We start from the raw sequence: 72,089 nt of genomic DNA, 5'->3' as shown, positions 1-72,089 counted from the left end.
CAGCCAAACTAGATGCCATATGTGGGTGTCTAAGTCCCATCAGGGACCACTCACAGTCTCTAACGGACACCCACAGTCCACTCCATGTTCTCCAATGATCCATGGCTGATATCGCTGGTGTCCTGACTCTGAAACAAGAACAACTATCTTGTCAGAGTGGCTCCAGCGATGTCACCCGGGAGTTGGGACACATGCAGAGGATCATGGAGAGAATGCAGGCAGAATGAGCGGCTGCCATGGCTGCACACCAGCGAGAGGTCCTACTATACCGAGAAGATCTGAGATGAATGATTGGCTCACCACACACATACAAGGCTTTCATAAATGTGGTTGCTGTGGGGTGTTTAGGTGGGCTGCGCAACATATGAAGACTTTTTTAGGACCGAATGGGAAGGAATACACTATTAGACATAATATCAACTGTTCTACACGTGTTGTCATATACATAATCACCTGCACCTGTAAAAAACAATATGTAGGTAGCACAATCAGAATGCTGAAAGAAGGCATTAGTGAACATGCAAGAGCATTAAAACAGAATGACAGCAGATACCCCCTGGCGGTCCACGCCAATAGCTGTGCTACTCAGGGCCAGTATAAACAATTTACGTTTTTTGGTATAGAGCATACCCTGCCACACCCTAGGGGTGGAGATAGAGAACTGGCGCTACGACATTCTGAAGCAACTTGGATTATGCGCTTGGATGCGGTGGAGCGAGGTCTTAATACAGACCATGAGCTTCAATTCTTGCTAGGCAACTAACATGCCTAGGGTCAGTGCTCTTTACCCTTTATGGGGTTGATGTCTGGATGACTTTAAATATTCCTTCCCTCTGAAATATAGCTTTCACCATCGTACAGGGATTACATGTCTTATGGAATGTTGTACTGTACTGTATTTCATGTACCATGAATATAAACATCATTCACTTTTAATTGACGCAAGACTTCTCCAAATAACTGTAATTTTCTGATGTAGTGAATTTTAACTATAATTTCACTTGTGAGAGATCTTACTCTATCCTGCGTAATATGTTCCTAATATATGCAAAAAATGTTTTGTTTCTTTGTAAAAAACGGTTTGGAGTCCTAACCATATTTTTAGGTTACGCTCATGATAGTAATGAGCCTTGACGGGCTTTCTCTGTCTGATCACTACATGTCGGTTTGCCGCGGAATACTGGTGTTTCTATTCCGATCCCAAGCTTCTTGCTGTTTTCTATTGATCTATTTTCCTTTTTCCTCTTTGCTCATCCTTTTTATGCCTTGGAGGGCATTTTCTCTTCCCCGATGGTTGATACCACCGGGTTCTCAATCCGATCATGCACTGTGGGTAACGCCCCTGGTTTGGAGTTTGTACTTAATAGTTTTATATTACTAATTTTGGCTCTTACTCATGAGCTGTTGTACGTTTTTTCTATTACATCTCACCCTTTAATTGTGCTGATCGGTTGGTACCAGCGGGCTTTCAACCCGATCCTGGATTAAGGGTACACCAATTGTCAGGGGATGTTTGCACATATAAATTTGGATTTATGGACTTATGGCTCTTACTCAGGAGCAGTTTTACCTTGTATTATAATGTACCCTATACCATTAAGTCCATTTTTATTCTCGTGATAGATTGTAATTTTAGAGTTGGAGCAACAGTACTCGTATCTGACTCTATCGTTTTGGTTCTACTCAGTTACCCTAGTTATTATAGATATGGAGGTATTTCTTCTATTAATTCCGGGATTTGTTAGCATTTCTGCGCTCTGCGGTCTAGTTGTCCGCTTTTGACTGACGTTATAACGTCAGTTTTTGTCACTTCGGGTTCACTTACGAATTTGAATCCCACTTACTTTGTGCGTACTCGTCTTGAAGGTAAGAATGGCCTTACATTGGTTTTACTCGTCATCATCAGGGATAGGGACGTGGCACTCGTTTTAATAATTGTTAATTTGGGTTCTTCTTGGTTACGCCTTACCGAGGCGGGGATCGGGAGAGTGTGAGATTTATGCTACTTTTTTACCGACGCCATTGAATAGGTTTATCCTACTTCTGGGGCTCATATTAGAGGTCTTTTGATTAACGTGGTGCATAACATTTACATAGCTTATTCTTATCATGACTTCGGAGTTTATCAACTATGTCCACATTAGCAGGACTTATATACTTTTTGTTTCTGTTAGATCCTTAAGAACCTTGGAACTTTAGACCCGTTTTTGCTGTTCTATATTTCAAACGTGAGGTCGGGCACCATGGAGCTTCTCTCGCAGTGCTGACGTCGTCTTGTCACTTTTCTCGTAGGTCCTTACTCTGAAGGGGTACTCCCCAGTTTTCACACTCATCAAGTGTCCATCACTCACTTTTTCCCGCGCAGCCGGGACGGAATTATAACCGGCGGAGAGGTGAGCTGGTCACTTTCATATGACTAATAACTTTTACCCTGACACGTGTAGATGCCAATTGTGTGACTAATCTAGCTCACTATTTTGCTTATTATTGTAGATCTTTTACTTTTTTCCTGTTCGCCTATTAGGTAAGATTGTTTGGTTCCGTTTTGTTCACCCCAAAGGCACGATCGGATTGAAGTTCACTTCACCCTTTTTCTACTGACTGTTCTGTTCTTTCCCTCTTTCTCCTACCTTTTTTACGTTCTGCGGAGGTGATCCTATTGGATCCTTACCACAAGTAGTCTATGTGTCCTTGTTCTTATTAGTTAGATGTTTACTGGGTCCGACATTTTCTTCAACCAATATGCTTTGAATACTGTTAGCCTTAAACGTACTAAGGTCCGTTATGACCTTACCTCCACTATTAGATTGATTTATCCATTCTTGATGTATAATTTACACTGTGCAAGCCTGTATAGGATCTTCGCTGTATTGCCTTTGATTATGGGTCTTTTCTGCACTATTCTGTCATGCACCTATTATATGGTATCACATGTTAGGTTCTACTATCCTTTACAGGTACCGTCTCTTTCTTTGGATCCTTTTAACAGATTTTCCATTTCATGGGTGTTTTATCTATATACTCACAGTCGCGGTGTCTGGTGTTCCTTACGTTGTAAACAACCATTGTATGTTGAGATTACACCCATATCTACATTGTACCCTTATATGTTTTTGTAGCCCTGAAGAAGTCGTGGGTTCATACCCGGACGAAACACATGTTGGCTGGGCAACGGAACCATATTAAACCAAGAAATATTCACCTTATCGGACTTATTAAGTGTTTCTTGTACTTGTGCTCTCTCCACTACTATATGTACTTACATAATTGACTTGCTGACGTGTGCAAAGGGATCTTATGTTCAACTGCTTTTGACCTTGGTCTACTTGAGGGGTTTAGGGTTTGTTTCCCCTCGCCCTTTTTGCACCGTTATATTTTCACTTTTAGACTAAAACGTACACACCAGTGGGTGCCACTGCATACCGGAAACCTGAAACCCTTCGCAAGTATTTCACCAGCGAGAGGTAGCTGGGTTCCTCAATGCCCTGAAGACCCTCCTCATGGCATTGCTGCCACAAGGTCTGGCGCGGTTGAATGTTGCTGCTACCACTCCATCCACTTCTCCGAACCCTGAAGTGTCAGCTCCACACAGTGCAGCAGACATTCCACCTCCAGCCCCTAAGGTGTCACTGCCACACATTGCTGGGGACAGAACACCACCACCCACATGTGAGGTACATGAAACAGCAGAGGACGAAGATGCGGATGAATCTGCCTTGGTGGTAAGAAGGAAGCGGTAGCATTGATCTCCGCCATATGGCTAGTTCCTGCTTGGTTCTTCCCTCTGCATCATCACCTTCCACTGTCCCCCGATACACTCTGCGACACTCACCTTGGACCTCAACATGGACTGCCATATTCTGTTTCGTTACCAATGACACAGCAATCAGACTGCGTACTGGACTCTTCCTCTTCCGATGAACTTGTCATTCCCTAAAGGACTCTGGCTGGCCCTCCACGTGCCAACAATGTAAAGTGGGGTTTGCATGGCCCCGTACTGCTCCAGCTACAACACTCCACTGAATGTGCATTAAAAATTCATTTTCACACAGATACGTCATGTCTATGATCATTCAAGTGTGGATGGATGTAGGGTCAGTGAGTCCCCCTTACGTCCATGTTGCTCAGGTTGTGGGACTTGGGTCACAGGGTGCGACATTGCAGATTGCGGACCGGGTGGTGCGGACACTTACAACAGAGACACACGCATTAGTTACTTCCTTGTCCAGGCCAGGACGGAACCATACCCAGTGCCCCGGGGTTATTGTTCACACCCCTACACACCCCTACGGTGGACTGGCATATGCCAAGCCAGCCCACTCCACTCACGCTCACAGGGGGGGGGGACAACACTACATGTCCCAGGTCTTCCCTGTAGTGATCTGCTGATCACCGGTCTAGTTGTCAGCATGCCACAGCCACTCCCTCACGGCTGGTTCATACCCACGCCACACCCATCCAGCACACGCTTCACAGGACATGTGACCCTGCCATTAAAAAGGGCCGGGCGCACGCGCTGGACGATATTTCCACTCTCTATCTGGGTGTATACCCGTGGTTAGTATCAATGCATGAGGGCCTAGGGCACTACCACATCACATTCCCCACTGCCGGAGGTGACATTATGGCGTCGGCTCCACGGGACTCAATCATAAAGGGCCCATGACTTGTGTTGCACAGACTTCGTGACACAGAATACACTGCGATCGGCACGGGCCTACCGCCACGGGACGGTGACTTTCGGTGCACTGAGGCAGGGGCACCTTAAGTGCTGAGCGGGTGTGTAGCCTGCGATGATGCGCCGTCCTGGCGGTCCGGACTGGTAAGGATTTGTGTGTGCCTTGCTGAACCGCAGTGTAGGCTTGATCCAGCCGGCTGCGCGTGCCGACCGCCACGTGGCGTGGCCTTGCAGTTCACAGAGTTAGTGGCACCTTTAGGGCTGTGCCGCTGTGCAGCCTGCAATGATGCTGTGTGCACTGATATGTTCTCTGCCATTGCGAAATCAAGACCCAGAATCACATGTGTGACCTTGTGGCCCGCGGTGCGGGCTGCATGATGTGGAGGCTGCCAAGGTTTTGGGCCCCGGGCTTGGAGCTTTCAACGGCATGCCGTGGGCCCTCTTGGAAACACACTGGTGGCAAAAGATGAGCAGTGAGGCCTGGGTGTGCAGGGGCAGGCAATCACCGCTGGGCGGCGGGAGGGGCTGGGGTGCAGCAGCCTGTGTGCGCAGGGGCGGGCATGCGATGATGGCATGTGCAATTATGTGAACTCTGCCATTCATAAATCTGGACTCTGTTTCAGGTAAGGGACCTGGTGAACTGCAGTGTATACCAGCGTGTGGTTGGAGACACACCGGTGGCAGCAGGTGAGCAGTGAGGCCTGGGTCCGCAGTGTCAGCACTCTCTCTCCTTCGCCCTCTCTTCCTTTCACTCACTCACTCACTCACTCACTCACTCACTCACTCACTCACTCACTCACTCACTCACTCACTCTCTCTCTCTCTCCCTTTCTTTCTCTTTCTTTCTCTTTCTTTCTCTCTCTCTCTCTTTCTCTCTCTCTCTCCTTCTCCCTCTCTTCCTTTCACTCACTCTCTCTCTCCCTTTCTTTCTTTCTCTCTTTCTTTCTTTCTTTCTTTCTTTCTTTCTTTCTTTCTTTCTTTCTTTCTTTTTTTCTTTCTTTCTTTCTCTCTCTCTCTCTCTTTCTCTCTCTCTCTGTCCTTTGATGGGCGTATGACACAACTTCTTATCTTGGATTTTGTCTTGCCGGCTATGACTTACAGATTGTCCAGAGAAGACACGCCATGACTCTTCCAAATATTTGTTTTGTGTTTAATTTGAATAAAATGATTTGTTTGGAAATTAAAAGTTGAATGAATGGTTCTCATTTTTCTGAGCACACAGGAATGTTGATTTTTGTCATTGTGCGACATCATGCGAATTGTTTTGTTATGATTCCGTAAGGTTGATGTGAAATATCTTTGTCCAGGGGGGTGGGTGGGGGGGTGCCCAGGGTAGGGCCCTGGGGGAGGGGGGTTCTGTGGGTGGTGGCGGTAGGTGTTGTGGCCCTCTTGGGTGTCCGAGCTGCATGATCAGTAGCTCCATGGCATCTGTTGTTAAGGTGTGGCTCTGGCCTGGGCTCCCTTTCATGGTGCCGGTTGTGTGTCCGACTTTACACCAGGTCAGAGGAGGTGTAAAATCCCTGCTGCTAATGCACCTTATCGCCTGTTTTGGGATCTTATCGCCAATCTTGCTGGCCGTTGAGAATGTTGAGAAGTGGTGTTGTCGCTGCTTTTTGCACGGGAACGCCTACTCTGCATCTCATTAGTGTTAGTTGCCGGTGTCATCTGTGGCGATGTTTTTTGCAGCTGCTATCGCATTAAACTGGTGATGTGGGCTGTTAGCACCAGCTTGTGAATAGAGCGCTGAATTTATCGCCACTTTGGCAGCGATAAAGTGACACTTACTCGGCGGCGATAAGTCCTTGAGAATATGTCCCTTTATTTAATCTGATGTGTAATACACTAGTGCCTGACTACATTTGCCAAGTACTGAGGTAATCGTAAAATCCCATTTGCTTTTATAGTTACTGATGCTGTACTGCATCAGTATCATGCAAATACGACTACAAGCCCTTAGAATGAGGAATCATCAGTCAGAAAAATCAGGTATGGTTCTCCCACATAAGAAAAAACTGGGTGTGGGAAAACGTATGCTCTCTGAATAAGGCGGAGTGAATTTCCATGCATTCGTTCTGATTTCCCTGAATCAGACCTAGAAAGGAATCCTAAACAGAAATTTGACAAAGCCAAGAAGCCTCACTTCAGTGTGCTACCTCTTGCAAAAACAGACATGCAAAAATACTTTAAGGTGCCTTAGCACATTAAAGCACACCTAGTCTTGAATCACATAATGTAATACCAGTCCAACTTGACAGGTACACTGCAGTTCAATACGTTAAACCAGAGTGCTTGCAATCATTGCACTGTTTACAGAATAAACTATACCATTTATTGATAACCACAAAACTGTTTCAAGGTATGTTTAAGCATGAGATGATTTTAGGTCTCACAAAACCTGTTTTGTAACAGTTAAGGAATCATTTTGGTTTACACAGAGAGCACTGCACTTGCCTTTCTACCCTTTATTCACAATATCATTGTCTGATCCTCATTCAGAGTGCCATGAGGGGAGCGGAAGCTATTGGGCTCAACCATGGGAGGTTGAGGATTTTTACTCCCGATGTCCTGGAGCTCAACCTACTATGGATCCTGAGCAACTAGGCTAATTACCCCTTCAGCACTTGACTCTCAGTGGTACCGGCGAGTCGAACAGTCCAAGACTTCTCGAGGGGAGGCAGACACAGGGGGGGGGAATAAAGGTTCAACAACTCAAAATATGTTCAATAGCAGTAATAAATGATTGTCCAGCCTAATACTTGCTTTTATGAAAAAGGAGTATTATATATCAACACAAGGAGAATACAATATTTACAAACAATATACACAGTCCTCTAAGGTCAGGGCTCTAGTGTTTTAATAGGTGGGTTGTGAGTCTCACTCCCCTCTTGCTAGCAGTAGTGGTTATTCCCCTTTCACTATAGATGAATTCAGGTTAAGCCCCACTAGTATTCCAAGTTTCAGAGGCCCCACTCTGTCTCCAATTAAAGTCAAAAGTGTTACAGCACAGATGATCTATATGGTAGGCAACATCCCCTCGGGTCCTTATGGCTTGGTATTCAGTTACATGCTCCAGCATGACCTGCACAACAGGCGTCTCTGAACGCGCCCCCTTATGGGCACAGAAGCTACAACAGCTGTCTCTGGTGAGTACCGCACATGATGCGCTGCATTGGCAGCGGTCTGGTGTTCTCAAGTTCTTCACATAAGGCCCCACTGACACAGCGGCTGGGGTGTCTCAATGATCCTGCCATGGTACCAAGATTCCTGAGATTCTCTCCACAGGCGAAGAGTGTAGGTTAGATGCTCCTGGTGCGGATCCATAGTCAGGTCTTGAGCCCCTCAGGTTACTGTGGTTGCATTTTTCTCTCAATGGTAGTCTCGATGGTAGTCTCGACTAGACCACGCTCCTTGCCTTTTTCCTGGTGGCACCACCTATCATACAGGGTCAATGCCCCCACTCTGCACATGGGCTACAGCCCACCTGGCATATGGGTCTGCTGACTTCACTTCGCACGTGGCCTATGGCCCGATCTGCAGAGAAGCAATCTTCACGGTGCCCCCCTGAGATACGGATTAAGTCCTCACTCCACATATGGACTCCAATCCAATCGTCATGGTAGAAATCTTCACAGTAGCCCCACCTGGAATATGGGTTGCCAACTTCGCTCGGAACATAGGCTACGGCCTGATTGGCATGGCAGTAATCTTCACGCAGCCCTACCTGGCATACAGGGTATATGCCTTCAATCTGCAAACAGGCTATGACCCGATTGTTGCAGAAGCCGTTTCCTCACATCTCTGTTCAGAGGTCCAATCATCAGGATCTCCCCCCGGGCCTCACTTCCTCCAGTTCTCACCTCATCTTCACTGAGAACACTGGTCTTGGCACGCAGACAGGCACTGGAGCTCCAGGCTTCAGGGACAGGTGGTCTTAGATTACCTGGGTGATGTCTCCTCAATCAGCTAAGACACTGGAAGGCCTTAGCCTCCAGTCCTGGTCACAGGCAGAAGTCTTGCACAGCTGCCCCTCTTTGCACAGCCCACCTAGCTGCTTGCCAATTTTGAGTGCCTTTAGCTCCTCTTCTTATAGTCCATTTCCAGACTCACACAGGGATATTTATCGGGATTTGGCACAGGGCAGCACAGCAAATCACCCTGCTGCACTGCCCTGCATCAAAGTGCAAGGGCAGGAATATGTTATGTTATGTTATGTTATTTATATTTTTATAGCGCACAGCTGCCCCAGCAAAGGGGCGTCCTGGCGCTGTGACAGATGCTACAACATAACACACAATAAAAGAAAAGGAAATTAACCAGACACAGGAAACAGTAAAGTTTTAATCGCCTGCCTGAAGGCGAGCAGGTCTTCAAGAGCTCGGATGTGTACCGGGAGCGAGTTCCACAAACCTGCCGCGAGCACCCTAAAGGAGCGGCCACCCATTCTACTCAATTTAAAGCGCGGACAGACCGCCAGGTGAAGCCTCTCCGAACTCAAGGATCTCAAAGGAACATAGGGCGTGAGTAGGTTAGCAAGTGCCGGGGGCGAAGAAGATTTCAAAATTTTAAAGGTCAGGCATAGCGCTTTGAACTGAATTCGCTGTCTGACCGGGAGCCAATGTAAGGCCGCGATGGTACCAGACACTGAGCAATGTCTAGGGAGGCCCACAATGGCCCGAGCCGCGGCATTTTGCACCCTTTGGAGCCTAAAGGCCTCCTCTTGATTCACCCCTAACAGCAGTGAACTGCCGTAGTCCAGCCGAGATAGTATAGAGGCCTGGACCACAAGCTGTCTGGTGGGGGGATCAAAATACTTTAAGACCGGCCTTATTCCCCGCAGAATGCCATAGCACGTGGCAGCCACCTTCTTAGTGTGGTCCTTGAAGGTGAGCGCAGAGTCCAACCAGATGCCTAAATTTCTCACTCCAGAAGCTGGAATGGGAGTGACCCCCAACTCTGATGGCCACCACTGGTTACCCCATAGCTCAGCATGCTTCCCTAATACCAACACCTCTGTTTTGGTGGCATTTAACTGAAGGCAGTTGGTGCGAAGCCAGCTTGCTACTGCCAACAAACCGGCTCGAAATTTGGGGGCCTCCACCTCAGGGTGCTCCACTAAGTGTCACCGCTAGCTGTGTGTCGTCCGCATATGAGGCCATCGTAAGACCCCACTGTTTAACGACACCAGCCAACGGTTTCACATAGAGGTTGAACATAGTAGGGCTCAACGAGGATCCCTGTGGTACCCCCAGCTCCAGGGGATAAGTGGCAGATTGGCCAGGTGGTATGGCCACTTTAAAAGAACGATCTGATAGAAAAGACCGAAACCACTGGAGAGCGAGATCAGTCACTCCCGCCTCCTGTAAGCGTTGGATCAGTATATGGTGGGACACAGTATCGAAGGCAGCGCTTAGATCTAATAGTAAAAGCGCTGCAGTGCGACCTGAATCCAGAACCTGGCGTAGATGTTCCGTGATGTAAAGTAATGCCGTCTCGGTACTGTGTCCCGACCGGAAGCCGTTCTGACTGGAATCCAATATCTGGTTGCGAGCCAGATGCTCAGACAGAACAGAGTTGACATGGGCTTCTGTTACTTTGGCAATCCAAGGCAGCAGGGATATGGGTCGATAATTCTCTGGCAGCCGGGGGTCAGAGTTGGCTTTTTTTAGTATAGGAGTAACCACTGCCTGTTTCCAAGCCGTGGGTACCATTCCGCTGGACAATGACATATTGATAAGATTCAATATGGGGTCACGGCAGAGTGGGGAAAGTGTGTTAATTAAGGCTGGCTTTAACGGGTCCGAGGGAGAACCTGACTTGACCCTGAGGCTAAGCCTATCAAAGGTCTCAGTAGTCAGTTCAGGTAGCATTGCAAGAGTCTCATATCCCAACGTATCGGGGACAGTAACCTCTCGGTTCTGGTGGAGTGTGTCAAAGCTTTGGTAGATTGTTTCCACTTTCTCCACAAAAAAGGAGGCCAGCTTATCACAGTGGGAATCTGTGCAAATCACCTCTGAGGTGGATCTGTTTTTCATAAGATCCTTCAGTATCTTAAAAATCAGTTTTGAAGGGTTAGGGCTGGTGGCAAATTCTTGAGCGTAAAATGCGGCTCGTGTTCTGCAAATAGCTCTATGATAGAGCTTCAGCTCAGTAAAATACCGAGTTTTCAGAGCAGGGCTGTAGGATCTTCTCCATTCCCTCTCTGTTTTTCGGCAGGCTTTTTTTAGTTCTGCGAGTGAGTCATTATACCAAGGACTAGGTGTTTTTGTCCGGCCTTTCGACCACCGTAAAGGTATGAGAGAGTCCAAGGCATCGGTGATCCAGGCGCAGAACTGTTGGTAACCTTGTTCCACATTAAAAAAGATGCTCAGAGGTTTCTGTTCCAGTATGCTATAAAACTCCTCAAGCCTAAGCTTATGCCAAGGCCTTTTTAAAATAGGTCTGTAAACAGCTTTAAAAGGCTTATCGTGAACCGGACAAAAGGCTTCTATAAGCAGATGATCAGTCCACCCCATCAGCTTCGGATCTGACAACCTTACCCCCTCAAGTGTGGAAAAAAAGGGGTCCAAAATATGGCCCCCTGCGTGGGTTGGAAGGGTGACGAGCTGAGTGAGTTGAAGAGCTTCAAGGTTCGCCAGCAGAGTGCTCACCGTAGTGGATGACCCATTATCAAAATGGATGTTAAGGTCCCCCACGATGTTGAAATTGGCACAATCAAGTGCTATAGGACCGATCATATCGGCCAGTGCGGACCTGAAGACAGAATCATTGCCCGGAGGACGATAAATAAGCATACCACTGAAAGTGAATTGGTGGGAAAAAGCAACTTTAAAAATAGCACTTTCACATGCAGGTAGCCCCGACGGTTTCCAATCAGCTGGAAAACAGGATTTGACTGCCATGGCAATACCACCTCCTCTTGTGGTTCTATTGGAAGTGAAGACGGTATAGTTCTGAGGGAATGCAAGATTCAATATGGCAGAATCCGAATCCTGCAGCCAGGTTTCTGTCATTAGAAAGACATCGGGGTCCTCTTTCTCTAGCAGATCATAAATGGACAGGTGATGTTTTACCAGCGACCTAATGTTTAAGCACCAAATACGAAGATCTCGAGATGCAACACACGGTCGCGTGACAGGAATAGCATCTTCCAGGGAACGGATTTTAGTAGGGCTCTTAAGAGACCAGCCTTTGCAGGCACAGCTATAAGGGCCGACTAGAGGGTCCACAGGCTTGCAGGCACTTCCTCTGGACAATCGCCTTATGGACAGCAGCTCGGACCGTGTGTAAAACACCATACCTACCGGAATCGGCGATACAACACCACGACGAGAAACCGAGCCTGCCCAGCCTTGCGCTGCCTCGACACGGACGAGCGCAGACGGGCAGGACTCTGGCACGACTCCGGCTAAGCGACGGCGTCCACACCTGCGCGTCCCGCTGCGCGGGAGAGGGGAGCTGTAAGTAGGCTCACCAATCCCAGCGCGAGCGCGAGGACGCTCCAAGATGGCGCCCAAAGTTGCAATTACAGCCCTACCCAAAATGGCACCCACACTGTATCTATGGCAAATGGTGCATTCCTGTCCTTCCCCCTGCGGTGGCACAGATTCTGCAGCCTAGCACCAACACAGGCACCCCTGCACCATGGTGCAAAGGTGCTTGCATTGCATGCAGGATTGTTTTTGTGCAGGAAGGGGCAACTTCCTGCACAAAAACAATCCTGGGAGGCTTTTTCCTCTTTCTATGTGTGCTGCAGAATGCAGTACACAGAGAAAGTAGAAACAACAAGCAGAAATAAAGTTATTTCTCCTTGTTTTGCCTCCGCTGGGGAGACGCAAGGTTTTGACGCATACCCACGTTTACATGGTCTTGTAAATCTGGGGATGCGTCAAAATACATGGGTGTTGTGTGGAAACACCCAAAACAACACTCCATGGAAAGCCTCCCTAGCTCAGAATAAGGTAACACAGCGATTTGTGCTGCACTGCCTTACTCCATATCTCTGAAGCCATTCAAATCCAATAAAAGTGGCTTTGCGTGGCCTCATAAATATAATTTGGTGGTTTGTGCCACCATTGAATCGCAAAAAGTGATGTAGCGGTGGTGCAAGGGGCTCTTAAATATACCCCCAAGTGTAATTTAGGATCTGAATCTTTGAAGTTTTTGTTGTGGTCCTGCTACCTTTCGTAGTGCCCTCTCCTCGGCCCTGCCCTTCCTCCAGAAAGCAGTCTGTCAGAGCAGTAGCATCCTCACATCTGAGAGCCCCACAACACGGGCCATGGAAGTGACTAAAGGTTTACCCATGGATGCAGCCATACTGATATGTGTATCAAAAAGTTACCCAGGGCCTCAGCTCTACTCTTTATGATTCTCTTATCAGCTAGGTCTCCTCCCTGAGATGTGCCCAGGCCCCTTTCCAGAGACCACTCTCTGAATCAAAGCACAGCCTTTGAATAATATTGAAAATCTTGTCTCTCTCTTCCTCCAGTGTGTCCCACCCACCTCACAAGAATGCAGCAATCCACAAATCAGTTTAGGGGGATTCCTCTACCCTCTCATGCTCCTCCAGTCAGCCATGGGTCTCCCAAAATGGAACTCAGAATCGTCCATGTATTGTACAATTCAAAGGCACACTTACACCTAGCACTTGACTATAACGCACATGCACTGCACAGCCCTACATTTTCTCTTTATTGTACTGTTCACAAGCAGACATACACCCAGCACATTCATATAGCACACATGCACTGCACAGCCCTGCATACTAACTTGATGTAGGTCAAGGGTGAGTTAAGCACACAGCTGCAGAACTTCACATGAGTGAGCCTGTAGGACTCACTCCAGTGACACAGGTAAAAAGGCCTGTTCACTTCCATTGATCACTACAAGGTATGCTGCTACCACCTCTTGAGCTACTTAACTCCTGGCAAAGGCAGTAACCTTTCACAACTATGAGGGTAGTGCTTTGGGTGCCCATTCGAGTCCAAAAAAGACATGAGACAGGCCTAGGTCATGGTGCACATGCATGATCCATGTTCACACTTGACAGCAAAAATCAGCACCAGGGATCCAAACATCAATGCAGTTGAAGGCACTCAGGACAGAGATACACATCCATCACCATGCGATGGACTTTTCCATCCCAACAGTCATCAAGATGGATGAAACTTATTTTCTGACTCATGCAAACCTTACATTACCTACAGTACAACATGTCATTACTAGATGGCTCATTTATGTCTGACATAAGTGCTTGAATTTTTTTTCAGAAAGATGCACCACAATCCATTTCTAGATATCCTTGAAAAGTCGGTTACAAATGTTCATTATGGAAAGCCTTATGGGCTTATGCTTCCATTTTATATCGAAAGGTTTCAAGAACTAGATTCAGCAAATCTCTCTATTGTTTCCTTTATCATTACCAATCAAAACTAAGGTGTCTATTAGGATGGCGGGTGGACTTCAGTCCGCCCGCCACCCTCGCGATGCTGGGACTGGCTGCCAGTGGTGCGGCAGCGGTGGCATCCTGCATATATTGTATTGTGGCGGGCAGTGCTGTAAGCAGCACCCGCCACAATGCCATATATGCATGTTGTGGATTGGCATGCACAACGTGACTGGCGATCCGCACGCCATCCTAATAGACCCCTTACTGTTTGTAGTTGAATGAGACCTAGGTGTGATTACATACTGTCCACAATGGACCAGGGGGGTAGATAGTCCAAGTAGTTCTCCTTGTCATAGATTTTATCTTCAAACTTAGAGCCTGATTTTTCAAGACTTTGCATGAAGCAAAGTAGAGCTCTTTGCTCTACTTTTTGCTACTTTGTTTCAAGAGGGCGCTCAATTGGTGGTACACCATAGGCATTCGTTTGCAACCACTTATTGATTTTGAAACAACTTTGTTTCTACTAAGGCAGACTTAACTTGTAAGAAAATTAAATTTTTCTCAAAACCATTCAAACTTTGCAGTTGTGCTCTAATGTACAGCACACAAGCAAAATGTGAAAAGTTTTAAACTATGTCTAGTCATAATATTTTATAAGAGAAGGGTATCCTTGCAGTACAAAACCTATGCTAGACATCAGAAACACATTCTTGTGATATTGTGCAAGGGTGTGTGCATGGTGCAAGGCAGCCTAAAGGGTGCCAGTGCTGGGGGAGAGAGCAACAGCACCATATCTTAGTAGAGATGGGGCTCTCCTGCTTTCTCCCTTTCATGCAACTCAGTGCAGCAACTTTGGTTGCTGCGCTGCATTCACATTAAATCTAAGTAAACATGGCCTGTAGTCTATGAAATGGAAGTAAAATCATTCCAGCAGGGCAAGGAGCAAGGTAGATACATAGTCATCAAGATACAGCTGAAGCTGTTCGTTTAGCTGCCGAAAGGTCCAAACAGTACAAACCTTGATTTTGTAGCTGTTGAGATTGGTACCCTGGTCAGCTATACCTGCTGCATTGCCCCAGTCCAAAATGTAGCCTTCCGACATAGTCACTTTTTGGAACTTGAGATACTTTAGCGGGGCCAGGCTGGAAGCTGTGGCAGAGTTAGGCTGAAATAGGCCATATACATTTTCTGAATATTTTCCCAGAACTTGAACTGGTTTTCCATGTGGCAAAGACCTCTAAGTGTTGGGTGTATAATTCTTGGGACAGTCACTACACTATGTTCTATTCCTGTAGAGGTGGCATAAATGACCCTATCCAAACTTTTTCCAGGTGCTGCAAAAAGTTCTCCTGGTTAATCCTGCAGCCCCTAACTTCTCCGTGAAGGATTCTAGGCACCAGGTCTCTCTCCTGCAAGGTCTGCTATAGGGTCCGGTGTTTTGTGGTCTGCTGGGCTCTCTTGCGAATGGGAGTCCTTTTGTTTTTTGTGTCCCTAAAGCAAGAGAATAGGAGCAAAGCCACTTCAGCCTTGGAGAGCATGTTTTGTCTCTGGTCGCCCACAGGATTCAGGAGTCATTGAGTCCTTAATAGAACTACAGCAGGAAGTCAAGAGTATTCTTCTAGTGGGGCCTTCGTCTTTAGGTGAAGTCTGCCAGGGTCCAGAAATGTTCTCAGGAGGTGGTGGTTGAGGTGCCAGATTTATCCTGCGCACTATACATTGATAGAAGAAATTCCACCATCAAATCTTAACTATTTTCTCACAGTACATCCACCTCTTTTTGCATCACTTCCTTTACAATTACATGTACTCCTTCTGCACAATTATCCAGAAACATCTGCATCAAGCTGGTAGGGCACAACTGCTACTAGGCAGGTCTGTCTTTAGCACCTTAGCCACTCCCCTATTTAGAGGAGCTCTCCTCCCATCTAGTGAAAGAGCTAGTGTTGAAACTGCCTTTTGTTCTGTCTTCTGTTCTTTTCCACTCCCAGATACTCATCCCCTGCTGTGATCTGCACTTAAAACAAATTTACTCTTCTTGGGTATGGAAGCAAGTTATTGTTCCCTGAGCCATAGATGTGAACTCTCTCAGCCAAGGATGTGTATTTCAAGTCTGGAGGTGTGATGTGTGGCAAAACTGCCTTCAAGTCAGTTCTAGCTCAGGCAGCTTAAAGAACATTGTACAAAGTTATTTTTCCACTTGTGATATCAAGGGTCAGATTTAACCATTAAATAACATTTTGAAAATCAAGTAGGAAATACATTTGAAGCACTTTTTAGTGATTCCCTGAATGGAGTAAGGCAATACACATATTAATTCCATATAAGCCTTATCAGAGAAAGGTTTAGCAAAGCCTACACAGAGAAATAACTATTGGACTGTATTTCATTTTAGGAGTACACTTATCCGAATATACAGTTGCCCTATTGTTATATGTTAGCATTTTGCCACAAGGCATACTTAGGGGTGATGTGTGAATATACAAAAATAGCCTTTCCACACTGCTGCACCTGATACCACTGTTTGTTATATGTGTGGGTGCTGTAACTATGCAATGCAGTCCATATATGGCATGTAACCTCCATGCCATAGGTGCATTTTCTGTGTCTTCCACAATAGTCTTACAGGACAATTGGAGCAAGGCAATACATATATTAATTCCATGTAAGCCAATTAGGTTAAACCAATTTTACCACTACCATTTTAGGTCCAGAGTACAGACACTATGGCACAATGTTGCAGTGTTACAGGGCACATATTCCTAATAACAGAGAACTTACTGTCAAGGGGAAGATGAAAACACATGGGGGGGGCATGGCCAAGCAGTGAATGGAGAAAGTTGTGCTTATTCTGACTTCCTTTTTTGAAAAAGAGAGGATGGGCCTATGAGCCACTCCCAAACTAGGCCTAAATAATATTTTATACAATACAATATTTGGGTGTGTAACTTCAAATGATATCACATTTAACAAACTACTTTCACAACTACGGTGGTTAGGTGTTTTTATTACACCTTATGATTCAGTTGTTTTTGTACACATAGAAAAAAGTGTTTATAAGGTCAAAATCAACAAGTGCAATCAGTGAAACAAGAAATTAATATGACAATTAAACACAACATGAAAGACGTGATTGAAAACAACACATTAGACAATTGTGACGTTTTACAAGGTAGAGAAAAACAGAAACCAGTCCTTAATTTGTAAGAAAAACAGTGGCGGCACAGATTGTTTAAAATTCTCACAAATGCAGCCTGCCAACAGCAGCTAGTCCTATAGTGCAGTTACAACAGGCAGAATGCCAAGTTTGAAAACTCTAATATTCTTTGAGTCAAGTATGAGTTGGGACTAGCTGTGTAGGTCAATGGGTTTCGGAATCCCTAATTTCTTAAGGGTTCTCCTCAGGACCAGGACTAGGTCGTGCACTGTAACATGTAAAAGAATATGGAAGAATATATCAAAATTGGGTCCCTCAACTATAGTAATCCTACTGCAATTATTTATAGTAAAGGAAAATTCCTTATCATTTGCTAAAGTATAATGAGCACGGAGTTGTGTTTGAAGGTGCTTAAAGTAAGCCTGGGCAAAGCACTACGCTATGCTCGCGTAGTTTGCGCCACTACGCGAATTGCATGTAGCACAGTGCAAACATGCGTAGCGTAGCGTAGTGCAGCGGTCATTTTTTGCTTGGTCACGGTCCTCAATGTCAAGTTGGCGACCGCAAGCAAGCAAAATGACGTCCCGGCGAGACTTTTTCCTCGTTCACGATCAGCAACATCAAGTTGCCGATCGTGAGCATGGAAAACAAACCTCCCGGCGAGCTTCTCAATGTGGGGAGGTCAGGTTTCTCATTGCGAGTGGTCGCATATGCTCGCGACCGCTCGCGATGAGAAACTACTCGAGCGGCAGAAAACGACCGATTGCACTGTGCAAGATGCAGTTTGCACTGATTGCACAGTGCGGACAAGCATCCAGCACTGTACAATCAGAGCGAACAGCATCTTGCACAGTGCACTATGCAGTTTGCGAAGCTACGCGTAGTGCGAAGTGCAATTCGCGTAGCGCTACTTCGCACAATACACCCAGGGTTAGCTTAAAGTCACTGTGAATGGCAAACGATTCTAAGAAGTAGAGAAAAAGTTTTTTTGAAAAATCATAAATCAACCGCATGTTGGATGGCTCATAATATCGGTGCACTCAATTAAAAGAGCCTCTGATATCGGCGTGTAGAACACTCATAGTGTGGTGGTACACTCTTCTAACTAATACATTTATACAGTTTACCTTGCCTCCTCTATTGCTGATGAGGGCGCTGTTGGGCGTGATGTAGAATCTGCTTTGGCAGAGGCCTATGTGAAAAAAAGGGAAAAATCTTTCCTAAATGCTTTTGAGTGAAATAAGCCACGCATCAAACAATTAAAACAATTATCGAACGCCATCACTCACTTGTTGTCTTTTACTGGGAGACGTGTCTGGAAGAGTGAAATAGGCCGTGGTGTTTTCTGCAAATGCCGATCTGTGAGGAAGATTATGTGAAAACGTGTCAGTGCCACTGTGCGAGGAACCACATCTGATGGAGTCAATGAAATTTCATAAATCGGGATCAAAGTGTGAAACTATGCCACTGCGAGAATCCCATTACTCTCTATCTTGATGAAATCATCCAGGACTTCCGGCGGGGAGCAGCTGAACATCAATGTACTGCCTCAGGATGGCGGATTTTTGTGAACATGATTCTGTGAGGAAATGGCAATTGTACTCAGTAAATATTTGCTACGTGAGAAAGCCCCCTGCAGTGTGTGTACGGGCACCTGCTGTAAACTTGCCTTTGGAATTAACTCCTGCTACTGTCAACATCCAACTCAGTCCATCTGTGGCATTAAATGAATGCGGAAGCTCTGAATGGTCCGGGGCTATGCATTACTCGTAGATGTCACACGTGATAGTGTGCTTTGTATGCTGGTACATGAAGTTCAAAAAATTATATTTTGCCCAACTTGATGCTGCGCTTTGCATGCTGGTACATGAAGTTCAAAAGTGATGATGTGCCTTACAGGCTTCAGTAATCTGAGTTGAGAGAGTGCTCGATGAATGTAGCATTATATTATAGTCTGTTTATCTCAGACATTTCGTTGAGACCCATCGTGACAGTATTAAATTTCATGATTCAGTAAGCTTCTCTTTGAAGCAACGTTCTTTCTGGATCACCACCTCGGAGACCAAGTTTGATTGCGCTGAGGGCAGTTCATTGGAAATCTTTTTCCGTGTGCTGTAATTCTTGAAAGTGCAGAACAAGCGGTGCATTTGGGACTTTATTTTTTTATCCAGGAGCGGTGCTGTGATATTCGCTGTCTGATCTCTTGAGATGTTTTGCCTATATAGGTCAGCGGACAGGGACACGTAATCGCATAGACAACGTTCTATGTCTTGCAGGTAGAGAATTCTGTATGTTTCCATCGTTTTGATCCAATAATGAATTTGGTGCCTTCAATGTGGCACTGAATTCATTATTATGGTATCCGATGTTGCTCCAACATCCACCATCTGGGTCAATGGGTGCCATACAGCCCCCATTAAGATTCTGAGGAGCACATGTCAAGGCTTCCTGTTGTCGCCCTTTTATTTGCCATCATGGTAGATCCCTTAACCATGACTATCCACTGTATGGAGGAAGTGGGGGGCATCCCATTCAGGCGTCAGACTCATAAGATCAGTCTATTCACAGATGACCTCCTACTGTCTATCTTGCAGCCGGCGACCACTTTCCCAGTGATTAGGGCGTGCCTTGCCAAATGTGAAGCAGTATCAGACTTCAAACTTAATATGTCCAAGTCCTGCATGCTCAATCTGACCATACTCCCATAAGACCTCCCTGCTGTACAAAGCCTAGTGCCCTTTATATGGTTAGCCGGCACAGTTAAACATCTAGGGCTCAACCTGATCCCAAATTTGTCCTCTGGACACAGGCCAACTGGCTGAAACTTCGGAGATCCTTCTTGGCAGATCTCAGATGATGGAAGCCTCTCTACAATTCCTGGCTGGGCTGGATCACTGTGTTAAAATTAACGTTCTCCCTTGGGCTCTGTATCTTTTTCAGACCCTGCCAACTCCAATTCCACAGGAGGATATCATACGTTTACAACTAGACATCTGTTCCTTTATGTGCAATGGAAAGTGGCTGAGGATGCCTACTTCTCTATTGACGCAGCCATTGGATAGGGGCGGACTTGCTTACCCCAACCTTCTTGAATATTATTGGGCCGCCCACCGATGAAATGTCTCAGAATGGGTGGTGTCCGAGAACTATAAGCAATTGTTTGACATGGACCGTGCGGTGTCATGCTGACCCTTGTGGGAACTAGCCTGGCTACCTAGACATGCTCAGTCATGCAGCTCTTACCTGTCCACCCCTACTAAGATGATGCTTGACATATAGGATAAACTAGTGAATAAACAGGGATTCACTACTTTTCCATCCCCCAACACACATATATTTACGCCAACACTGCTGCCTCAGTCCTTTCCTAGCTGGATGGAGGGAGAATGCCAGACACTGCGTGACCTGTTTGTAGAGCTGACCATCAAGAACTTTGAACAATGTAAAGCTGACTTTCACAGAAATGGCGAAAATGCAGTTTTGTCAGCTGTGGCATTGGGCGCTTCATCTATCCAACTATTTGGGAGCAACTGGGCCATACACCCCTGTTGAAAAACTGGTAAGGGCGTACGCTGGGGCCCTTGGCCTGATATCCAATACATATCGAACACTACAACACTCCACGGCACCCCAAATCGATCACTGATACAACATCGACTCCAATAACATCAGGCTACAAAAATATTGAGACAACAATATCATATACAAAAATATAGATACACAATAGACAAAACAGAAATAACACTAACATCGACTAAAAATATATTGTCTAAAAAATCTCGATAACAAAAATATTGACAACAAAATAAAGAAAACAAAAATATCGATAACATTAAAATAACATTAAACACATCAAAAACATCGATATAAACAAAATTAACAACTAAAACATCAATAAAGTACATATAAGCTATATTGAAAAAAACATTTTCAATAATATAATAAAATAAAATGTACTAAATATGTTAAACAAACCCCAAAAAATTACAAAATAATAAAATTAATTCAAACAAATGCATTAAAAATCCAAAAACATATAAATAAACAAACACAACAACATTAATAATATATCACAACTACCGAAAATAAACAAACACAAATATATATCATATATAAAAAATATATATCACATGTATCTACATATAAATTTACATAACAACAATTAACAAAATAAAACAAACAATAAAAAAACATAATAAATGTTAAACAAATTAAACTGTACCAGCTAAAAAAAAATGTAAAAGCTATCTCGACCAATACATTTAAACTACACAAACACAAACCAATAGAAAACTTTAACTAATTAAATAAACCCTATAAAACCAGTCAATTAATTAACATAAAATTTACTGTATAACTGACAACCACAGAGAAAAAGCGAACTTTTGCGAGAGAGAACACAGAACGAAAAACAACTACACATACAGCTATTCCGAAAATCCCTCAATAAAGGTAAGCACAAAACTTTGTAACTAAATAAATATAATTAATACTACCACAGCACTAACGCCGCCACCGCCAGGAGTCAAACGAAGCAGTAGGCAGCGCCGCCACCGCCAGGAGTCATTGGCAGCCACTTGCAGCGTCGCCGCAACAACGGGACTACAATTCCCAGCAGCACCAGCGGCGGCGCGCTATCCACGCACGAACAGCACCAGGAGGCGCATTTAAACAGCGCTAAGGCCGGCGGAGCGGGGGGAATTACCACAGCACTAACGCCGCCACCGCCAGGAGTCAAACGAAGCAGTAGGCAGCGCCGCCACCACCAGGAGTCATTGGCAGCCACTTGCAGCATCGCCGCAACAACGGGACTACAATTCCCGGCAGCACCAGCGGCGGCGCGCTATCCACGCACGAACAGCGCCAGGAGGCGCATTTAAACAGCGCTAAGGCCAGCGGAGCGGGGGGACTTACTACAGCACTAACGCCGCCACCGCCAGGAGTCAAACAAAGCAGTAGGCAGCGCCGCCACCGCCAGGAGTCATTGGCAGCCACTTGCAGCGTCGCCGCAACAACGGGACTACAATTCCCGGCAGCACCAGCGGCGGCGCGCTATCCACGCACGAACAGCGCCTGGAGGCGCATTTAAACAGCGCTAAGGCCCGCTAAGCTGGACGCGCGCGGGCGTGCGCCGGGCTAAGGGCGGGCCGTCTGTGGCCGCCCGGGGCAGGACGTGGCTGGGCTGGGCCACAGACTTTGTCGTTTGCAGCAAGGACAGTGTGAGTCCCTCTTCACGTACTTAATGTTAGATTTTGCGTATGAGAGAATATTTTAGACTTGACGTCAACAGATTGTCTTAATTATCTGTGATTTGGTGATATTCATGATAGTATTGGTGCTTTCATTTTAAGATTTGTGCAGTAGGTTGTTAAACTAATCGTAAGCATGTCCAAACTTAAATCCACTGCGCCAGCTACGCTAGATAATTACCTAGTGAAGGTAGTTAATAAAATCAATTATGAACGTCGACTTTCCCTTAGTCAGGGAAGCCCCTCTGCATCCCTGTTTACCCTGTCTACCTCCCCAGATGTATCAGCGCTAGATGTTAGCCCAGTCCGTTACCCACAGCAGATTATTGGTGATGAGTCAGTGCCAATGATCTTTAATGGAGCGGTGGTAAATGACTTGTCTGATATCCCTGGAGACTCTTCCCCGGTGCCTAGACCAGTAAGGGCGTGCCAGAAAGCTCCAGTTAAGCGAGGGGGTAACAAAAAAGTAAAGAAAACCCAATTACCTCCTAAAAGTATAATGGGGGGGGAAGAAACCCAAAAATTAGTGGGCCCCGCCCAGTTGAATCTAGAACAATTTAATTTGTTGGCCAGTCTTATTGATGCCAAACTGGATAAGATTATTTCACCGTTGGTGGCCAAATTAGATCTAATTTCGGCGGAAGTCACTAGATTGGCCCAGCTTTTGGATACTAATACTGTCCATACGGGAATTCCAATGACTACTGATTTAAGCCTCAATAAGAGGAAAGAGGTTGTAACTTCACCCGTGCAGGGGACTAAGGCTAACCAATTAGCTGTACCATCTGTTGAGGGGATTAGAGTTAACCAACCGGTTGTACCTGTTCAACAGTATCCAGCGAGACAGCAGTATCAAATTAACCCCGTAGCTGAAAGCAATGAGGGTTGGACTGAGGTAAAAAGAAAGGATTCTGTTAACCTCCCACCAGATTGTGCCCCTTATGTGGTGGTTTTAACAAATGTCCCACAGATTGATTCTATGCCCCAGTCCCAGTTTGAATCTCATGATTCATTGAAAAACAAAACTGTTGCCTGGTTGCATAAGCATTGTGGATTTTCCACGGCCCTTTCTAACGATATATTAACTACAAGAAGGGTCAATTGGGTGGGCAGTTCTAGAAAGACCTGTAATACAGTTTACCTTGCCTCCTCTATTGCTGATGAGGGCGCTGTTGGGCGTGATGTAGAATCTGCTTTGGCAGAGGCCTATGTGAAAAAAAGGGAAAAATCTTTCCTAAATGCTTTTGAGTGAAACAAGCCACGCATCAAACAATTAAAACAATTATCGAACGCCATCACTCACTTGTTGTCTTTTACTGGGAGACGTGTCTGGAAGAGTGAAATAGGCCGTGGTGTTTTCTGCAAATGCCGATCTGTGAGGAAGATTATGTGAAAACGTGTCAGTGCCACTGTGCGAGGAACCACATCTGATGGAGTCAATGAAATTTCATAAATCGGGATCAAAGTGTGAAACTATGCCACTGCGAGAATCCCATTACTCTCTATCTTGATGAAATCATCCAGGACTTCCGGCGGGGAGCAGCTGAACATCAATGTACTGCCTCAGGATGGCGGATTTTTGTGAACATGATTCTGTGAGGAAATGGCAATTGTACTCAGTAAATATTTGCTACGTGAGAAAGCCCCCTGCAGTGTGTGTACGGGCACCTGCTGTAAACTTGCCTTTGGAATTAACTCCTGCTACTGTCAACATCCAACTCAGTCCATCTGTGGCATTAAATGAATGCGGAAGCTCTGAATGGTCCGGGGCTATGCATTACTCGTAGATGTCACACGTGATAGTGTGCTTTGTATGCTGGTACATGAAGTTCAAAAAATTATATTTTGCCCAACTTGATGTTGCGCTTTGCATGCTGGTACATGAAGTTCAAAAGTGATGATGTGCCTTACAGGCTTCAGTAATCTGAGTTGAGAGAGTGCTCGATGAATGTAGCATTATATTATAGTCTGTTTATCTCAGACATTTCGTTGAGACCCATCGTGACAGTATTAAATTTCATGATTCAGTAAGCTTCTCTTTGAAGCAACGTTCTTTCTGGATCACCACCTCGGAGACCAAGTTTGATTGCGCTGAGGGCAGTTCATTGGAAATCTTTTTCCGTGTGCTGTAATTCTTGAAAGTGCAGAACAAGCGGTGCATTTGGGACTTTATTTTTTTATCCAGGAGCGGTGCTGTGATATTCGCTGTCTGATCTCTTGAGATGTTTTGCCTATATAGGTCAGCGGACAGGGACACGTAATCGCATAGACAACGTTCTATGTCTTGCAGGTAGAGAATTCTGTATGTTTCCATCGTTTTGATCCAATAATGAATTTGGTGCCTTCAATGTGGCACTGAATTCATTATTATGGTATCCGATGTTGCTCCAACATCCACCATCTGGGTCAATGGGTGCCATACAGCCCCCATTAAGATTCTGAGGAGCACATGTCAAGGCTTCCTGTTGTCGCCCTTTTATTTGCCATCATGGTAGATCCCTTAACCATGACTATCCACTGTATGGAGGAAGTGGGGGGCATCCCATTCAGGCGTCAGACTCATAAGATCAGTCTATTCACAGATGACCTCCTACTGTCTATCTTGCAGCCGGCGACCACTTTCCCAGTGATTAGGGCGTGCCTTGCCAAATGTGAAGCAGTATCAGACTTCAAACTTAATATGTCCAAGTCCTGCATGCTCAATCTGACCATACTCCCATAAGACCTCCCTGCTGTACAAAGCCTAGTGCCCTTTATATGGTTAGCCGGCACAGTTAAACATCTAGGGCTCAACCTGATCCCAAATTTGTCCTCTGGACACAGGCCAACTGGCTGAAACTTCGGAGATCCTTCTTGGCAGATCTCAGATGATGGAAGCCTCTCTACAATTCCTGGCTGGGCTGGATCACTGTGTTAAAATTAACGTTCTCCCTTGGGCTCTGTATCTTTTTCAGACCCTGCCAACTCCAATTCCACAGGAGGATATCATACGTTTACAACTAGACATCTGTTCCTTTATGTGCAATGGAAAGTGGCTGAGGATGCCTACTTCTCTATTGACGCAGCCATTGGATAGGGGCGGACTTGCTTACCCCAACCTTCTTGAATATTATTGGGCCGCCCACCGATGAAATGTCTCAGAATGGGTGGTGTCTGAGAACTATAAGCAATTGTTTGACATGGACCGTGCGGTGTCATGCTGACCCTTGTGGGAACTAGCCTGGCTACCTAGACATGCTCAGTCATGCAGCTCTTACCTGTCCACCCCTACTAAGATGATGCTTGACATATAGGATAAACTAGTGAATAAACAGGGATTCACTACTTTTCCATCCCCCAACACACATATATTTACGCCAACACTGCTGCCTCAGTCCTTTCCTAGCTGGATGGAGGGAGAATGCCAGACACTGCGTGACCTGTTTGTAGAGCTGACCATCAAGAACTTTGAACAATGTAAAGCTGACTTTCACAGAAATGGCGAAAATGCAGTTTTGTCAGCTGTGGCATTGGGCGCTTCATCTCTCCAACTATTTGGGAGCAACTGGGCCATACACCCCTGTTGAAAAACTGGTAAGGGCGTACGCTGGGGCCCTTGGCCTGATATCCAATACATATCGAACACTACAACACTCCACGGCACCCCAAATCGATCACTGATACAACATCGACTCCAATAACATCAGGCTACAAAAATATTGAGACAACAATATCATATACAAAAATATAGATACACAATAGACAAAACAGAAATAACACTAACATCGACTAAAAATATATTGTCTAAAAAATCTCGATAACAAAAATATTGACAACAAAATAAAGAAAACAAAAATATCGATAACATTAAAATAACATTAAACACATCAAAAACATCGATATAAACAAAATCAACAACTAAAACATCAATAAAGTACATATAAGCTATATTGAAAAAAACATTTTCAATAATATAATAAAATAAAATGTACTAAATATGTTAAACAAACCCCAAAAAATTACAAAATAATAAAATTAATTCAAACAAATGCATTAAAAATCCAAAAACATATAAATAAACAAACACAACAACATTAATAATATATCACAACTACCGAAAATAAACAAACACAAATATATATCATATATAAAAAATATATATCACATGTATCTACATATAAATTTACATAACAACAATTAACAAAATAAAACAAACAATAAAAAAACATAATAAATGTTAAACAAATTAAACTGTACCAGCTAAAAAAAAATGTAAAAGCTATCTCGACCAATACATTTAAACTACACAAACACAAACCAATAGAAAACTTTAACTAATTAAATAAACCCTATAAAACCAGTCAATTAATTAACATAAAATTTACTGTATAACTGACAACCACAGAGAAAAAGCGAACTTTTGCGAGAGAGAACACAGAACGAAAAACAACTACACATACAGCTATTCCGAAAATCCCTCAATAAAGGTAAGCACAAAACTTTGTAACTAAATAAATATAATTAATACTACCACAGCACTAACGCCGCCACCGCCAGGAGTCAAACGAAGCAGTAGGCAGCGCCGCCACCGCCAGGAGTCATTGGCAGCCACTTGCAGCGTCGCCGCAACAACGGGACTACAATTCCCAGCAGCACCAGCGGCGGCGCGCTATCCACGCACGAACAGCACCAGGAGGCGCATTTAAACAGCGCTAAGGCCGGCGGAGCGGGGGGAATTACCACAGCACTAACGCCGCCACCGCCAGGAGTCAAACGAAGCAGTAGGCAGCGCCGCCACCACCAGGAGTCATTGGCAGCCACTTGCAGCATCGCCGCAACAACGGGACTACAATTCCCGGCAGCACCAGCGGCGGCGCGCTATCCACGCACGAACAGCGCCAGGAGGCGCATTTAAACAGCGCTAAGGCCAGCGGAGCGGGGGGACTTACTACAGCACTAACGCCGCCACCGCCAGGAGTCAAACAAAGCAGTAGGCAGCGCCGCCACCGCCAGGAGTCATTGGCAGCCACTTGCAGCGTCGCCGCAACAACGGGACTACAATTCCCGGCAGCACCAGCGGCGGCGCGCTATCCACGCACGAACAGCGCCTGGAGGCGCATTTAAACAGCGCTAAGGCCCGCTAAGCTGGACGCGCGCGGGCGTGCGCCGGGCTAAGGGCGGGCCGTCTGTGGCCGCCCGGGGCAGGACGTGGCTGGGCTGGGCCACAGACTTTGTCGTTTGCAGCAAGGACAGTGTGAGTCCCTCTTCACGTACTTAATGTTAGATTTTGCGTATGAGAGAATATTTTAGACTTGACGTCAACAGATTGTCTTAATTATCTGTGATTTGGTGATATTCATGATAGTATTGGTGCTTTCATTTTAAGATTTGTGCAGTAGGTTGTTAAACTAATCGTAAGCATGTCCAAACTTAAATCCACTGCGCCAGCTACGCTAGATAATTACCTAGTGAAGGTAGTTAATAAAATCAATTATGAACGTCGACTTTCCCTTAGTCAGGGAAGCCCCTCTGCATCCCTGTTTACCCTGTCTACCTCCCCAGATGTATCAGCGCTAGATGTTAGCCCAGTCCGTTACCCACAGCAGATTATTGGTGATGAGTCAGTGCCAATGATCTTTAATGGAGCGGTGGTAAATGACTTGTCTGATATCCCTGGAGACTCTTCCCCGGTGCCTAGACCAGTAAGGGCGTGCCAGAAAGCTCCAGTTAAGCGAGGGGGTAACAAAAAAGTAAAGAAAACCCAATTACCTCCTAAAAGTATAATGGGGGGGGAAGAAACCCAAAAATTAGTGGGCCCCGCCCAGTTGAATCTAGAACAATTTAATTTGTTGGCCAGTCTTATTGATGCCAAACTGGATAAGATTATTTCACCGTTGGTGGCCAAATTAGATCTAATTTCGGCGGAAGTCACTAGATTGGCCCAGCTTTTGGATACTAATACTGTCCATACGGGAATTCCAATGACTACTGATTTAAGCCTCAATAAGAGGAAAGAGGTTGTAACTTCACCCGTGCAGGGGACTAAGGCTAACCAATTAGCTGTACCATCTGTTGAGGGGATTAGAGTTAACCAACCGGTTGTACCTGTTCAACAGTATCCAGCGAGACAGCAGTATCAAATTAACCCCGTAGCTGAAAGCAATGAGGGTTGGACTGAGGTAAAAAGAAAGGATTCTGTTAACCTCCCACCAGATTGTGCCCCTTATGTGGTGGTTTTAACAAATGTCCCACAGATTGATTCTATGCCCCAGTCCCAGTTTGAATCTCATGATTCATTGAAAAACAAAACTGTTGCCTGGTTGCATAAGCATTGTGGATTTTCCACGGCCCTTTCTAACGATATATTAACTACAAGAAGGGTCAATTGGGTGGGCAGTTCTAGAAAGACCTGTAATACAGTTTACCTTGCCTCCTCTATTGCTGATGAGGGCGCTGTTGGGCGTGATGTAGAATCTGCTTTGGCAGAGGCCTATGTGAAAAAAAGGGAAAAATCTTTCCTAAATGCTTTTGAGTGAAACAAGCCACGCATCAAACAATTAAAACAATTATCGAACGCCATCACTCACTTGTTGTCTTTTACTGGGAGACGTGTCTGGAAGAGTGAAATAGGCCGTGGTGTTTTCTGCAAATGCCGATCTGTGAGGAAGATTATGTGAAAACGTGTCAGTGCCACTGTGCGAGGAACCACATCTGATGGAGTCAATGAAATTTCATAAATCGGGATCAAAGTGTGAAACTATGCCACTGCGAGAATCCCATTACTCTCTATCTTGATGAAATCATCCAGGACTTCCGGCGGGGAGCAGCTGAACATCAATGTACTGCCTCAGGATGGCGGATTTTTGTGAACATGATTCTGTGAGGAAATGGCAATTGTACTCAGTAAATATTTGCTACGTGAGAAAGCCCCCTGCAGTGTGTGTACGGGCACCTGCTGTAAACTTGCCTTTGGAATTAACTCCTGCTACTGTCAACATCCAACTCAGTCCATCTGTGGCATTAAATGAATGCGGAAGCTCTGAATGGTCCGGGGCTATGCATTACTCGTAGATGTCACACGTGATAGTGTGCTTTGTATGCTGGTACATGAAGTTCAAAAAATTATATTTTGCCCAACTTGATGCTGCGCTTTGCATGCTGGTACATGAAGTTCAAAAGTGATGATGTGCCTTACAGGCTTCAGTAATCTGAGTTGAGAGAGTGCTCGATGAATGTAGCATTATATTATAGTCTGTTTATCTCAGACATTTCGTTGAGACCCATCGTGACAGTATTAAATTTCATGATTCAGTAAGCTTCTCTTTGAAGCAACGTTCTTTCTGGATCACCACCTCGGAGACCAAGTTTGATTGCGCTGAGGGCAGTTCATTGGAAATCTTTTTCCGTGTGCTGTAATTCTTGAAAGTGCAGAACAAGCGGTGCATTTGGGACTTTATTTTTTTATCCAGGAGCGGTGCTGTGATATTCGCTGTCTGATCTCTTGAGATGTTTTGCCTATATAGGTCAGCGGACAGGGACACGTAATCGCATAGACAACGTTCTATGTCTTGCAGGTAGAGAATTCTGTATGTTTCCATCGTTTTGATCCAATAATGAATTTGGTGCCTTCAATGTGGCACTGAATTCATTATTATGGTATCCGATGTTGCTCCAACATCCACCATCTGGGTCAATGGGTGCCATACAGCCCCCATTAAGATTCTGAGGAGCACATGTCAAGGCTTCCTGTTGTCGCCCTTTTATTTGCCATCATGGTAGATCCCTTAACCATGACTATCCACTGTATGGAGGAAGTGGGGGGCATCCCATTCAGGCGTCAGACTCATAAGATCAGTCTATTCACAGATGACCTCCTACTGTCTATCTTGCAGCCGGCGACCACTTTCCCAGTGATTAGGGCGTGCCTTGCCAAATGTGAAGCAGTATCAGACTTCAAACTTAATATGTCCAAGTCCTGCATGCTCAATCTGACCATACTCCCATAAGACCTCCCTGCTGTACAAAGCCTAGTGCCCTTTATATGGTTAGCCGGCACAGTTAAACATCTAGGGCTCAACCTGATCCCAAATTTGTCCTCTGGACACAGGCCAACTGGCTGAAACTTCGGAGATCCTTCTTGGCAGATCTCAGATGATGGAAGCCTCTCTACAATTCCTGGCTGGGCTGGATCACTGTGTTAAAATTAACGTTCTCCCTTGGGCTCTGTATCTTTTTCAGACCCTGCCAACTCCAATTCCACAGGAGGATATCATACGTTTACAACTAGACATCTGTTCCTTTATGTGCAATGGAAAGTGGCTGAGGATGCCTACTTCTCTATTGACGCAGCCATTGGATAGGGGCGGACTTGCTTACCCCAACCTTCTTGAATATTATTGGGCCGCCCACCGATGAAATGTCTCAGAATGGGTGGTGTCCGAGAACTATAAGCAATTGTTTGACATGGACCGTGCGGTGTCATGCTGACCCTTGTGGGAACTAGCCTGGCTACCTAGACATGCTCAGTCATGCAGCTCTTACCTGTCCACCCCTACTAAGATGATGCTTGACATATAGGATAAACTAGTGAATAAACAGGGATTCACTACTTTTCCATCCCCCAACACACATATATTTACGCCAACACTGCTGCCTCAGTCCTTTCCTAGCTGGATGGAGGGAGAATGCCAGACACTGCGTGACCTGTTTGTAGAGCTGACCATCAAGAACTTTGAACAATGTAAAGCTGACTTTCACAGAAATGGCGAAAATGCAGTTTTGTCAGCTGTGGCATTGGGCGCTTCATCTATCCAACTATTTGGGAGCAACTGGGCCATACACCCCTGTTGAAAAACTGGTAAGGGCGTACGCTGGGGCCCTTGGCCTGATATCCAATACATATCGAACACTACAACACTCCACGGCACCCCAAATCGATCACTGATACAACATCGACTCCAATAACATCAGGCTACAAAAATATTGAGACAACAATATCATATACAAAAATATAGATACACAATAGACAAAACAGAAATAACACTAACATCGACTAAAAATATATTGTCTAAAAAATCTCGATAACAAAAATATTGACAACAAAATAAAGAAAACAAAAATATCGATAACATTAAAATAACATTAAACACATCAAAAACATCGATATAAACAAAATCAACAACTAAAACATCAATAAAGTACATATAAGCTATATTGAAAAAAACATTTTCAATAATATAATAAAATAAAATGTACTAAATATGTTAAACAAACCCCAAAAAATTACAAAATAATAAAATTAATTCAAACAAATGCATTAAAAATCCAAAAACATATAAATAAACAAACACAACAACATTAATAATATATCACAACTACCGAAAATAAACAAACACAAATATATATCATATATAAAAAATATATATCACATGTATCTACATATAAATTTACATAACAACAATTAACAAAATAAAACAAACAATAAAAAAACATAATAAATGTTAAACAAATTAAACTGTACCAGCTAAAAAAAAATGTAAAAGCTATCTCGACCAATACATTTAAACTACACAAACACAAACCAATAGAAAACTTTAACTAATTAAATAAACCCTATAAAACCAGTCAATTAATTAACATAAAATTTACTGTATAACTGACAACCACAGAGAAAAAGCGAACTTTTGCGAGAGAGAACACAGAACGAAAAACAACTACACATACAGCTATTCCGAAAATCCCTCAATAAAGGTAAGCACAAAACTTTGTAACTAAATAAATATAATTAATACTACCACAGCACTAACGCCGCCACCGCCAGGAGTCAAACGAAGCAGTAGGCAGCGCCGCCACCGCCAGGAGTCATTGGCAGCCACTTGCAGCGTCGCCGCAACAACGGGACTACAATTCCCAGCAGCACCAGCGGCGGCGCGCTATCCACGCACGAACAGCACCAGGAGGCGCATTTAAACAGCGCTAAGGCCGGCGGAGCGGGGGGAATTACCACAGCACTAACGCCGCCACCGCCAGGAGTCAAACGAAGCAGTAGGCAGCGCCGCCACCACCAGGAGTCATTGGCAGCCACTTGCAGCATCGCCGCAACAACGGGACTACAATTCCCGGCAGCACCAGCGGCGGCGCGCTATCCACGCACGAACAGCGCCAGGAGGCGCATTTAAACAGCGCTAAGGCCAGCGGAGCGGGGGGACTTACTACAGCACTAACGCCGCCACCGCCAGGAGTCAAACAAAGCAGTAGGCAGCGCCGCCACCGCCAGGAGTCATTGGCAGCCACTTGCAGCGTCGCCGCAACAACGGGACTACAATTCCCGGCAGCACCAGCGGCGGCGCGCTATCCACGCACGAACAGCGCCTGGAGGCGCATTTAAACAGCGCTAAGGCCCGCTAAGCGGGACGCGCGCGGGCGTGCGCCGGGCTAAGGGCGGGCCGTCTGTGGCCGCCCGGGGCAGGACGTGGCTGGGCTGGGCCACAGACTTTGTCGTTTGCAGCAAGGACAGTGTGAGTCCCTCTTCACGTACTTAATGTTAGATTTTGCGTATGAGAGAATATTTTAGACTTGACGTCAACAGATTGTCTTAATTATCTGTGATTTGGTGATATTCATGATAGTATTGGTGCTTTCATTTTAAGATTTGTGCAGTAGGTTGTTAAACTAATCGTAAGCATGTCCAAACTTAAATCCACTGCGCCAGCTACGCTAGATAATTACCTAGTGAAGGTAGTTAATAAAATCAATTATGAACGTCGACTTTCCCTTAGTCAGGGAAGCCCCTCTGCATCCCTGTTTACCCTGTCTACCTCCCCAGATGTATCAGCGCTAGATGTTAGCCCAGTCCGTTACCCACAGCAGATTATTGGTGATGAGTCAGTGCCAATGATCTTTAATGGAGCGGTGGTAAATGACTTGTCTGATATCCCTGGAGACTCTTCCCCGGTGCCTAGACCAGTAAGGGCGTGCCGGAAAGCTCCAGTTAAGCGAGGGGGTAACAAAAAAGTAAAGAAAACCCAATTACCTCCTAAAAGTATAATGGGGGGGGAAGAAACCCAAAAATTAGTGGGCCCCGCCCAGTTGAATCTAGAACAATTTAATTTGTTGGCCAGTCTTATTGATGCCAAACTGGATAAGATTATTTCACCGTTGGTGGCCAAATTAGATCTAATTTCGGCGGAAGTCACTAGATTGGCCCAGCTTTTGGATACTAATACTGTCCATACGGGAATTCCAATGACTACTGATTTAAGCCTCAATAAGAGGAAAGAGGTTGTAACTTCACCCGTGCAGGGGACTAAGGCTAACCAATTAGCTGTACCATCTGTTGAGGGGATTAGAGTTAACCAACCGGTTGTACCTGTTCAACAGTATCCAGCGAGACAGCAGTATCAAATTAACCCCGTAGCTGAAAGCAATGAGGGTTGGACTGAGGTAAAAAGAAAGGATTCTGTTAACCTCCCACCAGATTGTGCCCCTTATGTGGTGGTTTTAACAAATGTCCCACAGATTGATTCTATGCCCCAGTCCCAGTTTGAATCTCATGATTCATTGAAAAACAAAACTGTTGCCTGGTTGCATAAGCATTGTGGATTTTCCACGGCCCTTTCTAACGATATATTAACTACAAGAAGGGTCAATTGGGTGGGCAGTTCTAGAAAGACCTGTAATGGCGACTGTGTTATTGTTAATTTTAAACACCTCCAACACGTCGCCACAGTCTTACTTAGATTAGCCTCCCTACCACTTACGGATACTGGTGTTTGGGCGCGCCCGCTAGGTTTTTTCTATAGCCATCTTATTAATATCCCTTCTAATGACCATGACTCTTCCTGGTTACCCCCGACGATCCAACTGCGGGGTTTAACCATCCCCCTGCATAATCGTTTTGCTGTCCTCAACAGTTTGGACTCTAATGACTGACTTAACCCGGAGAGTTTGATCCCCCTGGTTGAGTATATGTATAATCCAAGTCCCGACTGTATTAATAGTAATTTAGATACGAAGTCTACCAAGGTGGAGTTAAACCACGATAATGATTGTAGGGGGTCAGTTAATGAAAACCAAGCTGTTTTTGCTACTTCAGTCAGGACTAATGTTGGGGGTAATGGAATAGTCATAGCCAGTTGGAATGTTGCAGGGTTAAAATCAAAAGGGATTGTTCTGGGCTGGCGGAATTTTATTAATTCCTTTGATATTATATGTTTCCAGGAGACTTGGTGCAGGGAAGAAATCAACTATGAGGGGTTTGTCTCATACAATCTGGTGGCCAAGGGTACTGGGCCAGGTAGCGCAAAAGGAGGCCTATTGATTCTCGTGTCAATTCACCGTCCAATAACAGTAAAAAGATATATAACAGTCGGTGAATATGCTCAGATTCTTTGGTTGTTAGAGGAACATGACCATAACATTTTATTAATAAACTATTATAATAACATTTTTGATAGTTCCAGGGATGTAGTCGTCCGTGATCTGGCAAGTGTCATCGATAATTTGAATCCAGATGCTAATGTTTCTTTTGATTTTATCTGGCTTGGCGACTTTAACATCCCCTTATGTAAACTGCCAATTGAAAATGTTTGTGGATTCATTAATAATGAGGGGGTGGAGCTCCTACATTTTTGCCATAATACCTATGGGGATCTTTTGAATTATTGTTTGGGCTTTTATGATTTAGAAATTTTAGGTCTCCCTAGGGACCAATTAGGTCAAATTATTCCCACCTTTAAGGGCCATCACTCTTGTTCAGTTATTCACCATGTGATTGTTTCCTCTAATATTGCATCTTGTTGTGCTCCACCTAGGATTGAAGTAACTACCCTAAGTGACCATAACTGTATTATTTTGGAAACAACCTTTTGGGCTGATAGCAGTGTTAAAACGGGCGCCACTGTCTCTAATATAGAGCCTTACAGATCAAATGGTGTCCGTTTAAGATGGGACAGGGATAAAGCTAGTGATTTACTTGGCATTATCGTGAGGGACTGCCTACCTAGTATTAGTATAATTCTTACAAATCCTACTGACGAACCGCAGGTTTTAAATGCTTTTATGGTTATTAATTCAATTATCGAGGGCAGGTTTACTAAAACCAAGGGGGGCCTGCGTAGCAATGCCCAGAGGTGGTTTGACTACAAGTACTCGATTATTGACTGAATAAAAAATTGGGCTTGCTAAAAAACCCAGGGACACCGAGTCTGTCGTGAAATTAAGGTTAGCTTATAAACTTGCTTTAAGGTGAAGGAAGGGTGAGTTACAGCAGTTGGCATGGGATTCGCTAAACCAAGCAGCTGAACTTTCCAATAGCACCCTATTTTGGGCCACTGTTAATTCTCCCTTTATTAAGGATGAGAATACCCCAATGTTGACCTCCAATGTTTCTAGTGATGACTGGGTTACCCATTTTTCTAATATCTTTGATTCTAACAGTTGTATCGGCACATCTTAATAGATGGCCTATTTTACCATTAAATATTACTGTTAGTGAGGTTGAATCTGCCATCCATGCTAGTAAAAGGGGCAAAGCCCAGGGCCCAGATGGGGTGCCTATTGATGTGTATAAAGGGGCCCCTGATATGTGGAGCCCTTTGTTGGCCACAGTTTTTAACACTGCCATATGTACTGAGCCCCCCGAAACTTGGGGGGAATCTATTATCATCCCAATACATAAAAAAGGTAGCAGGTCTGACGATAAAAACTATCGGCCAATTTCTCTTCCAGATTCGTCGGTCAAGATCATGAGCAGAATCTTGCTCGTGAGGTTGGAGGAATGGGCTGAGCAAGAGGGAATCCTTGCTGATAGCCAGTATGGATTTAGAAAAGGGAGGGGCACACTTGATCAGTGCCTAAATCTTGATCTACTGATCGGGAAATATACTGAGGCTAAGTTAGGTTCACTCTACCTCTGTTTTGCGGACCTTAGTAGCGCATTCGATTTGGTCGACCACTCGATCTTATGGCCAACCTTATTGCAGTTAGGTGCACCAGAAGGTATAATTTATTTTCTGGCCAGACTGTATAAGAACTTAAAAACTTGTGTACGCTTTGGGTCCAAAGGTGAATGTACCCCCAAATTTAGTGTGAAAAGAGGCATCAGACAGGGCTGCGTATTGGCCCCCCTTCTTTTTATCTTATTAATTAACGGAGTCGACATCATTTTAAAAACTATGCAAGCATATGCCCCACAGATTAAAGGATCTCCTGTGCCAGTGTTGTTATACGCTGATGACGCTGTCCTACTTTCAAGAACCCCATTAGGATTGCAGCGTCTGATCTTCCTTTATTAAGGATAGGAGGTTGACTATCAATAAGAAGAAAACGTATATCATGATTTGTGGGGCCAATAGTAAAATAAAAAGAAAATCTGCTAATTTTTCCTTTTTTATTGATAAGGAGAAGGTGCTTCAGGTTGATACCTTTTGCTACCTTGGCATTACCTTTTCCAACGACAGAAAATGGCTCAATGAATTGAAAAATATCCGTATTAAAATGGCCAAAAATGCCCATGGCATTTTTAGATTTGCTGCAAAGATCGGGGATCGACGCACCAGGGATATGCTTAAGATCTACCAAGCGAGGTGTGTTAGTATCGCCCTGTATGGGGCTGGTGTTTGGGGTTATTTTCCTGTTCATTACCTGCAGTTAGAGGAAAATGCCTTTTTAAAAAAACTTTTGTTATTACCGCCCACCGCCTGTACCAATCTCATCCACCGAGAGCTTGATATTAATTTTCTTACCGATCAACTATCCTTGAGGCCACTTATGATCTGGCGTTCTATTTGGCTCCAAGAGGAAAAATCGTTTAATAGATCGGTTATTGAGGATTGTCTCACGCTGGATAAGTTTTTGAATATACCCTGGTTAAAATATGTGGTCAGTTGTTTCTCCGAAATCTTTAATGTAAATATTTTGGTGGATCCTAATGCAGCATCTTTAACCCCTTCCATGCTCATGACGGAACGGTTCCGTCATGAGCATCGGTTGAGCTGTGCTCATGACGGAACCGTTCCGTCATGGCCCCGCCCGCGCTCGAACCCTTCAGCACCGCGGGGGAATCCGCGCAGCGCTGAAGGGGTTAATAACAAAACAAGAGTTAAAAATAATTTTTGGGTCATTTGCCGCTAGGAAACGGGCCATTGCTAACGGTTCTCTGTCTACTGCTATGTTTTATAACAAGCATAACCTTGTTGAGGGTCTACCTAGCTATTTAGTATGGGTAACGAGGTTATCCCATAAGTTTGTGCTGACTAGACTAAGGCTTGGTATCGTCCATCATTTAGTGGTACTGCCAACATTAAAGAAATATCCGCAGGGGCCTTGTATGTGTAATGGCGTTTCCAAACAGAGCACTGTGCACTTTCTCCTCATCTGTAAACTGTACATGAATTTTCGCATTGCCTATTTAAAACCTATGTTTTATAAATATGGCACATGTACTGTTAATCATGCTATGAGTTTAGCTTTTAACCTACAACACGTCAATATCTGTTATTTTACTGCTATGTTTTTAACCCAATCTATCAAGGCCAGGAAAAGTATGTGTTTTTAAATCCATTGTATTTGTTTTTTGTAGCTTGTGGTTCATAATTTGTTTTACTTGTAATATTGAAGTATATTTGTATTTTTATCTATGTTGTGCTATTATGGTCATTTTTATATGCACCGAATAAAGCTTCATGAATTGAAATTGAATTACTAAAAATAACTTTAACATGTTTTCCTTCACGTATCACAGATTTAACTTCACTAAAATTCCACCTGGAAAATTCAACACAAAGATTTACGTACACAACAATAATAGAATCAACATTATAAAAAAAATATATCACAAAGTATATGACTTAACCAATAATAAAGTAAACTATTTAAGAGTAATTAATTTTATCAAAAATAAAACATAGCTAAAAAAAATTTTCTTAACCCCTTCCATGCTGCGCAGATTCCGCTGCTGTGCTGACGGAATCTTGCGCGGGCGTGGTCATGACGGAACGGTTCCGTCATGAGCACAGCTCAACCGTGGCTCATGACGGAACCGTTCCGTCATGAGCACCGAAGGGGTTAACATCTTCTACAGAAACCAACAAAACCACAACATCAACAAAAGACACTTCATGAACTAAAAAAAGTAAGTACACTTTTTATTAACAAATATAAAGAAATAGACTAAATAATATAAATAATCCAATCAACCAAAACCATAATGTTTTCTTTTATGTTTCACAGATTATATTTCACAGTAACGCCTCCAAAAAATCCTCAAAACAAACATTAAGGGTCTCATTACGATGGAGGAAGGACCTCATGCGGTGCCGGTCCTTCCGCCATCGGAGCTCGATTTTCCCACCGCCGAATTAGGATGGCAGAGGGAATCCCAATCTGTCCGCAGTGGACAGAAAGACCGTCCGCCACCGGTCTGCCAGAAGCAATCAGTCTGATTGCTTGGCGAACGGACAAGGGGCATAAAACAGTAAAACATGTTAAAGCATTTTGGGCCCGATTCACAAAGGTAAAATGCGACGATAGTCTAACTTTACGACTTTTGGTATTCACAAAGGTGAATACCGAAAGTCGTGAAGTTCCTTTATTGACATTCACAAAAGGAATTTACGAGTAGTAAATGCCCTTTGTGATAGCAACGGGCAGATTTTTAAAGGTCGAGAAGAGTTCGTGCTGCGCCAGAAAACCTTAGCTCTGCACTGCATGCGTGAAAGTAAATAGCGCTGCTTCATATTTACAACGCGAGGCGTCGCGAACTAGCGCATGCACGAAAATAGTTGTGCGTTGCAGCGTAAAAAGCATGTGTGTCATGCACGTCCTTAAAACAAATCGCAAAACACCGCAAAAGGATGCTACGTATTTTGGTGGAAGTCCAAACACAAGAAATGGCAGAGAACCTTACCCCAAAACCCATTCCTGTAATGCAGCAGTCAGAAGAGGATCCAGCTACCAGTATCTCCATGTGGATGAGTGATATTCTCTGCTTGTAGATTCTATTGGGCCATATTATCAAGGAACGGCGATAACATTTTTGCCGCTTTAGCAGAGGGAAACTGCCGCTAAAGCGGTGATAATGGGCTTGATAATATGCCCTTGTGAATTCCCATAGAAGCCGAGGTTCTGGTGTGAACCAGGGCTTCTATGGGAATTCACAAGGGCATATTATCAAGCCCATTATCGCCGCTTTAGCAGCAATTTCCTTCTGCTAAAGCGGCGATAATGTTATCGCCGTTCCTTGATAATATGGCCCTTCCTTCCTCTGTGTTTTCTTCTTCGCCAAGGCAACTATCCGCTGATGGTTACGTATAATAACAATCTCCATGGTTGCCACAGTGAGTAGATATTTGTTGTGCTTCTGCTGTTAGATCTCCCAGTAAATGGCTCCAGCTCTTTTTGCGCCTGTTTTGTACCCGTGCTATTTTTTCTGCACTAATCTTTTTTGCGCTGCTTCAGGTCACTTTGCGTGACTCTTGTAAATACCTGTGCCTATAGGGTTTTGGAGCTTTTGCGTGGGTAACGCCCTGGCACACCCACTCTGCATACATTAAATCGACTTTGGCGCAGAATGGCGCAAAACCGTTTGTGCGTCACGCTAACTTTAAAATATGGTGCAAATATTTACTTGCGCCTATCTGAAAATGTGTGCGAGGTTTTACGCCGCTTTGCGTCACACGAGCGCCAGCGCAAACTCTTTGAAACTCTGCCCCCAAAAGTCGTAAAGTTAGACTTTCGGCTCAGTTTACATTTGTGAATCAGGCCCATTGCCTTTGTTAAACCCTGTTTCTAAACACTGTATAGGAGAGAAAACATAACGTTTGAACGCACAGAACCTAACACTCATTTTGTCCAACTATCAACCCGGAGAGAGAACTATATAAAGTGAAGCAAAAGATCTCGCGCATGATGGCAAATCGTGGCTCAGATGTGTTGGCTGCAATGAATGCTGAAATAACCCCATGGTGTGTTTTCATTTTCATAGGTAGCGAAAGGAATTGCTTGCGCTTCCAAGTAATTTCTGCAATACCTGCTTAATGGAAGGCCATTGCAGTTTGGCAGAAAGATTCTCAAATCTTAAACGAAGAACACGTCACGGTGCTTCATTCAATGTTCCATATGCCTCACTGGCTATTTCAACTGTGCCCACAATCCGTGCATGCTGTGATCATCCGAGCCCTTTCCTACGGAAAAAAAACTACAAATAATAGGTGTATTTGGGTGTCTTAGCAATGAATGAATCGGCCTGTCCGCCTGTGCCTGAAACACCTGCTATTCAGGGTCATAAACCATAAGAATTTACAATTGCAATTAGCACCGAGGTATTGTGCTCATCAGCTACATAAAATCGAAATCACAGCTGCAGCCAGGCTTTCATCTCGTGTCCGAGATAGAGAAAGGACTTCACTGTCAGCTCCGGTGATCCCCTTTCACTATCCACCCAAGGCGAGTTCTGAATAAGAAATCAAGCCCGAGAACAGAAGAAAATGCACCCCTGTGTCCTTTTATCCAGGGGCTGTGAAGATGCTGCGCGAGGCCTGTGAGCTACGCAGCCACAGAAGACTCTTTTGCACTGAAGAATTGATTTCCCTCAACAAACGCCTCAAGGCGCCCCCGCGCACCGGCTGTACTACTTTCATCATGCATTTGGTTCGGATTAGCGATACTAAAATGCTACAAAAAGCTCTATTATAAATCGTCTCTGCGGTGACCCTGGATTCCCTTGTAAATCTACTCAACAGAGAGGCTGTCTGTCGAGTTTACAATTATTTCCGTATGTTTAAAGGATGCCACGTTTTATGAATGCAATGGTCTCTCCGGATTGGCTCGCGTTTCATAAACCCTGCGCCAGCAAATGTTGAAAATGTATTGCATAAATCCCTCATTAAAACGGAGTTCTTGTTGTTCGTCTTGCTCAGCTCGAGCTGTGCTGTCATTGTAAAGCTAAGCAGTGCTAAAGCGAATAGTTTGTATGAATCTCAAACAATGTATTTTTGAAGAGCTTCTTCTCTCAGTAGACTGGTATTTCAGGTCATTCCAGGTGCAAAAAATGGGCCAAGAGCTACCACTTGCATCAGGGCACAGCCGGTTGCATAATACGAGGTATAATGGGGAACTATGCATCAGAAAAAAGTAAATTCACATTTTAGATGAATATAAAATGTTACCCCCTTACTCTCAAGATAATTCATCTTCTTCGACTCGAAATGCGTACAAACTTCAAATTCTCTTGGATTACCTTTGGAGTAATGCACTTTACTCAATAATACCCTCGCCTTTGCTGAAGGTTCCAGGGCCTCTAGACATAAATGATGCATCATCACTCAGGGCATTATCGCATGAACTAAGAAATCCTAGGGGTGCTTCACAAAGTAATTTGTGCTCGACAATCAGGCTTCTCAGGTAAAATGACTGCATTTTCTACTGCAAGGATTTCAAAAGCGCCGACTTTAAAGTTGCAAAGGGCATATTTACAACAGACGGCGATAAATATCACAAAGCGCACTTAGCGCTTTTATATTTATCGCCGTCTATCGCTGGAATTCATCGCCATGCTTGCGCTGTATTTACAACGAATAGCGCAATGTCCTTCACATCTAACATGGGCTTCAATTGGAATTCCATAGAGCATATTATCAAGCCCATTATCGCCGTTTTAGAGGCAGTTTTCTGCCGCTAAAGCGGCGATAATTTTATCGCCTGGCTTGATAATATGCCCCATGGCTGGTTATTCAGCGATGTTCCCTGCAAAACGGCGATATGTTTGTTGATACAACCATGTGGTCGTAACACAAGAATCCACCCACCATGTTAGGTATGGGTTAGTCATAATTTTAGCAGACGTTAGTTTTTGGCGAAAACAGTGGTTTTCGCCCAAAACTAATGTATGCTAAAATGCGTGGGCCACCTTGTAAATATCGCGATGTGCACATCAGCAATATTTACAAGGTTGTACTGCCCAGTGACACCCACTTTGCATCTCATTAGAGATGCAAAGCGAGGCGTCAGAAAAAAGGGTGCTAACATGCACTAATGCATGTTAGCACCCTCTTGTAAATAGGGCGATATTTTGATCTCTGCTTTTTTGGCTTTAAGAGCCAAAAAAGCGGAGATATGGCCCTTGTAAATATGCCCCTAAGTCCTTTTACTCCCACGTAATATTATCTCTTGATCCTGTAATATTACACAGAATGAAATCCCCTGCAAGCGTTGGTGAGTGGCCATTTTTAATGAGTGTTTACCATTAAGATTTCTTGAAAGCTCACAAACACTTAAGTTTGTGGGCTTTCACAGACTCTTACCTAACACTTTGAAGCCTGAAAATTGTCAGAGGTTTATTGAAGTCAAGTGATGGTGTAAATCTCATTTAAGGGTGGGAAGCACCTTCAAACTTCATGGGAATTTAGAGAAAGGAATTTGTCCTTGGGGAAAAATATTTTCAGTGTAGAGGATAAAATAGCGAAAGAACTTTTGTGATGCAAACTAGGCCCAGGAGGAATTACAATTTCGCTTATGGAATTGGTGGAATTTGGTAACTCCGCGTTCCGCTTGCAATGCTGAGTTCCAGCCCAATTCCTCCAATCAGCCAGTGGCAGAAATATTCTATAATTCGAGCCTCGTGATGTTCACAGGAACAATGTGATGCTCCATCAACGCTCACCCCAGCACAATTTCTGGCCGCCATGGAACCTGCCGATGCCATTTTGTAACACCGGCCTTCGTGAGAGTCAGGGCTGCTTTTCGAGTAAATGTTTTAGTTGAAAAGCAGCTAAATCAACTATACAATACCTTTTCGAGTAAATATTCTACTCAAACTGAGAGTTCAGGTAGTTTTTTAGTGTAAAAAGAATTTTCTTTTTTTTTCAACAGGAAGGAATTGTAACAGAGACTACAACTTTCTCTTCCTGTCCAGAAGGTCTTCCCCAAGTGCTGTGTCCTTCTCCAGGTCACTTTTCAATTAGATTTTGAGGTGGAAGGATCTTTTTATTTGTTGGCAATTCCTGCTACACATATACCATTGGATTTTAAGGACTTTTTTTTTTGTGGCATCACAACAAGGAAGTTAAAAACAACTTTTGGATAAAGGTGTTGTTTTGATTCAGGGCATGCATCAGTATATATCTGTACCTTTTATTCAATTTTTAAATTTGATTGTGGATGTGGTGAGTGGCCTGGAGTTGCAATAGGGCCTATTTTTTGCATTCACTTTTTTAGCTTTTAAAAGGAAAATAGGTTGCACAGATAAGTACATTTTCCCCATGTTTGTGAAATTTGCACTATTCATTTATTTTATCATGTGGCCCAGTCTACCCATGAGACACCCAGCCAAAACTAGGCATTGGGTACAAGAAATAACTGTTTCTGTGATATATGTTGTTTTAAAACATCTATTATTTAGGACAGGGATGGCATTGGATTAAATAGAAAATGATTTTTGTAAAAATTATTTCACGTTTTGTTTTCTGCAAAAAATGTATTTGGTGGGGTAATAATAGTTTGATGCCTTGGAAGGATGTGTGGTTGGAAACTTTTTATAGCTTACTTAATTTTCGATTTTGGCATTACTGAAATAAAGGTTATGTTTCCTTCTTTGTTTACCATACCTCCTTTGTTTGCTGACCAAGTGGCCATTTTTGTCTGGCCATTGTGTGTCTGTATGTTTGCCATAGGCCACGTTTTGCCTTTGTTCTCCATACCATGTAGCTGGTGGCCATTTTGTGTATCCAGTGTCTAGAGGCCTGCATGTGTTCTTTGTTGCCCATGCCTCCTTTCTTGTTGTTGTTTGAACTTGTGACTAGCAGCCATTTTGGGTAGTGATTAGTATGTTTTTGCCATAGTCCTTCATGTGTTCTTTGTTGTCCATGCCTTATTGCTTGTTTTAGTTTGAACATGTGGCTAGCGACCGTTTTGTGTAGCCAGCCAGTGTACTTTTGCCAGAGGCTGATAAGGTGGGCGGTGGGTTAACCATTGTAGTGAAAAAGACTTTACTCTGCAAGTTAACTCCTGTCTCAATCCCAGGCAGTGAAGTTTGGCATATTCTATCAATCTTTCTCATACCTTTACTTTCTCAGGCTTACTGGTCTATTGTCCACCTGGATCAGCCACAGAATTCATGAAATCCTTGCCAGAAGAACTGGTCGCCCGTAGTCTTCATTAAGCCAACTTCACTCTATTGGGTGACCTAAATATCCATGTTGAGGATGTCACTTTTTGATTATGGTGGTATTCTGGCCTAATTCCTTGCAGTCTGTTAGCCCCATTCACAGAGCTAACTTAAGACAAAATAAATGTAAATTGATACTTGTATAGCGCACTACTCACCCGCAAGGGTCTCAAGGCGCTTGTACGAATACCGCTGTGGAACCCATCCTGGCTTTCCCTGTGAGGCGTCCACTCCTGGGCACCCCCAAGGTGGAGGCCAGGCATCAAATACAAAACGTACTACCATTTTGGTATTCACAGAAGGCACTTACTCATTTTGGTATTCACAGAAGGCACTTACTCATTTCGGTATTCACAGAAGTTAGGACTCCTAACTTTAGGACTCCTAAATGCCTTCTGTGAATACCAAAAGTCGTAAAGTTAGAATTTGTCTCAGTTTAGGAGTAGTAAAGTTAGGACTCCTAACTTTAGGACTCCTAAATGCCTTCTCTGAATACTGAAAGTCTTAAAATTAGGATTTTTCTCAGTTTAGGAGCAGTAAAGTTAGGACTCCTAACTTTAGGACTCCTAAAAACCTTCTGTGAATACCGAAAGACTTAAAGATAGGATTTTTCTCAGTTTAGGAGTAGTAAAGTGAGTCCTAACTTTAGTACTCCTAAACTGAGAAAAATCCTAACTTTAAGACTTTCGGCATTCACAGAAGGCATTTAGGAGTCCTAAAGTTAGGAGTCCTAACTTTACTACCCCTAAACTGAGAAAAATCCTAACTTTAAGACTTTCGGTATTCACAGAAGGCATTTAGGAGAACCTGCACAAAGAAATGCTTGGACAAATGATGTATTGCAAAACTGTGCACAAGAAAGGGCTGCAATGGCTGTTGTCTGTGTGTCCAAATGTAACATGCACCACATGTACTCACCACATTACACTTCCGAAAGATAGTTAAACAATTCAAAGGTTCCGTCATCGATAGGTAGTGCAGCAATAACATAAGTGGTTTCACAGGGACACATGTATGTGTGCGTGTGAAACAGGTTCATACTTGTACAGCCTACTCATTGATGACAACAAACCCCAATTTATGATCAAAGTATCTCACTTACTGTGGCAATGGACCTTCAAAACACCTACTACACTAAGCCACAGGCCAAATGTGTTTTGGCCATTGCACCACTGTCAAAAGTAGCAGGACATGCACATGTTTCAATTTGACACAGAACAGGATTAGACATGTGGAATTAATTGTGCAAATCGTCATGTAACTAAATGTGTACAATGGTGGTCGAAATATGTAAAAGTCATTCAGTACACATAACAGACATCTACTTGAATGTGGTTTGATCAATCACCATGAGCATTGAGTGAATTTTCTCCCTTTGTCTTTTCAGCTGACCAAGGATATGGTCTGCAGTCATGAGTCATCACCCCTTTAAACATCAATGAAGGTGAGTTCTCTCAGTGCACTCAGAATTATTCCTCTTTTTCTTCAAATTTAAGTTGTGTGCTACTCCATCCTCAGCACTGTGTCTTGCAGTGCTGTGAAACGTAATACAAATGATTGTCAGGTTAGGCGAACCAGACCCCAATGGATGTGTGCACTTTGAAACTGATTTGTTTCTCATCCAAGATTCAAACAATACTTTTTTATAAAAAAAAATACTTTAATACCACTTCTTTCTTGACTTCGTCATCAATTTATTGATAAATGTTTTAATGATTTGATAATCCAAACATATTCCTTTAAGGACATGATCTCCAAATTCTTACACAACCCAATGCATTTCGGGTCTAAGTTGACCCTTCATCTGAGGTCTAAAAAATGATAAAAAGCAAGAGCCAGTTCAGTCCAAACATACTTAAACTTCATGTAACAGCCGTCATAATCTTGAATGTAATAACATTAAGCATCCTGACCTAATCAGCAGATTAATATTATAAATGTGTTGCATATATGAAAAACGTCCAGCAATTCATGAAGGCATTGCCATATTTGTGCTCTACATCTCATTGATTACGATGATTAGACCCAGCATCTATCCTTGAAAAACCATGTGTGAGGGCTATTGCTGCCGATAAATATTTGTGCCCCAAGCTTTAGCATTGCCAAATGTGTTCCACTGCTAATATCGAGAAACAATATAAAAACACAAATAAACCGCTATTGTAACATGCACTTAAACGTACTCAATAGTCGAGGAAATTTGGATAAGACGAGTTTGTGCTCAATGAACGCTACGCGCCAATGCTTCCTCACTCACCCAAGCGTGATGATGTTGCTAAATAACCCCTATAGGTTTACATTTTAAAGTGAAAGTGCCTGATTAGGTGATTTGATACGCACAATAGAGCAATAAAGTTAAAAAAACTGTATTCTGTCATGCTCGATGGCAGCTACGCGCCTATACTTTCTATTTCATTGTGGCGTAGTAACATATCTGAACAAACCAAGGGGTCTAAATCATTAAATTAAAAGGTCTGAAAGTGTAATCAAGTTGAAAATGAAATATTAAAAAATGAAAACTACACCAGCTATTCCTATCACATTGTCACTAACTGATACATGTATATGTTAAAAAAAAACAGTGCTAATTATTGTGGGTCGCAGTGGGGCATCATCTATCATAACCATAAGACATATGTTCACTGGTACTAGAAGATTACTGGACATTGTTTTGATGTTTACAGAAGATGCATATAACGATCTGAAAACCAAAATAATAGAGTTGAACATGAGAAATTATAATTAGTACTGTATAAATCAATGCTTATAAGAAACATGTAAGTTCTATGCGATCATTCATCCCATTTAGCTGCATGGAATTCAAATTTTTTATCCAATAAAATTCAGATCTTGAGAGATGTTTATGTGGATCCATATCAGGTCGAGTTTACATAACTTCAAGAATAGTAAAGCGTATAGCTGGTGTAGTTTTCATTTTTTAATGTTTCATTTTCAACTTGATTATGCTTTCAGACATTTTAATCTAATGATTTAGACCCCTCGATTTGTTCAGACATGTTACTACGCCACTGTGAAATAGAAAGTATAGGCGCGTAGCTGCCGTCGAGCATGACAGAATACATTTCTTTTACTTTATTGCGCTCTTGTCACCTAATCAGGCACTTTCACTTTAAAATGTAGACCTCTAGGGGTTATTTAGCGATGTCATCACGCTTGCGTGAATGAGGAAGCATTGGCGCGTAGAGTTCATCGAGCACAAACTCATCTTATACAAATTTCCCCGACTACCGAGTAAGTGTAAGTGCATGTTACAATAGTGGTTTGTTTTTGTTTTTATATTGTTTCTCGATATTAGCAGTGGACACATTTGGCATCGCTAAAGCTTGGGGCATAAATGTTTATCGGCAGCAATAGCCCTCACAACTGGTTTTTCGAGGATAGATGCTGGGTTCTAATCATTGTAATCAATGACCTGTAGAGCTCAAATATGGCAATGCCTTCATGATTGCTGGAACTTTGTATCAGCACTGACGTTTTTGACATATGCGACACATGTATAATATTAATATGCTGATTAGGTCAGGATGCTTAATGTTATTTCATTTAAGATTATGAAGGCTGTTACATGAAGTTTAAGTATGTTTGGACTGAACTAGCTCTTGTTTTTTAAACTTTTTGTAGACCCCAGATGAAAGGTGAACTTAGACCCAAAATGCATTGGGTTGTGTAAGAATTTGGAGATCATGTCCATAAAGGAATATGTTTGGATTATCAAATCATTAAAACATTTATCAATAAATTGATGACGAAATCAAGAAAGAAATGGTAGTAAAGTATTTCTATTCATAGAAAAATAACTGTTGAATCTTGGATGAGAAACAAATCAGTTTCAAAGTAAAAGTGCACACATCAATCGGGGACTGGTTCGCCTAACCTGACAACCCTTTTACACATCCCCAGAGAGAGGTAGAGCGCACCGAAAACAGCTCACTATGAAAATTTGGGGTATTGGGGAGCAGAATTTCAGGGTACTGAAGTCTCACTTCAGCTGTTTGGACATGCCCGGTGTCCGATTGTTATACTCCCCCCTACACGGTTTGCTAAATTTTCCAGGCTTGTTGTATAATGCACAACATCTGTGTGCTGACAGATGTCCTATAAGACCAGTGCCATAAGGAGCATAATATAATATGTGTATTTGTAAAGCACATGTATCTTGGTGCTGATTAACAGATGTTTATTGTTATCCAACTAAATGGCACTCATTTTATCGACCTCAGAAGGATGAGTGGACCCTCCAGTATTTGAACCTGTGACCATGAGTTCAAACACAGAGCCCTACAGTGGATGCACACTTGCTGGGACTCGGCGAAGGAGCACCATTGTTCAGAACGTTTTCATTGAAGCCGGAATCAGCTTGATGGCCATACATCCAATTTGTATTTTGAAAAAGAATTAAAACATATAAATAAATGAATGAACAGTTAGTTTGTGTAAACACTTTCTTTTTACAGTCACTGTAAACATCAACACAGTCAAATCTCACCTAATTGTATTTGGCCCATTACAAAGGTCCGTAACTAGGTGTCATTCTTACACTAGGACACGATCAGGTGGTTCAAAACATGTGTGTGAATCAACAACATGTGCCAAACACAAGGGTGTGTGGAAGATTTGCACAAAACAAAGGTTTCAATGCGGAACAGTGTACACATGTTGTGAGTATGTGTGGTGCAAGTGTGTACTGACTGTCTGAAATCCTACCACAAGCCAAAGGAAGTGTAAATGTATACTGTGTGCAATGACTGAGTGTGTGTGTTGTAAGTCATTACATTTTCCACTGCTTCACACTTGTGGAGGCCAGCATAGTGACCTTATAGTCCTTTGAATGTCAACAGAGAGCCATATGATGTGCGTGGGCACACTGTGCAACTCAGTTAGTTCATGTATGCTACAAAACATTTTCAAGCACATACCAAAAATCAGTTTGGCATCTGACCTAATACATATACATGTGGACTCCTAGCCTATGCCGGTGATGGATTGGTTACCTTGCCATAATGCATCCATACTTGACCCACTAGGCAAGGATGCAGCTGTTACATGCAGGAATGGATGTAACCTTGTAGCTGTGTCTTACTCTGAAACAAACAATGCTGTGATTCCTAGAGCTCTATCTAAGTTTTCTAAAATGTTAAGGACACATTGGAAATCTTATAGCCAAATATGTTCAGGTATACCTACATGTGATGTAAATCCTGGCAAGGTAGCATGCACTGATGCATCCAAGGTCAGAGGGTCGTAAATAGTCAATAAATGCACAGATGACCATCTGGTGTGAATGCCTACCTATATTCAAAGTGCTTTCTGTTAGCCAAAAAATGTGATTTATGGAAATGCTAAACATATTGCTACTTAGAAGTCATCACACTTGTTAGGTCTTCTCAAGTAGGATTCGTGAAGAACAAGATATTGACTAACCGTTTTGGCTGACGCTATTATCTGCATGTGTAATGTGCATATGTCACACTTATAGTGCCAGACACCAAGCCCAGACAGTAGATGTGTGTGTGCACACTATATCATATGGTGGTCGTTGAGTATCATAGTCTGCTGTATGACATCATGCAGATATGAACAGGTGGCCTATTGGCACAGCAACATACTTTTAACATCTATCCAGTCCATCTTAGATCTGGATGCAACATACACTGTAGACAGGCTAAAGTAGCCAGTGTATGTCATTTCCAGAGTGTGTATTGCATCGGTAACACATCCTTTGTCAGTAATACAGACACAGTAAAAAATATATATATCTTTAATAAGTTGTGCAACATGAACAACAGTAATGCACAATGTCTTAACGCATGTTACTTCAGTATGTAGCAGGGACATCGGAGCAGCTAGACAAACATAGAATTAGTAAGCAGTCTTGCAGGTCATTCATGTGTGCTACCAGAGGTGCCATGCCTGGGTTGCTAAATACGAGTAGTCTGCTGTGGCAGGCATCATTGCAGTGTAACTGAGGATAAACAAGAAGGTGTTGGTGGGAAGGTGGCGTGTGGGTTAAATTTAATGTCAAGGTGTGTAGGACTGTGTGGGCAGTCAGGCGGACGGCCTGCAGTTGAGACACTTGGTGTGCTCCGGGCGGATAGACAGATGTGGTGTATTGAAATCATATGCTTATGTGTGTATATCCCCATTTAGGAGGGTATATGCGGCATGTGGGGAAGGGGCTTGCAGCTTCATGGAGGTAGGTCATCATTTCTCGCCTCTTGCAAGAAAATATGCAAGAAGACTGGCCCACTAAGGGGATATGGGTTGTCTATGCAATCGGCAATCCTCCTTGTAGCAGAGGGCATCTTCCTCCACCATGCTTCACTTGCCTACTGCCCCCTCGGTCCCTCTACCTGGGGAGTCACAGGAGAGCGCCAAGAAAGTGTGAGTGTGCACTTGGCTAGCAGTAGCACTAGGTCCACAAGCGAGCTCGTATGTTCAGTCGATGCTTGTGCCTAAAGATGCCCAGGGAGCATGTTTCAAATTCTTGAATGTCTGGTAGCTCTATGACCTCCTGCGATATGGTGTGGATTGACTGTCAATACTCCTGGAGGGCATAGCATGTGCATGAGTTCTGCATCCCAGAATTGGCAGCATCGGCACTTGAACTGTGTCTCTGGGAAATAGCGGTGTAGTTGAGCTGAGCTGGGGTTAGGTAGGCCATGGGTAGGATGAAGAACTGTATACTTTTGAAGAGTGAGTTGCGGGATACCTACCTGGGGTGCTCCAGCATCTCTTCCCACTCCTTTTCCTGCAGCACCCTCCTGAATTCATCTTTGAACTTTTGCAGCCCCTCTGTGAGGGGGCGGCCATCAGTTTACATATGGCTTTATATAGCTAGGTAATCAGATGCCAACTCGCGCCCCTAGTCAGGACAGTCTGGAGTACTGGGTGCAATGCAGGTTCCCCCTTTGAGAGGTCCCAGAGGGTGCAACATGTCTGACTGAGATGTCAGTGTAAGAGGAACTGTCCCAGTAGGTGGTCATTCTCCTCTGTCAGTTGGCCAAAGGGAAAAAGATGGTCCTCGCTAAACAGGTCGCCCATCCTGAGCAGAGAGTGGTCAGTCCAAAATCTCTGTTCCCCTGTGGTATAGAAACCTGTGTTGTAAGGAAGGCCCACCATGGGAAGATTCGGGGAGTACAGTGGGATTGCCCGGGAGAGTCGATGTATCCTTGCCATGCATGCCTTTGCCACCATTACCTGAAGGGGCCAGAGATCTGCGTGTTGAGCCTTTGTTAAAAATACGTGTCGGATTGCTGGGATTGAGAGGGGTCCAGACCTGTACTGGTTTTGTCAGGTATCTCCCAGCCTTCCAATAGGCAAATCATTGAAGCAGTGCCACAAGGAAGTATGCCTCAAAATATGGGGTTCTCAGCCCTTCCTGAGACAGTGGTAACTGTAATTTAGCGAGAGAAAGCAATAACGCTACACCCAGGCCCCCATACGCGTGTTCTTAGAAGAGAATCTAGTTCGCTGAAGGTGGAACATGTTGGTATGACCAGGAGATTTGTGGATTAGTACAAGAGACGAGGCAGAATGACCATCTCTGCAGATGCAATCTTACTTATGAGAGCCAGGCGGAAGGACCACCAGAATTGTATCTGAATTTTGATTCCCGCCTGAGCCTTATGGAGGTTCCCCTAATATAAGTCTTGGAATCTGTCGTAGAGATAAACCACTAAGTAGAGGTTCCACCTTGCATGCCAGTTGAGGCGAGCGTCTCCAGGGTAAATATCCAGCTGTTGTTTGTCTGGACGTAGTGGATATAAAGCTGATTTGGCCCTGTCTACATGAAGGCCTGCACTGGGCTAGTTGCATCAATGAAAACGCATGCATTGCCCTAAGGAGGCCTCTGATAAAAACAATGCTTTAGTACTAAAGGTGACGATTTAGGAAACAAGACGCTTTAGTAGGAAATGTGACGCATTCACACTGAAAACGATGCAATGGCACAGCCATTCTGCAAACCAGAAAGTGTGTAGTTCCTTTCACTTAGTCTTTTTGTCTGTGTTGACTATTGGAGGGGTTGTGTGTGCTCTTGTGATTTGGTGTGTTATCTGGCCGTGTTGGTGTCTCTGCTGTCCCTGTTGTGTATGTAAACTGTTTTATATAATTGTATTTTGTTAAGTTTTGTTCTACTTTATTGTCAGGTGATTGTCCATTTAGGGGTAAGTCATTCTAGAGGAGTGGGGGAAGGAATAGTGTTTGGGTTTAGAGTGGGTAGGGAGATGCCAGGCAGGAGCAGATACAAGAACCTGTCAGAGGAGAAGTTTGGTGGGCTGCGGTGCTAGTGCAATACCTGCCATATACGATCAATAGGGTAAGCCAAGCCTACACTCCATGTGAGAGGCGGGAGTGTTGGGAGAATGCCAGCTTCCAACTGAGTTCCATATTCAATATCCAGCGGAACTTACACAAACTGAAAGAACGATGGCAAATGTCAGCTGGGAAGCAGATCTCCTGGGGATTGAAGTTGGTGGGTCTGTCAGTAAGTACCAATATTCCATGAGCTTGGAGCTGTGTGGCTTTTGCACACATCTTTAAATGTTTTTTCTTCAGGAAGGCCTAGATATGTATATTGAATAGTATGGCATGATACAGGCCAGCGCCGGTAAATTAACAGAACATGCCACAGGACCCAGTTCACAAGGCCATTACAATAGTCAAAACATACCATGCAGGAAAGGCCCATAGGTGCTGTGGGACCCATCTGGCACTGTACACGGAATATTGTTAGCCGGCCTACTAGGTCATAACTGTATCCAAACTGTGGGGGCCACCCTCCTTGTATGTTGCAGGGCAGCGTACTCACATGTCATCTGACCGCATGTGGGACAGGATGTTTGGTTACCACCAAAATGTACACATAGGTATATTACAAAAAAATGGTAATTCCTTTATGAGCCTGTACAGGCATTGGATGATCATTGTTCATTTATGGTGCACTGGTCGCATGTGGAGCTAAGTTAAGAAGACAAACAAGCACGGGTATTGTCTATGTGTAGGACTGTAAAGAATACATTGACTTGTGAAGGCCCCAGCATTATCATATTATGCAGAGTATGGTCAGTCAAATTGGACTGTTCAAATACAATCAACGCCAGCCACCCTTGAACTATGTAGCAAGCTGGGATGGTCTTGTACATTGTCTGCAATCTGCGAACCTGATACCTCATGTACCTGGTATTATCTGAATACACTACAAGATGGCATACATATGCCCATCATTAGGGCGTTCCAACTTTGCCTTATGCTGCAAGTCCAACATACAGACAATACCAGGCATTTTTTAAGGCAGTGTACTGTGCTTCATATGTGCACGGTGCACATGTTCAGCATTCACAGAAGAATGTGCCATATCTTTCTCTTGTAGCTGGACTTGTCCCATACACTAGGGGTGGGCAGAAAATTCCATTCCGCTCGCGGAATTGGTGATAATCCGGCATTTTCGCGTTCCGTGCGGAACGCGGAAATGCCAAAACTTCCGTGATCCGCGGCAGAACGGAATTCGGGGGCCTGAGGTTTTAATTAAACCTCACCAGGAAGCACTAACAGGTATAAATAAAGCAGGTGCCAGAGTTGAAGCTCAAATTTGGTAACACATTAATCAGCCAGAAAAATTCCTGAGCACGATCGAGGTTGGGCAGGGGTGCTTGCCTTTCTCCCCATATCTTCCGCCAAAAATTAGCTGTGATCCTTGATGGAGGTCTTTGCATCCATGACTTTCGCGAGCGCAATCCCCGTGTAGTTCCTGTGTCCAGGAGGTTCTTTCTCCACATCTGCTGCTCTGCAGTGTAAGGTACTCATTGTTGCTATGTAGGAGTCCTGCTTCCACTCCATGAACTCCAGGATGCTGCAGATCATCCCCAGCTGGTTGGCAACCTCACTGGTGCCACTTTGCAAGGCAGTTTGTGCCTCTGCCTCATGACACCAGTGAGGTCAGCAAGGGACTGATATAAGCAGTGGAGCGAATGGTAGGTGCCTCCTATATGAGCCAAGGGGTCCTTATTAGGACTAAGACAACTACAATTGGGACTAAGACAACTACAGACACCCTCTAGGGTGCCTGCCACTGACCCCATCCCCACCTGCACCCCATCTACCAGTCCCCATTGGAGTGCTACCGCACGATTTTGAAATTCAACTTGAGGGTCCTCAGAGTCCAGGGCTGGCCAGTGGTGTTTGTTGGGTGATAGGTGGATCTTCTGGAGACCCTACGATGCGGTTGGCCCTTCCTGCTAACAGATGGTGTTTGATTGGAGGCCAGGTTTTGCTGGAGGGTGTCTTGGACAAAGGTTGGCAGGCTGTCATCCTCAGCAGGATCCTCATCCAGGACAGACAGCTGGTCAGGAGGTGTTCCATCCTCTGCGATGAAAAGATATATGTTAATGGTGATTTATGTTAGATGTTGACATGGGTAATCTGGTTGACATTTAGACTTTCTAGTAATTCACTTTCAGCTCAGTGATATGTAGGATATCTGTTTCTCAGAAGTATGGAGGCCAAGTTGCACTGTAGTTTCCCTTTCTGATGGGAATACTCTCTGCATTGTTCACACAACAACTGTGTGTCAAGGCTGACTTGTTGTGTCATGACACATTACAACAATTATACAGCTCACTGGGCCTGCCATTTCTACACATGTCATGAGGTAATGTCCACATCTGCCTTGGTGAATTGCTTTCATTTTCATGATGCATACACCAATAGTGTTTTGACACATTGACACCACTACTGTGCCCATTGCATCTAGTCCCCGGGGTGCCTGCATTCCCTGGAACCAGTCCTCAGGTCACAGCTCTTGTAAAGGTGATGAGGGCATGGGCTCGATCATGAATTGTTTATGATCCTGCAGTCTGCCCTTCACACAGTACACCATGGCAATCTGCCTTGTTGTGCTGTCTAGTATTCATGTGGCCAGGGGTTCTGTATTTCACACATATCCTTCATATTTCTACACAGTTTCCAACCTTCCTACACTACAAGAATTTGTGAGGACATGCACTTACCATTGGTTTCCTCTTTTTGTATAGTCATGTGATTTCATTGCACACACAGCTGGCTCCATATTTGTGGACAGTGGGCACTGTGTACCAACTCTGAGGGGATGAGTCCAGTCAGACTAGGTAGATTGCTAGAAATGACACTCACCCCATTTCATCTGCCAGAGTATCACATCTTTTTACTTAGGCCCCTCTCACTTCTATGTGTGCATACCTCCTCTGGCAATACTCCTTTTTGGGCCATGGACTCAACTTACTATCACACACTCATTGAACTCAAAACATGCATTGACTCGTGTGTGAAAGAACAAAAAAAGCATGACCGTATTCAATGGACTAACATGGCTGGCTGTTTGAGGGTTATGGGTCAATCTGTACCCCTCATGGGGGTAGTGCTGGAATTGATGACATGTACCTACCCTGGTTTACCACACAACTGGGCCCATCCACCTCAGCATCCAAACATCCAACTCCTGCCCATTGTGGTGGCACGCTAGTTCATCCTATACCTTAACCGATCCCAGTTTCACATCCTCATACTTTAACATATGTAATATGGTGAGCCCATTTGCCTACAGACTCCATCCTGCCACATGCTACATCTTCACCCAGGCCACATCACATGTAGCACCCCAATAGGATCTTCGGTCATCCCTTCCCTGCTGCAACACAAGTATGACACTGCCAGACACAGCAGTACATGTGCATTGATAAGGCTACCTTGCAGTATACATTCCTTCTCACCTCCTTGTTAGACAATGTCTCCCCATTCAGACAGTGGCCTCATGGTGCAATGTGGCCTGCATTGCCACAGTCAGGTTGACCAGGGTTAATTTGGACATGCATGATGTGTCATTTCAGTCCATGTTTTTGAACTTGTATTGTGGGACTTTTAGTTCTCGTGACTTATGTTATACATTATACTACATGTGCCTGTATACAAAGGTGAAACTGGACTGGTGCTGTTGTAAATTGAAACAACGATGTGATTAAGCATTTACTAAAGACATTAATCCCCTTCCTCTAGATCATGTTTTCTCTGTTATGTTGACCGAAGTTCGGACTCCATTTTGTATCGTCATGCTTCCACGTGTTCTCCACGAGAAGAGTCCAACCTCTGTGTTAGTTGCTCTTGTAATCTGCCTAGTAACAGTCTATAAATAGCTCTTTTGTCCATCTGGCACATGCCCAGACTTGACCACATCTGTTATCAGTTAGTCTTGCTTGACCATGTTTTCGCGGGCTCAAGGAGTGTGTTAGCTCCGCCCACATATTGATTCAGTATCGAAAATGACCATAAATGGTAATGTTCTTCGGCCTCATGTTGTATCCACCCACTTATGAGCCCCTCTATTGTGTATAAAAGGGGACCATGTACGCAAGTTCTTTGTGCTACTCTATGCAATACTGAAGAGTGTTGTGTGGATTGTAGGACCACCCTTAAGGGTTAATAAATGCTGTCTTTGTACTTTGCAGTTTCCGTGCCAACTTCCTTATAGATTCCATTACAGGAGAGCGAACCCTTGTGTCCTGCGGGCCTAGCTGGGGCCTGTACTCATCAATTGGCGCCCGTCACGTGGGGCTCATCGGCGACTCGGATGCTCGAAGGACTGGTCGCGACGAAGGTGAGGAATTTGGCCAGGGACGTGATCACTGCCAGCGGCGTCTTAGCCCTGGCATCCTGAGGGTTTTTCTTCCTTCCCTTCCGAGCTGACCGTCTGGGTGGCGCCGGTCCTCGACTGAGACCTCTTCTGTCGGTTCTGCCGTGAAAGCCGTTTGGGCGATTTTGGAGCTTGGCAGTTGGAATCTGGACTCTTGATTGGTAAGAACCGTTGTACGGTACTTGCTCCGAGTTTTTGAAGCCTGGTCTGGCTATTTGAGTTTGATTTGTGATGACTAGTCATATTTTGTATTTGTCTTTGTGAAAATATATGCGTTGCAACACATATAGGCAGGTAATGTGGAGAGATTTCTCCGGAGCTGTGTAACCCTGAACGGCGCAACGATTAAGTGCCCTTTTCTTTATAATATTGCATATTTTGCATTATTTCTGAGCATGCCTGCTTTTAGCGCACTCCGTAAGTGGTGTTGCTGCTTTAGAAACCGGTTGAACCTCGAGGAATCTGCTCCAGCTCCCCCAGAGGGGACTCCTAATCGGGATATGTATGTGAAGCATGGTCTTTCTTCTATAATGTACAGCACAGTATGGAGGAAATATACTAGAAAAGATCCTGAGTTGCGATGGCCTTTGTATGGATCGTTTGATATACGTAAGATTGAGTATGTGGAACAGTGTATGTGTAAACGGCGTGCTCGGCAGGATATGTTTGAGTGTGTGCGGTTGTGGGTGAAGGAAGTGCGTGAGCGAGAGAAGCGTGAGAAAGCGCTGTTTGATAAAGAACAACGGAAGAATGATCAAGTGCGAGCACAGGAAGCGAGGCGTCGGGAGGACAAAGAACAAACGGAGAGGCAAGAGAAAGAGCGTAGGCTGCAAGTCTCGGGTCAATATGCTGTTCGGCAGCCGCTTTATCCTGTCCTTAATAATATTGATGATGATTTTTATTTACTAGATCGCTCTCCGCCCCCTTATGTGGGCGCATCTGCTCCGAAGCCACAAGATTCTGACCCGGTTCCGGGTAAGGTAGATACGCGGTCCATGCTGTCGGCTGAGCAAATGGCTGAGCTTCGGCAAGTTTCCTTCCGTGCACTTAAGGGCAAAGTGTCCCTGGATGAATTGTTCCATACTTGGGGGCCGTGGCAGGAGAGAGAGAAATTGTATTTTTTGGGTCACTTTGCTGATGAAGTGACTGCTGCTTACCGGAAATATTCCAGTGTTTTTGAGCCTGATGATGTGACATTGGATGCTAAAGCATTGCATAATGGTGTTTTCTCTCCCTCTAAGGCTCCTGACACGGCTCGGCGGCTGTTCGCTTTGCGGGACGCGGTGCTGGCCCTTAAAGGAAAAGCGCGCCAACAAGCAGGGGAGGTGAAGCAGTCGGATCCGTGTACAGCAGAAGGCCACTCATCCACCTCCCAGTCAGATAAGGATGGCATAGTGCATGTTAAACCAATGCGAGAGGCGGCGCCTTTGTATGTTCCTCCTAAAGGAGCGGGGACTAGCTCGGACATTACCTCCGCCGATGCTAAGGGATATTTTGTGTATAATTGGGTTTATACTCCTTGGCATAGAACTGATGTTATGGCCTTAAAGAATGCATTGCCTGATCCCCGCAAGAATCCAGCGGCCTTCTACGAAGAAGTCGAGGGGGCCTTGAATTCTTGCGTTATGACCTTAGCAGATATAGACCTGTTCTTTGGCCTTATTCTACCACCGGATATGTGGCGATCTGTCCGAAAGGTAGATGATGTAGTTGCCTTTAAGGCTCGGTGGTCTGACCTTGAGGATGAGGATAGGGAACGGAAGCCCGCGCAGAAACCACCCCAGAGTATCTTAGACCTCCCTGCTGCTATTCTGACCAAGTTGAAGACAATTATCCCCCCTAAAAAGATTGACTGGAATATGTTAGCTTCATGTAAACAGAAAGTTGACGAGTCGGTTGCGGACTTCTTTACGCGTTTTGAGGAGACGTTTCATGATTTTAGTGGCCAGTCGCTTACTGATGATACGGGTCGCCACCTCTTTGCGGATAAATATGTGGCTAATTTGCTGCCGGCAGTTGCGACCCGTTTGAAAGCGAGTGAAAGTTCTTGGTCTTCCGCTACACCGACGGCCCTCCTGACTATTGCCCAGTATTATGAGCGTCAGGAGCAAGAAGCAAAGGGCCAGGAGGAAAAGAAATCGAAGGATTTAAAAACAAAGGTGATGTTGGCACAAGTATATGGCCCGCCCCGACGGGGTAGTAATAGAGGTAGGGGAGGATTTTATGGTCCTCCCTCGGGCCGATCTGATTTGAATAGGAACCAATGTGCGTATTGTAAGCAATCGGGTCATTGGGCTAGGGACTGCCCGGTGTTGCATGCTTCGCGTCAGGGGCATACTCAGGGTGGCCCGCGAGGTAGAGGGGGTTTCTCGAACTTTAGAGGTAGTTCTAACGAACAGGCTCGTTTTTACTCTGCTGGGCAGCACCGAGATAGATCAAATGTTTTCGATCGCCAGCATCAGTATCAAGTGTCGGGGATTGACCGATCGGGGTACCATGACTCTCAGCATGCATAGGAATGCGTTGGATGGGGGTTAGAATCAGTTGAGGTGCCGGTCGATCAGAAGGGTCCTTATGTATCGGCTGAGGTTTTGGGCTCTACTGATCAGTTCCTAGTGGATACAGGAGCGACACGTAGTGCGCTGTCTAAGCAATTGGTTCCGGGGGCTCCCCCATCCGGCTTAATGGTCACATCGGTAGGGTTTGACGGTACACTCTCCCGAAGCCCTCTTTCGCAGCCCCTCATGTTTAAGGTTGATTCTTTTTCTGCACCCTGTCCGTTTCTGCTTGCCCCGTACACACCGGACAACATTATGGGCCTTGATATGTTAAAGCATTTTAGGGCTACGATCCGCTGTTCCCCTGCTGGTGTGCGGGTAATATTGAATGACAATTACCCCCGGTCTGAACGGATGTGTACGATGTCAGAGGATGCGCTGTTAGCTACCCTCCCTCGTGCTTTGTGGGCAACGTCGGATACTGATGTGGGACAAATGGTGATTCCACCGGTCCACATTAGTGTCCAGGAGGGGGCGGTGTTACCACGCCTCCCACAGTACCGTATTTCCCAGGAGGGCGAGGAGGCTCTCATACAGATAGTGCAGGATTTGATGGCGTTAGGGGTAGTGGAGGAAGTCCCCTACAACATTTGTAACAGTCCAATTCTTCCCATATTGAAAAAGGACACGGATGCCAGAGTTTATCGGTTTATAATTGATTTGAGAGAAGTAAATAAGATCGTGATACCTCAGTACCCAGTGGTTTCCGATATCACGACGTTGCTTACTTTGGTCCCGCCTACGGCGACTATGTTTTCAGTGATCGATTTGAAGAATGCCTTCTTTTCCATTCCCATTCACCCGGATAGCCGATATCTTTTTGGGTTTACATTAAATAATAGATCTTATCGTTTTTGTAGGATCCCCCAGGGCTACATAGAAAGCCCTAGTATTTACAGTCAGGCTTTGAAAAGACAATTGGATTCCTTTGTTCTGCTCGAGGGGGTCGCCCTCATTCAATATGTCGATGACATCTTGCTGGCGGCTGACACCCTGGAGTTGTGTGAAAAAAGTACGTTATCCTTACTTTCCTTTTTAGCATCCCACAATCATAAGGTATCTAGGAAGAAGTTGCAATTCTGTAGACCAAAGGTGACTTATTTGGGTCACCTTTTGTCTAAGGAGGGACGTGCACTCACACCGGATCGTATCCAAGTAATTTTGGACACACCGAGACCGTCCACGCAGAAGGACGTGCGTGCATTTTTGGGTCTTGTTTCTTTTTGTAGACAGTGGATATTGGGGTTTTCACATATAGCTAAGCCATTGTTAGCCCTCTTGACAAAGGACACGCCTATCCCAATCCCTTGGTCAGATGAGTGTGATACTGCTTTTCAGCAACTACGACAGGCCCTTTGTTCAGCACCAGTGTTAGGGACCCCTGATTATGCAAAACCCTTTTCATTGTATGTGCATGAGAAAGATGGATGTGCATTGTCAGTTTTAGTGCAGATGCACGGCGATAAGCAGCGCCCTTGTGCATACTTTTCGGCTGTACTTGATCCTGTCGCCCGAGCATTACCAGGGTGTTTTCGCTCGGTTGCGGCGACAGCTGTGTCAATACGCCAAAGTGAGGGAATTGTGTTATCCCATAAGCTGTTGGTATTAGTCCCCCATGCTGTCGATGCCCTGCTTAATCAAACGAAGACGCAGCATTTGACCAGTGCCCGTTTAACGGGATATGAGTTGACGCTTTTGGCTCCTCATATTACGTTGAAAAGGTGCGTAACGTTAAACCCGGCAACATTGTTGCCATACCCCGAAACCCAGCCTGAGGCGCGGAGAGCACATGATTGTATTCTCGTGACTGAGGAACAAACAAAGGGTCGTATTGATCTCCAGGATACGCCCTTTCCAGATGTAGATGGAGAACTGTGGGTGGACGGATCATGTCTGAAGCTACCAGATGGTACGACTTCAGCAGCGTATGCAATTACCACACTGCAAACAATAGTGGAGACAGCACGCATACCACAGAAATCAGCTCAAGCAGCGGAACTGATAGCATTAACACGAGCATGTGAGCTCAGTACAGGATTGTGTGTGAATGTTTATACAGATAGCCGCTATACCTTCGGAGTAGCGCATGACTTCGGCCTACTCTGGAAGGAGAGAGGGTTTTTAACGTCACATGGAGTACAGATAATGCATGGAGAGTTAGTTCACAATCTTTTAACTGCATTGACATACCCAAAGAAAATTGCCATTGTTAAGTGTAGCGCCCATAGGAAAGTAGTTGACAAAGTTGGAGAAGGGAATGCGTTGGCAGATCGAGTAGCACGGGAAACTGCGATGCAGCCCGGTGCTACTGCCATGTATGTAGTAAAGTCACAGGTGGAAAGATGGCATGATGCGAAGGAGGAAGTGCGGGAAATGCAAAGAGCCGCTTCTGACAAAGAGCGGGAACAATGGGCTAGTGAGGGAGAACTGGATGATGAGGGCTGCTGGAGAAATAAGCAGATGGATAGATGGAAATTACCCACGGCTTTTGTACAACCTATGGTTCAGATGGCACATGGGCTAGCACATGTTGGAGCTTCCGCAATTGTAAAATTGCTTACCCAAGTCTGGGAGCATCCAGAGATTGCTAGCACAGCAAAGAGGGTGGTGCAGACTTGTATGATCTGCTTGAGGTATAACCCAGGAAAGGGTACTCGAACTCCAGCAGGAGGATTCGTGACACCCACTGCACCCTTCGAGGTTTTGCAGATGGATTACATCCAGCTTGAGCGCTGTAACAATTTGAAGTATGTTCTAGTAGTGGTTTGCGCCTTCAGTAAATGGGTTGAAGCGTACCCTACGAAAGACAATACTGCAATGACTACTGCGAAGCTGCTGTTGAAAGAGTTCTTCCCTCGATATGGCGTCTGTAGACTTCTGTGGAGTGATAATGGGCCTCACTTTGTAGCGGATGTTATAAAGTATGTCTTGAAGGGCCTGGGCATCACCCAGAAGTTTCACGCGGTATTCCACCCTCAGTCTGCGGGACTGGTCGAGAAGTATAATGGTACACTGAAGCTCAAGATCGCTAAAATTCAAGCTTCGACGTCTTTGACTTGGCCAGATGCTCTACCACTGGCGTTATTGTCAATTAGATCGGTACCACACTCTCGAACTGGCCTTACGCCGTATGAGATTGTCTTTGGACGCCCAATGAATATTTGGGGTCCACCAAAACCTAAAGCTGTGTATGATGTACCTTGTGTAATGATGAACGATTATCTGGCACAGTTAACGGATAACTTGGTTTCTATTCATCAACAGGTCCGAGAGGCGCTCCCTGATCGGTCCACCGGTGAAGGACATGGTCTTCGACCTGGTGACCACGTGATGGTGAAAATATTTGACAGAACAAACAGCTTGGAACCGAGATGGGTGGGTCCTGAGCAGGTCCTCCTCGCAACGAGGACGGCTGTGCGAGTCTCCAACAGAAAGAATTGGATCCATTCCCTGCACTGTAGGAAGGTGCCGCCCGGATTGGTGGAACCTGCCGTGCTGACCGATCAACGAGACATCTTGGCTGCAGAGACAGGCCGTGCTGCGGAGCCAAACGCCACTGAGGAGCTCTTTCCGGACCACGCGACTTCTGGAGGAAGGCGATATCATCTTCGGCCAAGGAAGTGAGTTCTCCAGTACCGGGACATACTGTCAGAACGGCCCTTGGGTTAGTGAAACGGAGAGCCGATGAGGCAAGGGGGGGGGGATCAGCCCTGCATTAGTGTAGCGACACCCGTCTTGGCCCGCTGGTGAAGAAATCGACCGCTGCCCAAGGGGAAGAGTTCTGACAGACTTTTAGTTTCAGGAAGATCTTGGGTTTTTATTTTTGACATGGAGAAAAAGAAAATCTTTTGTGCATTAGGGTTCATGTTGACAGTAGCTATTGTTGGGATAACCACATGGTTTGTGGAGGATGTAACTCCCGCTCGGAAAATACTTGTGTTGACAACTCCGGTGCCTGAGGAGCACTACTTTTATACATTACCGTATCAAGAGTTGAAGCATCGACAGTCTTATTTGAATAACACTTTCATCCAGATGCTGCATCATACCCACGTTGCTACGAACGCTACGAACTGTTGGATATGTGGGATGATGCCAGCCCATCAGAAGAAAGGAGGAACGCCATTTATACCACTCCCTTTCTCTCATAATGGCTCTTGTAGAGCATGGTATACTTTGCTTTTTGCCACTCGGAAACCGACAGTGGGACGATTGCTCTTCAGACTCAATAAAGAATGTCACCAAGATAAGAATGGGTATCCGCAAGCGAATGGGACAATTTGGGAGTGGGAAGAGTACCGACCAGACAATGAATCCATTCCCTACATCTTCACGAACACAAGGGACACTGTGGGAAAGGACAAATTTGTGATTCAAGTAGCACAAGCCCAAGCGGACCTGTGTGTCCAGAGTGTGGGTTTTATTCCGGTTGGTGGTAGTGTTCTGAACATTGATGGGTTGAACAATAGTACCTTTTTAGCCTCCCATAATACGTACTTTGTGTGTGGAAATAAAGGTTATTACCGTCTACCGGCTGGGTGGTCTGGGGTATGTTATGTATCATTTCTATTACCTCCTGTATTCCTAGCACCCGCATCTTATCATAAGGATCTGAAATTATTGAATAATGTGACTGTAAATAGGTATAAACTTACTTTATCAACTGATGATGTAGATCAGACTGATACTAGTCTGCAACAGTATATTGATTTTAACTTAGGATTGTTTTTCTTTGTTGGAGCTGCCCTGAACAGTAGGAAGATCCGAAGATTAACAAGAGTGGTAGAGGCTGTGACAAATCAGACTGCTGCTGCTCTTGGGAATCTTACGGAGGAATTGCAAATTACTAGAATTGTTGCATTGCAGAATCGTATGGTATTAGACGTTATGCTAGCTGACAGAGGAGGAGCATGTAAAATTATCGGAAGTAGCTGTTGTGTGTTTATCCCTGATCATACGCCATCAGTTTATAATGCCATCAACAAGCTGCATAAAATTGCAGCTGAAATCCATACAGAAAACGGCACTTGGTCCTTTTCTGGATGGTTTTGGGCCTTAATTACTGCCTGGGGATGGAAGGTTTTAACTGGTCTCTGCATTATTGTAGCAGTTCTCTTTTTGTGCTGTATCTGTGTTCAATGTGGTCCCTTGCTCTGCTCCCTATGCGTATCTTTCTGTATCCCTGACAAGAAAGCTATTGCCGATGTTGCTCACCAGAAACGTCTAGCTAAAGAAGTTGAAGAAATGATGACAATTGACATATATGATGATTATTCTAACAAACCGGATGTCTTCAGTAAATGCTGAAAGGGTCGTCTGTTGTAAATTGAAACAACGATGTGATTAAGCATTTACTAAAGACATTAATCCCCTTCCTCTAGATCATGTTTTCTCTGTTATGTTGACCGAAGTTCGGACTCCATTTTGTATCGTCATGCTTCCACGTGTTCTCCACGAGAAGAGTCCAACCTCTGTGTTAGTTGCTCTTGTAATCTGCCTAGTAACAGTCTATAAATAGCTCTTTTGTCCATCTGGCACATGCCCAGACTTGACCACATCTGTTATCAGTTAGTCTTGCTTGACCATGTTTTCGCGGGCTCAAGGAGTGTGTTAGCTCCGCCCACATATTGATTCAGTATCGAAAATGACCATAAATGGTAATGTTCTTCGGCCTCATGTTGTATCCACCCACTTATGAGCCCCTCTATTGTGTATAAAAGGGGACCATGTACGCAAGTTCTTTGTGCTACTCTATGCAATACTGAAGAGTGTTGTGTGGATTGTAGGACCACCCTTAAGGGTTAATAAATGCTGTCTTTGTACTTTGCAGTTTCCGTGCCAACTTCCTTATAGATTCCATTACAGGAGAGCGAACCCTTGTGTCCTGCGGGCCTAGCTGGGGCCTGTACTCATCAGTGCTGCATTCCACACATGAAAGGGAGAAATGTGATGCAGCTGATCTGAGCTGTGCAACATGTAACTGTGCAGTGTGACTTACATTTATGTGATGGATAATAGTACATGACCCAGATTCCTGCTCTTTGCCCTGCACACAGTGCAGTGATGCCCTGGGACATAGCTAGCTGCACATGACCTTTTGTCCACATTACCGTTTGTGGTGACTTACAGGGTAAGTTGTGTTGTTCCTCTTGGCCAACACTGTCCTGTCTCTGTACTCCTGCCACCAACTCTTCTGGAATTGCATCTGCAACCTGCTCCTGCAAGGCATCCAGCTCCTCTTGGGGCAGCAAGCTATCCTCCTTCTGTCTGCATGGAGGCCTTTAAGTTCTTGGCCAGTCTCTCCTCCAACCTGCATTTATAGTTATGCCAGCATTTTACAGTCAGTGTCTATACTCTTCACTCTGTTGGTACTCCCCACTATGGACTTCCAAATTGCTTCTTTCTTCCCTAATGGCAATTATGAGGTGACAAAGAGCTGATGTTGGTGCTTTGTCACTTCAGTGATCAAGATGTAATTCTCCTCCTCAACACAATAACACTCCTCTTCGCGTAGGAGTCTGTGTGGAAATTTCTGGCTAGTGCTGGGGTTGTCCTGGCTGCTGGCCTGCTCCATGGCTGCCTTCTGTGAGTTGTGGGGGGAGGAAACATTGTCACAACAGCGTAATGTTTTGCATTTGTTTGATGCTTTACTCACTGGAAAGTGACCCTAAGTTGGTTTGCGGCACATTACGTACTGTAAACCGAATTTACATAACTTTTGCTCCAGATGCATAGGTTTTAGCTGCAACATAACGCCCGCGTGGACGTCAAATTCTTTGACACAGCCTGGATCTTACACCATGGTGCACTGTACAATAAATACAGCACACCCATGGCATTGAAAAAGGACGTAGTGAAACGCAAATCATTTTGAGTCATCACTGCAGCAATGCAGTGATGCGTCAGTTCTTGTAAATGAGGCCCTTTGTGCCCAAATTTCCTCTCATTAATGAGAAAGGAGTAACTGCTGCACAATGAATAGCATACTTGATAGAATATGTGCAGCATTAATGGAGGCATGCTAGCATGTTTTGGGGGCAGCTGTAATGGATCATTTATTATCTTATAACTAATTCCAAAGCCCCTCCTCTTCTCTGACTGACTCTTCAGTTCTACCCAACTCCAAACTTAGAAGAGGCAGACTGAATACTCCATCACACACATGACGTAAAACTGATATCCTGTCCACCATAAGTAGACAGTGCACAGCCTATAAAAGATCCACTGCAGTAGAGGGAAGGGAATTGGATCTATTTTATTTGGCACATTTCTCATAGAGTACCCATCCACCAAACTCTAAATCAGGCACTTAGTCCCACATTGCTCCCGGACCTCACCGTCCACCACAAACTATTTTCAACAAATACCTTCCCTTGGGAGTAGGGAAAGGTACGCTAGTGAAAGGTAAGTTAGATGGATTAAGCTAGGGAGAGGTTTAATTATAGAATAGTGGGGTTTTATTGATCATGTGCTATGCTTTTGCTTATTCAATCAGTTTGGTTAAGGAATGGAAATAAGTGGAACATGCGCATTGATATCTCTCATTCCTTTCCTGCCATGCTGCACTGTCATGGAAACTGTTGGTATACAGAATACATAAGACAACATATGGGAGGGGTCAGTGACCATAGGCACTCTCTCTTTTTGACAATTTCATCAAGAAAGTCTTCTCTACCAACATAGTTGGTGATTAATAGTGTACATGGGCCTGCAATCTTTTTCACAGTACCCAAACATCTGTTAGTCTTACAGTACCACAACACATAAGAGGGACAAGGGAAAGCTTACTAAATAAAGAGCAGAAGACAGTTACAGACAGCAGAAAGTCAGATGCAGAAACAGGACATAATGAAAAACAGGAAAATGCAGGAATAAAGAACATTAGCTAGGGGCGGTTGAATAAAAAAGTAGATCGTATAAAAAACATACACGAGGCCAAATTATTTTACTGGTGGGAGATGTAAAAGCATGAAATAATAAACAGGACATAATGGGGACAGAAGAACCACCTATGGCGGAAATTGGGAATTTAAGCTATTTAAAGACACAGAAGAATGCTAGCACCCTGATCCACTACTATCTCAATCATAATAAGAGGAGTCTGCATCACTTCTTGAAATCAGCCCAAGTGAGCCGAAAGCCTGGCTAGCTCACGCTGGATCAGAATCGAGACAGTATAATTAATTTGATGTCTGCTCAGCTCCATCCCAGGCTGAGCCTGACATCATGCACCACTACTCCCAGCCCAGGTCCCAGATTTTTCCGGGGTTTGTTATTTTCATTGGTCTTGCATATAAGGATTGTGTTTGTGCAGAGAGAATTATTTTCCTAATCTAAACATTGCATTTTCAACCACACTTCTTGTCGCAGAGCTGATACATATTGGAAAACATTCTCTTAAACAAAATATACAAAATCAAATCTATGTTGAACCCTGGAAATTAACTTGATTTCTAATCATACATCCACATGAAAACAACATAGTACAACAGATGCTGAACTTTATTATGGACAAGTGTTTTTACATAAAACCTAACACAGCAATTTTCACATTGTAGAAGGTAAAACCTCAACCTCAGCAACCACAGCACCAAGACCACTCACCTTGCAGCCACAGACGACATCCGCACCCCCCTCGACCAAGGGCATACCGCAGCCCTGATCCTACTCGACCTCTCTGCAGCATTCAACACTGTCTCTCACCTCACACTCACCACCAGACTCCACGATGTCAGCATACAGGGAACCATCCTTGACTGGATTTGATCCTTCTTCACCAGCAGAACCCAAAGAATCAGACTACCACCTCTCCTCTCTGGACCGACGGAAGTCAACTGCAGAGTACCCCAAGGATCGTCGCCCAGCCCCACGCTCTTCAACATCTACATGGGCCCCCTCTCCACCATTGTCTGACAGCAAAGACTCAGCATAGTATCCTACGCCAATGACACCCAGCTTATCCTCACCAAGGACCCCATCACCACCAGACTCAACTTCCAGGAAGGAATGAAAATGTTGCATCCTGGATGAGCAGCAGCTGCCGGAACCTCAACTCGGAGAAGACAGAAGTCCTCGTCATCAGTCCCTTCCCTTCTGCTTGGGACAACACCTGTGGACCCTCGGCAGCCCCCCCATCCCTACGGACAATGATGAAAACCTTGGCATCCTCTTTGACTCCTCCCTCTGAATGGCCCGACAGGTCAACGATGTCGCCTTCACCTGCTTCAGTACTCTCCACATCCTCTGCAAGACCTTCAAATGGATCCCCCCCAGAGTCAAGGAAGACCATCACCCACACACTCATAACCATCAGACTGGGCTATGAAAAACGCCCTCTACACCGTGATGAACAAGTCTCTGCTCTGCAAACTCCAGACCAAACAGAACACTGCAGCCAGACTCGTCCTCGGTATTCCTTGACACAAACACATCACCCAACACCTGCACAACCTCCACTGGCTCCCCGCTGAGAAGAGAGAACATTTTAAGACACTCACCCATGCCTACAAATGGCTCCCCTACACCAGACCTCAATATCTCAATGATAGAATTTTCTTCCACCTACCCAAGAGGAAACTCCGATCCACCGACCTCGCCCTTGCCAAACCCCCGCGCATCCACAGAGCAAGAGCAAGTGGAAGAGCCTTCTTCTACATCGTGGCCAAGGCCTGGAACGAGCTGCTGACACCCCCCCCCACCCTGCATATCTTCAGGAAGAACCTCAAGTCCTCAATATCACTGGCTCTTCGACTGACCGTGGGTGCAGCCCCCTCCCCCAGCGCCTTGAGACCCTCACGGGAGAGTAGAGCGCTTAATAGTTCCCTGATTGATTGATTGAATGATACTGTTCCATTTTTATTACTTGTACAACTTGTGGACTCACGTGTTCATGAGATCATGATTTTTTTATGCAGGATTCTGTGATGAGATAATAAAAGATGATATGAATAAAAATAATACCTTAAATTCAAGTTTTAGCCCTCTTGAGTGTATTCTCTACAAGAAGGCCTCATACTTGTTTCAGTTAATGTTTCCTGGCTGTGCCTCAGTGCGTGTTCATTCACTGCATAGTTTTCCTATGAGATATATGTCGGTATGCTCTATTTTAGTCTCTTTATTAATTAAAGAGACACTCAAGATTTAATAGTAGTAGATTAATTGTGCTGGAGCTAGAGTTCTGTATTAGTGCTCTACTTTACGTAGCATTCTTCAAACTCATTAGGCAACACAGTCCTCTTTTCTTGATTGGAAACTTAAAAACCTTCTGAAAAAAACACATACTTTATGCCACCAATTAGATTCTCAAAAGAATATCACTGTCCTGATCCACAATAGTTTACTTTCTTCATCCAGAATTCTCACCTGTCCGAACCAGTTGTGATGTTTATAAAGTTTGTATTTGCTTTTCACACATTCTTGTAGGTGCCACATGATACGGGAATCTAGAATATGGAGTTAGAACTAATGTTCAATCACATTCTATATGTTCAATGTTATACATATCAGTTCTATTCATTGCTTTTTTTATTTTATTCACTTCAATTGTACCCGACAGATTTTCAGGCAAAAGTTCCTCTTGTTCATTGAGCCTGTAAAGCCTCACCTCTTATTTCTAACTCTTTGAGCTATTATAATTAGCCACTTGCATTCTCAGAGCCTAGCTCAAACAGCTGTATAAAAGCCTCCTACTGCTGTGCTCTTACCAGTTTATAAGCAATATGCTCGTACGTTTTCAAAATGATTATTAATGGTCGACTTTAAACTCATCATCATGAGGTAAAGTGCTCACAAATCACAGTTTCGATACTGCTAAGCGTCAAGGTGCTTTAATGTAGAATTACCGCAGTCTGCCGCATTGTTGCAAAATTGTACTACTTATTACTTCCTTTCATTAACCCCACAACTTTCTTCTTTTGAGCTTTTGAATATCCCCTCAGCAGCACGTTACATTTGTTGTTACAAGCTGCCTCTGCAGTTATTGAACTCACAAAGCTTGCTATGTATACCCTCATATTCCGCTAAGGGTACATTGTGTTGTCGACATTTCTACCTTTTTTCGGTTGTTTTTATGCATATGAAAAAAATAACTGTCAGTAGTATTTCGGCCCTTTTTGCAACCTTTTTTTTATTTAGTTTCCTGTGCCTGACTTTAACTGTTACAAGAAAAATCAATACTTGCACTCAATTGTATATATATTTTAAAAATATTGCAAATTAGTTACACTAAATGTTTGCTGATTATTAGCAGTATCAAACCCATGGCAGCATTGCTGTATAGCTTGTCTCCATTACCATTAGTCTCTCAAAGGTTAAATGTCACCTTATGCAATAAAGTGAATTTCCTTCTTTTCTCTTAGATGTTATTATTATCAAGGCTACAATTATAGCAGTGTAAATAATTCTCTATCTATGTTGAGTCCATCCTGTATTGTTTGTAGTTTGTTTATCCAAAACGTTTCCCTTGCCCTAAATTTGTTCTCTAAATCACTGCCTCTCCTATCTAGTGTGGCACGTTCAATTCCAATGAAGCAAATGTTATCAATTTCTGATATATTATATGTTTCTCAAAAGTGTAAGGCCATGGGATACTTATTATCTCAGTTTTTTAATACTCTGATGTGTTCCTTCCACCTAGTCTTTAGTTTACTCATTGTGGAACCAATGTATAGTTTTCCACATATACATATCATTATATATATGCAGTAGTATGTTTTGCAGCTGTTGAACAAGGCAATATTAAACTGGACAGTCTCCCTACTATCTTGCAATGTTTTAATGTGATCTGTAACATATTTGCAGAAAAATTATTTGACACATCTATGTGAACCTTTTGGAAGAGTAGATAACCATATTGCACCATGTCTGTTTCACTGGGGCATGATTAATTGAGGCCATGTTCTGGAACTCTGCGAGGGAACTGCCAAACTGAACTCCCTTCACTGCTAGCATCTAGGGAGACGAAGTGGGGAGAGCCACTGCAGTCGGCAGCCTCTGGGGACCATGAGTCCCAGAATTCCTGCTGGACACTGTAATCACTTGAAAGCAATCAAAGCACTAATAAAGCACAACACTACTGCAGACTGGAACAGGCATGGGCGTGCCCAGGCCATTCCCTGGCAAAGCCCGGGCCAACGGAGGGCCCATCTGAGCCCTTCCATGGCCTGGCGAGGCTGGGTCACCCCAACATCTTTTTTGAAACCTTAGTAAGTGTGATTGTAAACATACTCCCTCCTCACTAACTT

This window comes from Triturus cristatus, chromosome 5_1 (genome assembly GCF_964204655.1).
Source record: "Triturus cristatus chromosome 5_1, aTriCri1.1, whole genome shotgun sequence".
Classification (NCBI taxonomy): domain Eukaryota; kingdom Metazoa; phylum Chordata; class Amphibia; order Caudata; family Salamandridae; genus Triturus; species Triturus cristatus.
This window is presented reverse-complemented; position numbering follows the sequence as displayed.